This window comes from Papaver somniferum, chromosome 2, assembly GCF_003573695.1.
Source record: "Papaver somniferum cultivar HN1 chromosome 2, ASM357369v1, whole genome shotgun sequence".
In the NCBI taxonomy this organism is placed as follows: domain Eukaryota; kingdom Viridiplantae; phylum Streptophyta; class Magnoliopsida; order Ranunculales; family Papaveraceae; genus Papaver; species Papaver somniferum.
In genome coordinates, this window is record NC_039359.1 from 155,367,805 (window position 1) to 155,439,893 (window position 72,089).

At 38.8% G+C, this 72,089-nt stretch overlaps 2 protein-coding genes across 2 annotated transcripts; both read right to left on the reverse strand.

The window, feature by feature from the left end:
* Positions 1-26,989: 26,989 nt before the first annotated feature.
* Positions 26,990-28,492, reverse strand: LOC113354154 (1-aminocyclopropane-1-carboxylate synthase 7-like). The gene is made up of 3 exons (XM_026597580.1): positions 28,457-28,492; positions 28,056-28,351; positions 26,990-27,930 (listed from the first exon to the last, which is right to left on the reverse strand). The coding sequence occupies exons 1-3, from the start codon at positions 28,475-28,477 to the stop codon at positions 27,069-27,071; spliced, it is 1,179 nt and encodes a 392-aa protein (XP_026453365.1). The 5' UTR covers positions 28,478-28,492; the 3' UTR covers positions 26,990-27,068.
* Positions 28,493-30,897: 2,405 nt separating this feature from the next.
* LOC113354155 (1-aminocyclopropane-1-carboxylate synthase 7-like) lies at positions 30,898-32,317 on the reverse strand. The gene is made up of 3 exons (XM_026597581.1): positions 32,282-32,317; positions 31,894-32,189; positions 30,898-31,759 (listed from the first exon to the last, which is right to left on the reverse strand). The coding sequence occupies exons 1-3, from the start codon at positions 32,300-32,302 to the stop codon at positions 30,898-30,900; spliced, it is 1,179 nt and encodes a 392-aa protein (XP_026453366.1). The 5' UTR covers positions 32,303-32,317.
* Between the last annotated feature and the right edge of the window lie 39,772 nt (positions 32,318-72,089).

Consider the following 72,089-nt stretch of genomic DNA (forward strand, 5'->3'; position numbering starts at 1 on the left):
CCCGTTCACCGTTTCGTATTCTTTTTTGCCGACATATTTCCGTAATTTCAGTGTAACCGTTTACACATGCTGATTTTCTTTCCTTTTTACCGGCACATTCAGATCTTACCGGTCATCTTTTATTCTTATTTATTAACTGAGTTTGAGGAGAGATAATCTTCTCTTCTTTTTCCTGTGAGTTCTCTGCAAATCTTTATCTTCTTCTTCTTCTTCTTCATCTTCTTAAAATTTCTTTATCCCAATTTTTTCAAACCCTCAATTTTGATTTTACTGCTACCTTAATGGATCCTCTCTCAAGGTTTGTATACTTTATTGAAATTATTCTTGCTTAATCTTGTTTTCATTTCAAACTGAGCTCCTCTTCCTGACAACATTATTGTTTCCATTCCCATACTGGTTCTGTTGCAGCAAAAATTCTTCTTCTGGTACCACCAAAGTTACAGTCAAACATCCTAAGTATTCTACAAGTTCAAAGGATAATAAATCTCACAAGAGGAAGCCTTCGCATAACAGAGGAGTAAGAAATATTTTCTTCTTGTGTAAAACAATATTGTTGCCTATATTTCTTATCTGCGTTGTTCTTCGCAGGATTCTGAGTGTGAGATTGAGGGCGAGAAGAAGATAAAGGTTAGAAGAATTCGCAAAGCTCCTTCCGTCAAGACTGGTCTTGTCGTCCCTGAATTTGACTTTTCTGAAACTAAAACTGACATTCCTTCGCATGCCGATGCTAGTTCTCCCCTAAAATGTTTGATTGCTTCACCTCATTCTAATGTTAATGTTGACGCAACTCTTCAAGGTTTAATTGCCTCTGCTCCTTTGAATCTTCCTTCTTCTCCAAAGGAAATCTTTGCTTCCACAAATGTTACCATGATTGATCATGAGACAACATAACTCCCATTTATGCGACAGTAACCGCATCCTCAGTGGATCAGACCCTCTCTACCATTGTAAATGTTCCTTTATTTGCGAGTATCCCCTCATCTTCTGAGGATACAGTCTTTGCTGCTCCTGCGGAAAACATGACCTCTTCCATACCTGCTTCTTCCTCTTCTAAGATTACTTCTTTTGAGGCCATCCCTATTGATACTGGGTTTTAGAGGGAGTAAGCGCCGCTGCTCAAGTTTTATCTGAAATTATTACTGCCGCTCAATCGTCTATTACTGATCCTACTAAGCTTCGTATCTGCGATGCTCTGAACAAACTGTTTTGTGACACTCCACCGAATAAGACGACAAGGAATTAAATCTTCTCTCAGATTGATCCAAGTGTTCATATTTCCCTCGATTTCTTGGTAAGCACTCTTTCGCTCACAATCCTTTTATTCCTTCTTCTTTTCTTCATACCTTTTCTTACAAAAATTTTCCTTTAGGATGCTCGTCGTCGCGTGGTTCTGGCCGAAGGATTTTCTGAGTCTAGTAATACCATATTGGAATTTTCGCGTCGAATCGTTGCTCTTGAAGGAGAACTTGGTAAACTGAAGGAAGAACTCCAGAGTGTGACTGTTAAATATGAGAATCTTCGCAACAAGAATCAAACTCTCAGAGGTACTTATTTCTTTACTTATATAACTCTCTCTCCTTAGGAATACCTTATCTTTTGCATCCATGTATTTTGAATTCCTTTTTGTGTATACTAAGATCTAAACCAGAGGCGCGTTTTGGAGAGGTATGATTTTCAATTTTTCGCTGAAGATGCTCGCGCGGAAAATGAGAGCTTGCGGGACCAGATAAAACAATTAAATAACGAGCATTCATATTCACTTGATCAGATTGAAAATATAACAAGTGAGAATAACTTATTAGTTCAACAAAATGAGACATTTGGCTCCCAAGTTTCCCATCTATCTGAATTATTGTATAGTGCTGATTTAAGACATCAAACTTTGTCAGATGAGAATGAGGGTCTATCCATGGGAAAGGGATCTTTTTTAAAGAAAGAGACAATGTTTTCACGTCAGTATCTTATTCTCCAGAAAATTTTTGATAATCAAGAGGAATCTCTTCGCAAACTAAACAGTCAGTATGACGAATCATCGAAGATATTAACCGCGGTGAATGAAAAGATCATCCAAAGTAAGATAGATCTAATTGTGAAAATGAATCAGCTTAAAGAGACACATACGCAGCTAAAAGAATCTCATAATGCCCTTATGAAAGAGAAAACCTCCCTTGCTCAAGATGAAAAGAAAATTCGATCTCGTCTGAGGGGCTTAGTTGGTGATGATTTTGATAAGGCTATGGAGAATACGAAAGTTAGTAGTATTTCTTTGTCTCAATATCTTCTTTATCAGAGAGAAGGTAGTCACGCGTATCTGACTGCCTTAGCTTACTTGTCTTTTTCATTATTACGTAAATGTTAACCCTGCGAAAACTTCGCTCTAATTATAATTTTCTATTTCTCTTGCAGATTCTGAGAAATCACATCAATCCACTATTTCGCAGATGATATCTGATTTGGCCAAAGTTCGTAAAGAACGTGCGAAACTCTCAACTACACTTACACTTACATCTTCTCGAGATCGAGCAGAGAGGAGATGTTCGTATGTCCAAAGTTTCATGGAGGTTGGTATGAGAAATGCAGAGAAAGGTGTCGCTCGCGGAGCTCATATTAAGACTCAAGCTCTTGTGAATAAAATTCTCCTGGATAAATCACTTCCTTTGGTAACTGTTCCTCCTCTTGACATAAGCGATGACGAACAACTTCCTGAGCCTGATAGTGATTATGAGTATGTGAGCGATGAGGAAGGAGATCTTGAAATTCCCTTTCAAGAATGTTAGCTTGAGAAGGACAAATCTGGTGAAGACTTATCCAAAGATCCCAACAACGAAGTCAATGTTGGAGCTTCTACTGTTAACCAAGATGTGCCTTCTGATAATGTTTAGCTTTTTCCTTTTTCCTTTATTTTGATGTTTCTTGAAACATATTTCCATCCTTAACATTCGTTTCTTGACAAGGAAGATAATATAACTTTTGGTTTTAATTCCCATACTTGCCTCTTATTATATTCCTTGTAAGAAACGTGTTGATAAAATCGTGCGACTATTGCCGTACACTCTTGATATGGATGCGTAATGTGATAAGTTTTCTTCTTTAGCACTTCCGGTAAACGATGTAGTATGAGTTTTACTTCTCTTGAGGTCTTATTAAGCCTTCCTAAGTAAAGGTCTTACTTTGCCTAAAGTAGATTTCTGTTTTTGTGCGACGAGATCACAGGCTGTTTTTACACTTTTATGTAATAACCCATTGATCTCGCCTTATCATTTTTCGGCATTGTTGCCTGTGTATTTTTTATTTATCGCACAAATACGACAAGCCTTGTGTTGATGGTGGTTTTTAGCTTAAGGTTGAAATCGTAAAACCTTGCATCAGATGTGACGCCACTCTGCAAGGAAACGGTGCTGCGAGTACTAACTGATAGACACATTTTTGTGTCCAATTTGTTCTCAATACTATATATTGTTGGCACTCGATTTTGTACTAATTTTGTTATTTTATGTATTTGTAGGTATTTTTTTGGAAATAAATATTTTAAGAAAATTCGGCTCGAAAAGTTGATTTTGGCACCCGGAGGACACGTGTTATTCGGACTCCCAAGTTTGGATAAGGGGTAACCTAATTACTAAGGGGCACCCCCAGGTCACCCCCAAAGCATCTGCTATTCGCACCCCAGTCCAGGATAAGGGGCACCTTCTTCAACAATTTGAAAACTGAAAATTGGCGGGAAAATGTTCACAGTTCAGGAGAATTTTCGATCGAAGAAATGAAGTAGTGGTAGGTCGATTCAATGGCTGAATTTTGGCAGAAAGATGTGATTTAGCCTAAGGAAGATAGTTTGGGTGTCGAATTTGATCGGAATTGGCTGGAAATATCGATTTAATTCTCGAGCTCAAAACAGAGCTACACGGAGTGAACACGACCTGTACACGGTGTTGTGTGTGTTTTGGTTGTGCATGTAAGTGTTTTGGAGGAGTTGGATGACTTATGAGGCATGTATAAGGCTTACTAGAGCGTGCATGATCAAAGTTTACGTGTGAAATTCTAAATCTGGTAAGAAAATATTCAAAAATAATGTTATTCACTGCCGAGTAAAGACGAATTAGTTGGAGTTATGGCGAGGGATTTCAGCGTGTCTTTGAGTATAAATATGATCTTTGGGCCTACTAGAATGGTTGTCGAGAGTTTGGGGAGGTTTGGAGGCGAGCAGAGAGGCGCAGGAGGAGTTGCAGAGAAGTTACCTGCTGCTGCTGCTGCCATTAACACGCCTGAAGAACACGAAGAACGGACCTGCCAGAGCAGTCGTTCTTCAACAGTGACAGCGACAGCGGCTCGTGGGTCGTAGTGTGGGTCTTAAAAGCTACAACGACAGTTTATCTTTTTATCGTTCTTCCTTTTGTAACGGTGAACAGCGCCTTTGCAACAGTTATTTCTGTTGCAATTTTTCTGTTCACTTGTTTTACTCCCTTTAATCAACTTTTTGAGCTTAATACATGTATTTTGAGATTATGATTAATATGAGGAGCTAAACCCCAACACTGAGGTGATGGAGGAAGCCTTATTTCACACTTGGGTAATTATATTTAATTCTTCTCATGACTTTTGCACTAGTTTTAATTGAAATTATGATTTGAAAAAATTAGTTGTCATTTGATTTGATGCGGCATGCTTAACTTAGATGATTTGATGCCTCATGCTTAACATTTACATCTAATATTTGGAGAATTTATCTTGGCAAAAATAAGAGTCAATATATTTTATATATTTACTGAGCTATAATTGTTAAAAGAATCATTATTTGAACCTTAAGAAATGAATTCGGTGGAATCCTAAACCCCAGTACCTCTTGCACCATTGTTAATATTTTTTTTTGTATATAATTTTTATTAAATCTAAAAAAATCTGCTTTCACAAGTCTGAAAAGAACCCTATTTTATAACCACTATTACTTTAACCCCACAGAAAATATTTAATCACTAACCTCTCCACCAACACATTTATTGAGCCGCTCAATACACTTTTATCCATAACACTCTATAAATTTCGACACCTCGCCAATACGAGACTCACTGAGTACTTTCCTGTGCTATGTTCCCCAGCAGAACCCTTAATCGGTATGGCATGACGGATTTATGTTCACTCGCAGCGGAGTACCATGAACCTCCAAGTACCAAAGTTAAGGCCATTGCACGAAATGCTCAGACAAAAAGCACACTGCATTCTATAGATAAAGATTTTGTATGGCAGCATACAAAATCCATCTAATCATTGTGATAACTCGCAAAGAACTCATAAACCCAACTAATTTGCAAATTAGAGTTTCGCGCCGCGTGCAGTATACTGGACCCCGTTGGTCGAAATCATGCTTAAACAAGCTAGGAAACCGAATCCGCCACACCGCGCTAAAAGTGCGGTCGCGCCCTAGCATGCGGGCCCTCTTTCCGTCGACCAATCAGGTCGCTTCAAATCCTCCACCGCGCGTTGGAAGTATGTCCACGCCCTAGCATGCTGGCCCCACTTCAAATCAACCAATCGGGTTGCTCCAAAACTTTCCACGACCTAAAAAAGGTCGCCATACTAAGTTGGCTTCCCAAAACACGCCATCTTCCCAAAAACGCGCTAGCTTCCCAAAAATGCCAGCATGTCGCATGCGCATGCCGCACATGCCAGGCGCGCATGCCAGACGCGCTTACCAGAGGCGCATGCCAGACGCGCATGCCAGACGCGCATGCCAGACGCACTTACCAGACGCGCATGCTAGACACGCTTACCAGACGCACATGCCAGCGACGCTACCACGCCTCTGGCCACCAACGGAAGGTAACCATAATCAATGGCTACCCTTCCTCCTGAGGTGCGGATCTCAGCCGTACAAGTTCTCCACCAAGACTGTGGCAACTTCTGGCCGCAATGCCAAATTCCACGGTTTGTGTCAAACCCTAATCTGGCCACGCCAAAGGCATGCGCAAGCCATGCCAGCACCACGGCCACGCCACTGGCCTCCAAACGGAAGGTAGCCGCGATCAACGGCTATCCTTCCTCATGAGATGCAAAATCTCGGCCGTCGAAGGTCGTCACTGAACCGGAAAGCCTCTCTATCTTAACTTACCGCACAAAGCAACATTCTACACGTTTTCCAATGAAAACACCCGAGACATCAAAACATGTCACAAACTGGGGGATGCTCATCAAGGTATTGGTCTGGCGGTTTACAGCGTGTGGCGTGCAATACGCCCGTTACAAGAAAGTGTCATAAGAGTGAGGCGGTTAGTAATGGAAAGAAATAAGTGGTGAAACGCATCTTCATTATGGAAACATCAATTCCAGGCGTTACCCGTTACCACTTTTCCACCACTCAACTGCTTCCACTTCTTACGAGGCCAGTGTACGTTTTATTACGACTTGTATAAATAGGTTTCACCTATTTCCACCAAAATACAAGTTTTTGGTCAGGAGAACAATACACATCCAGAAATCACCTGGTAGCTTTCCATTCAACTCGCCAGTTCAACTTTCAAATACAAGTCGCAAAACACCCACACTTCCAGAATCAACTATTCTGGCCTCAACACTTTCTTCGCTTCCCTCCCTAAGACCAACCCTTCTCCTTCACTTTGTGACCGAAGTAAGCATGGAATGGCCATTTCTTGGTTTAGTCCAGGATTGTACAGATTGATCTCTCGAATCAAAAGTACTCCCATGCAGTACATTGTTTTGGGTTTAGATTTGTTTCTCAGCCGCACTCACAAGAAATTACCGAAATCAGGAGAAACGGTTTTCACCCACAAACATCTTGATACTCCCGTGAGTAAAAAACCTCATGATATTTGCGTCTTTCACACAATTCAGCTCCCTAACGGAGGGTGTCGTCCTTATATTCCCCTGACTATCCCTTCAAGGAAGCGTACCCCTACCGGGTTAGGGTGGGCTCCTCCCATCCGGTAATGCAACAATAAGTTGTTTTCGTGGCCTCTTATCCCTCTTCCGATATGGCTTATGGTTACAAGACCGCACCCTAAGTGGGGTTTCTTCGGACCGAGTGCATCATAGTCAAGACTTGTCAAGAGCGGCCAGGTACGCTCCAGACGCCCCAAGCACTCTTGACTCAACCGTGTACCTCGGTGCCTTGATCGAGTTTCTGCACTCCTTAGTAGAGAGCTTCTTACTTTAGTCTTTCAACTAAGGCGCTCTACTGGATGGGTTTTTGTTTCACCCCAAATCTCCATGGCTCAGGCTCCAGGGTCGGTGTAGCTTTCACCTGATCCATGCTAACTAGGTTTTCCCAATATGACGCGCGCTAGGTCTTATTATTTCCTCTTGCTGTATGCGAACTAGGGTGCACGCCACTATTTTATACCTAGCCTCCCTAATTAGAGGTTTTTACTTCTGCAGCCTTCTATTAAGGTCTTATCATTAGGTCTTATTTTTTCCTTTTTATTGGTTTATATGAGTCACACATAGAAGAAAAAATTCTTTGCTTTCATTCATAATCTTTGATAATACACCCTTGTTGAATGTTGAGAAATTCGCTTCGTCAACCGTGTTTACTCCGGTTCATTTACATGCGACTTTGTCTTTACTTATGTGGGTATCATCGCGTGACTTACGGATAATATTTCTTCAAATACAATCTGTTCCAAGGATGTTCAAGTGTACGACCTGTGCTTCTCCCTTCGGGGTCCATTAACTGATATGCTCCATTGCCAATTATTCTCTTTATCATGTATGGTACATCCCATCTTTTCTCTAACTTTCCATCTCCTCCTCACTGATAAGGCGGTATCTCTCTCAACACCAATTCCCCTGACTGAAAGTCTCTTTGTTTGACGCGCTTGTTATATTCTCGCGCTATTCTTTGATGGTAATTCTTCATATGTTGCAAAGCAATTTCTCTTCTTTCTTCTAGATCATCAAGTTTTGTTAAAATTAAGTCCGTACTTAAATTCTTTTCCCATGCTTCTTTATTAGTTGTAGGTATGATGACTTCAGTTGGAAACACCGCCTCTACTCCATATGTCAGACAAAAAGGCGACATTCCCGTATCTTCTCTTCTGGTTGTTCTGTATGCCTATACTGCATTATGTACTTGTTCGCACCATACTTTGTTATGTTCTTCCAACTTCTTTTTCAATATATCTGCAATTGGTTTGTTGGTTGCCTCAGCTTGCTCATTGCTCTGGGGATATAAAGGGGTGTACTTTCCGCTTTGTATTTTGAACGCATTCAGTAACATTTATATGTTTTCTCCTCCAAACTGTTTTCCATTATCAGAAACTAACTGCGCGGGAATTCTGAATTTACAAATAATATTCTCAAATATGAATGTAAACACATCCTTATCTCGTATATGTTGTACCGCTTTCACTTCTGCCCACTTTGTAAAGTAATCTGTTGCTACTATTAAATACCTCCTCTGCCATGTTCCTGGTATAAAGGGACTTACAATGTCTAAGCCCCATTTTCCGAATGTCCAAACACTTGTTGATGAGTTTTGCGTCGCACCTGGTGCGTGCATTTTCTTTCCGTGACGTTGACATTCTTCGCACCGCCTTGATACTTCTTTCGCATCTTCATGCATGTAGGGCCAGTAATACCCTTGTATCCTTGTTCTGTATGCTAATGATCTTCCTCCAATATGATTTCCATCATCCCCATAGTGTAACACTTTCAAAATTTCCATTCGCTCTTTTCGCGTCAAACATCTAAGAGATGGTCCAAAGAATGATCTTCGGTAGAGCACACTGTCTCTGAGTTCATAATTTGTCTCTCTACTCTTTAACTTGTGTGCCTCCAATCTATCTCTTGGGACTTCTCCTTTTTCTAAATATAAATGGAGTTGAGTTCTCCAATCTGCGTCTTTATTCGCTTGCTCTTCTTCTTTGTTGTCTATAATCATTACATATGCGTCTTCTTCTATGTTATCTTCCTTGTTGATAGAGGGAGAAAAGAGCGTCCGTATCTTTACACACCTTGTGGTTGGGTCTACCATCATAGACGGAATAAAAGCGAATGCATCTGCTAAGCGATTATCTTTCCTTGATATGTGCCTCCAATTTATTTTCGGAATATGGGAAGATAGCTCTGCGACAAGCTTCTTGTATTTCTGTAGAGATGGATAATTCGTGCTATATGTTCCTTCTATTTGACGAATTACCAATTGAGTCACTAGTTATTCGCACATTATCCAACTTCATTTCAATTTCCAACCGTAACACGTGCAACACCGCTTCGTATTCAGTTTCATTATTGGTGGACGCGAATTCCAACCTGAATGAGTAAGCCATTCTTGCTCCTGCTGGTGAGATGAAAACTATTCCGATTCCATTGCCTTCTCCATTTGACGATCCATCCACCAGTATGTCCCACCTACTGTGATCTATCAACAAGTCTTTAGGATTTCCATGTTATTCTTCTACACCCATCATTTCTTCTATACTTTCATCTTCTTCTAATGGGAAGTACAGTTCGTTACCATGAGGAGCGGTGGAAATACGTAATCAATATCTCTAATGGACTAACAAATAAAGATGTTTTTGGATTTTTGAAAGAATAAAGACAATTAAAAGAATAAACTCAAGTAACAAAACGAATCAAATGGGAGAGTTGGTAACCAGGGTTTAATGTATCCACCACTATTTCTATTCAAATACTGAAATCAAACATAATTCATGAATTATTTATTGTTCGTTCTATTGACATCACCTATTATATATATTAGAGTCGCAAATATCACTGGGACTCCCTAAGCATGACACATCAAAAGACTAAACCAAAGCATGCACCATCAAATTGCATTAGCGAGAAATTTATACGAAACTAAATACAGGTTCTCAAATAATACCTGGCTATTCTAAGCATACCCCATCAAAGGATTTAACCCAAGTTTGAAATATCAAATAAGTAGACAAATATATTTTCGATCCTAACAATTATGCACAAAGGTTATACGAAACCGGTGAGGCAACAACTCATATTATCATTAAATCAATATATAAAATCATGGAATTATTTATTCAATTCAAAATGGTCTATTGCTATATAATCCAATCAATCAAAAATGGCCTAATACCCATGTAGTTTCAACCATAAAAACCCTAGTTACAAAATAATTAGCAAGCCATCGCTTTCTCAAAAGCCATAAATAAATATATTAGATATTCACTAGCTAATCGAAATGGAATTGGAAAAACGGAAGAACGCAAACCCTTCTCCGTCTCTCCTTCACGGCTCTGTAGCCGCCTCCCTTCTATTTTTCTCCCCAAAACCGGCCTCAGAACCCCCCCTTTTTCTTCTTCACAATACAGAAAATATATACCAAATAAAGGTGTGTCGTCATTCTCTTAATTAGCCTTAGTTGAAACTTGCATGGTGGTCATCAATGTGATCTCCCCATATATATATTCTTCTTCATTTTGCTTGCATGCATATTAGGTAGACTTAAAAAGAATCCCACTGGTGGGAAAGAAAAATATTTTTAATTCATTTTTCTCCCTCCAACAAGATATTCACGTGGACCCATTTATTTGTTCCAATATTCCACTACCTAACAGGCTTTCCTTTCCAACTTCCCAAAACTATGCATATATGCAACAACACATGGCATAGTAACCCCTATAATGTTTTCTGCTTGCATGAAAATCACACGACTGTTCTTCTGAGCCCCACAAAACCATGATTCAGGGGAAAGCATGTGTACGTGCTTGACCTCCTTGTTTTCAATTAGACCGCCCCCCTTGTGTATCATCCTTTCTCTGTCTGGCTTTGGTGTCTCGAGTAACCTTGCTGGTTTTTTTTTGTGGCAAGCATTGTTTTAGCTTCACATTTATCCATTTATTCTTGGATGAATGGATTTACTTCTACTTTCTACAAAAGCATTAAAATAGTATTATTAGCAATAATATCGAGTCCTAGCTAATATAAATATGGGTACAAAATGTAGCACATATGTGCTTATCAACACCCCCACACTTATATTTTGCTAGTCCTCGAGCAAAACAAAGAATTGACCCGCTACACAGCTGGTCATATCATAAGAGAGAGTTAGACCCGCTACACAGCTGGTCATAAAATGAAATTTTAAAATACCATACACAAGACCCGCTACACAGCTGATCATAGAAAATACCCTACAAAAGACCCGCTACACAGCTGGTCATAACCCCTAAAATCATAATGATAATATATTTTTTTATTTTTTTAAGACCCGCTACACAACTGATCATTTTTTTTAGACCCGCTACACAGCTGGTCCTAATATGCAATTTTTTTTTATTTTTTTTTAAAGCCTAACGAAAATGCCACTCCCCCACACTTAACGTTACATTGTCCTCAATGTAATTGAGTCAACCAACGTAGAAATTAAGATGGGAAATTCAAGCAAACAAATAAAAGATAGAGGAAAGAACACAAATCTGATGGGTTGACTCCCATGAAGGGAAATCGTATGGGTTGACTCCCATAAAGCATAATCTTCGTATCCATGTTTGCGCACATAAAGAACCCCAAATAAGGTGAGGTTTCACCAAAGTAAGCAGCAGAGCATATATATAAAGTCTGAAAAGTTGGGGATCAGTCCAACAAATCAGGTCAGCTGCGAATATGAACCTGCAAACACTATAAACCTCCAAAAAGATATGTAAATCCATTCCCAATTGAAAACAGTCCTTGGTCGAGATAAATAAATCATTTACATGGACAGTAAACATAGAATGTATATTAGTTTATATTTGGGAAGCACACTGTAAATCGGGTTCTAAATCAGCTGAAATACATTCGGTCGACACATTATCTTCACTAGAAATCATAGGAAGCAATGTATTGACAATGTTAAAGGGAGATGAATTATCAAACTTAGCACAATAGTTTAAACCTGTATCTAATGGTTCAAGTTTATCAAAATCAGTAACTCCTAAATCTGGTTCTAAGTCCGCGGAAATAACTTCCGTTGTTGAGTTACCTTGATTAACCATTGGAGGGCACAATGCATTGAAAATGTCAATAAGCATAGGATCATCAGAATCTGCAAAGTGCTCTAAACAAACTGAGATTGGTTCAAAATTAGTAGTTACCTGACTAGTACCAATCGCCTCCACATTCACATCAGCAATCAGGAAATCACAAGATGAGTCAGCAAAGCAGGAGCTCAATGGAGCAACAATATCATGAATAATCGCCTCATCGACTAAGTGATTTATAGAAATCTCACTATTCAAATGACTAGAAGGTACCTCAGTATGAATGTCTACTGTCTCTAAGTCGTTAGACTCAACAATAGTATCTTTTGTACAAACATGTTCCTCTAAATCATCAGCTGCATATAACTCTTGGCATTCTAGAACTCTCAACCTTTGCTCCAAACTAGGCGGTGTATGTTTATAATAATTCTCATATAGTGATTCGTCACTTACCATAGGTGGGGGAAAAACTCCATACCGTTGCCTCTGCATATATTCCCCAAGCATCATATCAGAAGACGTCTCCTGAGAATGTGAACTTCTACGCATATATTCTGCAAGTGTCACCTTAGATGACATCTCGTGCAAAGGATTCATCATCCTCATAAAGGTACCTGAAACAAAATTCTAAAACACAAAAAGAGTCAAAAGGAAAAAGAAATCCTAAAACAAAATAAAAATACTGTACAAAAATAAAATAAAAACCTAACTATTTACAAAATCAAAAATACTAATTACAATGTTCCACAACCGCTCCCCGGCAGCGGCGCCAAAAATTGATAGGATCGGGAGATACCTATTTATATAAAACGCAATTGCAAGGTGTCTAACTAGTAGAACAATGGCAAGTACAGGTCGTTCCAACGAGGAGTGGTGGAAATACTAATCAATATCTCTAATGGACTAACAAATAAAGATATTTTTGGATTTTTGAAAGAATAAAGACAATGAGAAGAATAAACTCAAGTAACAAAACGAATCAAATGAGAGAGTTGGTAACCAGGATTTAATGTATCCACCACTATTTCTATTCAAATACGGAAACGAAACATAATTCATGAATTATTTATTGTTCGTTCTATTGACATCACCTATTATATATATTAGAGTCGCATCACTGGGACGCCCTAAGCATGACACATCAAAAGACTAAACCAAAGCATGCACCATCAAATTGCATTAGCGAGAAATTTATACGAAACTAAATACAGGTTCTCAAATAATACCTGGCTATTCTAAGCATACCCCATCAAAGGATTTAACCCAGGTATGAAATATCAAATAAGTAGACAAATATATTTTAGATCCTAACAATTATGCACAAAGGTTATACGAAACCGGTGAAGCAACAACTCATATTATCATTAAATCAATAAATAAAATCATGGAATTATTTATTCAATTCAAAATGGTCTATTGCTATATAATCCAATCAATCAAAAATGGCCTAATACCCATGTAGTTTCAACCATAAAAACCCTAGTTACAAAATAATTAGCAAGCCATCGCTTTCTCAAAAGCCATAAATAAATATATTAGATATTCACTAGCTAATCGAAATGGAATTGGAAAAACGGAAGAACGCAAACCCTTCTCCGTCTTTCCTTCACGGCTCTATAGCCGCCTCCCTTCTATTCGTCTCCCCAAAACCGTCCTCAGAACCCCCCATTTTTCTTCTTCACAATATAGAAAATATATACCAAATAAAGGTGTGTCGTCATTCTCTTAATTAGCCTTAATTGAAACTTGCATGGTGGTCATCAATGTGATCTCCCCATATATATATTCTTCTTCATTTTGCTTGCATGCATATTTGGTAGACTTAAAAAGAATCCCACTGGTGGGAAAGCAAAATCTTTTTAATTCATTTTTCTCCCTCCAACAAGATATTCACGTGGACCCATTTATTTGTTTCAATATTCCACTACCTAACAGGCTTTCCTTTCCAACTTCCCAAAACTATGCATATATGCAACGACACATGGCATAGTAACCCCTATAATGTTTTCTGCTTGCATGAAAATCACACGACTGTTCTTCTTAGCCCCACAAAACCATGATTCAGGGGAAAACATGTGTACTTGCTTGACATCCTTGTTTTCAATTAGACCGTACCCCTTGTGTATCATCCCTTCTTTGTCTGGCTTTGGTGTCTCGAGTAACCTTGCTGGTTTTTTTTTGTGGCAAACACTGTTTTAGCTTCACATTTCGCCATTTATTCTTGGATGATTGGATTTACTTCTACTTTATACAAAAGTATTAAAATAGTATTATTAGCAACAATATCAAGTCCTAGCTAATATAAATATGGGTACAAAATGTAGCACATGCGTGCTTATCAGTAGTATATTGGCTCTTCCACTACTTTATCCAAACGTAGAAAGAAAACACTTAACGCATGTGATGTTGACGCAAGATATATTAATAATTCTTCTCATGGTTCCACTTTTTGCAAAATAGATACATTCATCAGGTAATTCTTTATATGCTGCAGTGCTTTGTCACATTCTTCTGTCCATGCGAATTTGGTCACCTTCTTTAGGATGTTAAAAAAGTGTTTGCACTTGTCTGATGAATGCGAAATAAACCGCCCCAATGAAGCTAACAATCCATTCAATTTATGTACATCTTTCACAGTCGTGGGTAATGGCATGTCACGAACCGCTTGTACCTTTTCTGGATCGACTTCTATTCCTTCCTTAGATACAATATAACCTAAAAATTTGCCCGATGCAACACCAAAAATTCACTTTTCTGGATTTATCTTGATGTTGAATTGCTGCATCTGTTCAAAGATTTCTCTCAAGTGGTCAACACGGTCTTCAGCTTTTTTAACTTCACCAGCATATCATCTAGATATACCTCCAATGTTGTGTGTATCCATTTTGCAAATACTTTCTCTACCATTCGTTGATATGTTGCACCTGCATTTTTCAGTCCGAACGACATTTTTGTGTAACAATATAATCCTCTAGGTGTGAAAAAGGCAGTATGTTCTTGGTCTTTTTCAGCCAAAGGAATTTGATTGTAGCCTTTATATCCATCCATGAGTGAGAGTCTATCATTTACTGACGCTGCTTCAACCATTTATGGTATGTCTGGCCTTGTTTAAGTCACTGAAGTCGATGCAAATCCTTATTCCATTATTCTTCTTTGGCACCACCACCATATTTTCTATCCAATCTGCGTATTTTACTGGCCTTATTATTCCTGCCTCAAGCATCTTCTGTAGCTTTGCTTCTATTTGAGGATGGTATGTGGTTGCTATTTTTCTTATCCTTTGCTTGAATGGTTCCGCATACCTGTTGATATCCAATTTGTGGCATGCGACAAAAGGATCCATTCCTGGCATTTCATCCATACTCCATGCGAAAATGTCTTTGTATTCTCGTAAGATATTGATCGTGCGCTCTTCTTCTTCCTTCCCAATCTTTGTTCCAATTTTTAATATCTTTGGATCATCCTCTGTTCCAATATTTATATTTTTTTCGGCTCTGCTGCGGTAAAATTCGCCTTTGGTTCTCCTAGCGGTGTCGGTTCTTTTATTTTGTGTATTGGTGCACCCTCTTCTTCTGGAATTTCGCTTGGTATTCCTCTTCCTTCTTGTGCTCTTATCATGTATATTCTTAATTCTTATTCTTTCCTCATCTCCTTCGCCTTTCTCCAGCGATCTTTTCGCTTCTTTGCGCGTCCTTCATAATTCTTTACATCTATCTGACCGCAAATCTTTCCACTCTTTATATCTCTTCTAATTTCTCATATCACACTTGGTATTGGGAATCCCACACATTGATGAAGGGTTGATGCTACACCTTTTATCGCATGCACCCAAGGTCTCCCCAATAACATGTTGTATGGAGAATCGACATCTATCACGCATAATGTTACCTGCATTTCTATTTATCCCAACAATATTCGCACGGTTACTTCGCCTTTTGGTTTTGTTATCGTTTTGTTAAAACCATGAATATTGTATGTCGAACGTGTCATATCCGCGTCCTTGTATCCCATCCCCTTAAACGCATGATATAACAAAATATCTACTGAACTACCTGTGTCTACCAAAGTTCTGTCTATCGCCCACTTTTCTGATTCTTCCATTATTTCGTTTTTTGTTTGTCGTTCTGCGGTTATTCTAATCACCAAAGGATACGTTCTCCTTAAGTTTTATTCTGAGATCTCATCCGCTGCAAATGTTATCTCCTTATTTTCCCACTCCTTTAAAGGTGACATTTTATTCACCGTCATGATTTTCCTTCCTTCATAATCACGTTTATGTATTCTTCTTGTTACTCCTGCATGAAAATCTGCGTCAGAGATAATTTTTTTAGTTATTGAATTACGTTGTATACTTCTGCCTTCTCCTTTCGTTCTGACGATCCTTATTTCCTCCATAGAAAATTGTTGTTCAGTCTTTGTTTTCTTGTTAACGAATAATGAAATTGCTTTTCTGAGATTGTTATTTTTGATGAAAATTTTCATATCTGGATTTCTAAAATTCTCAAAGATTTCTAATGAAAAAGGTGATATACTATGAAGAATCAAAAACATATTTTTGCAGAAACTCACGAACAGGGTATATCATTGCGAGCTATTTCTAGCACCAAAATGTAGTTGCAGGAAATCCTACAACTACACCCTTACTAAAATCTACAAATCAATCTAAGTAAACTCCATGAAAACCACAAGAATCTTTATTAAGATCTTCAAATGGGATACAAAGTAATAAGCACAACTTAACTTGGGAAGAAAATAATCTCTCTCTCTCCTAAATATCTTGTCTACCCTCTCCAAAAAGTCTCCCTTCAAACAAGATCGCTCGGCTCTTTATATAGAGATTTACATAATGGATGATAGCTAAGAAAGACTTTATTTTCGGATTTGGTGTGCGTTATTAACGCACACTTACATTGACTCTTATCACACATACTCTATAACATCACACGGTTCTTCACACTTTAATCATGATTAAGTTGACGTCATGTGATGCATCATTTAGATAAGATGTATGCAATTGTCATCGCTTGGTCTTGATAATTATTATTTCGCATGTTTGACTGGTGTGCGGTATTTTGTATCTACAGAAAATCCATAAAATCCAAAACCTAAGTGTACCAAAGTAATCACTGTACCCTTTGAGGAGAGTGTGAAGTTTGTTTTTAATTCCTTACGGCAGAAACTTGGTCTCCAAGTGTTTAAGACTTGGCAGTAACGTATTTCTATACTTGAGACAAGACTTGTCTCGCAAGTATTGGATGTGTGTCTTTCAAGAGTGTATACTTGATATCCAAGTTTTGTCTAGTATAAATAGGGGTTAGAATCCAATAGTTTTTCATACAGTGAGAGCTTGTTTCTTTTCGTGAGGTTACAGAAAAGAGAGTGTTACTTTCTTAGGGCTGTAAACAAGGGAGAAACATGAAGGGGCTAACACCAAGGTGTTCTTGTAAGTTGTTCTTCCGAGATTTTCATATAGTGAAAGGTATCATCATCACCAGTGGACGTAGGCAATTGCTGAACCACTATAAATTCTGTGTTCTGGTTTGCTTTTGTTTTTCCTTCTTTGTCGAGTGCTTGCTTGATATTCTATCTGTGTGTTTGATTGTTTGAACTAACTAGATGATTCCGACTTAACAATTGGCATCAAAGCCAGGGTCGTCTAGTTTTGTTTACTCAAAGATCAAAATAGACGGTAGAGATGGTAGATCCAACTGGAGAAGGTCCATCTGCAGTAAAGACATCAACAACAAAGTATGCAACCATGAGGATCGATGTGGAGAAGTTTAATGGGAGCACAAATTTTGGACTTTGGCAAGTTCAAATTAAGGATGCGCTGATTCAACAGGGTTTGCATAAAGCCTTGAAGGAAAATAGGCCGACAAATATGACAAATTATGATGAATGATAAGAATATGATTTGCAGGCTTGTGATGCAATTCGTTCTTGTTTAGCCAAGGAGGTCATGTACAATGTTATGTATGAAAAGTCTGCAAAATCTTTGTGGAAAAAATTGGAGGGTTTGTACATGACAAAGTCTCTCACAAGTAGGTTGTTTCGCAAGAAACAAATGTATTGATTTCGATTCAAAGGAGGTACGTCTGTTAACGAGCATATTAATAGTTTCAATAAGTTGATGACTGAATTAACTAATGTTGGAGAAGTTGTTAAAGACGAAGATCAAGCTATGCTACTACTGTGTTATTTTCCAGATACATATGATACATTGATACAAAGTACACTAGCATCAAAGGATACTATCAAACTAGATGACGTAATTGCTGCTTTATTAAGTGATGAGTTCCGTAAGAAGGATGCAATGGAAAGTGATCAAGCTGTAGGGTTATATGTAAACAATGGGAAGAATGGACCAAAACCTGGAAAGAATAAATCCAAGTTTAATGGAAAAAACAAAGGGAAGTCTGAACGTTATTGGTGCCATGACAAAGGGCATTGGAAGAGAGATTGTCCGAAGCTCAAAGCTAAGGAGAAACGCGAGTCAAATTCACAAGCAGCAATACATGAGAAGGTTCTAAAACAGGAGAGGTGCTGACGGTTACATGTGGTGATCATCATGAAGTATGGATTTTTGATTCTGCTTGTTCTTATCATATGAGTCCAAACAAGGTCTGGTTTACCTCTTATGAATCTGTAGGAGGTGGTACTGTACTACTTGGTAATAATTATGCTTGTGGTGTAGTCGGGATTGGAACAATTAAGATCAAAAATCATGAAGGTAAAGTACACACTTTATCTGGGGTAAGGAATATTCCTGATTTGAAGAAAAATTAGATATCACTTGGTACTTTAGAGTCCAAGGGTTATCGTATTGTAATGGAAGGTGGATTTACAAAGGTTTTAAATTCAGATTCTAAAGTGGTGATTTAAGCTAAGAGAGAAAGAAATTTATATTTCTTACAAGGAGGAACTGTGGTAGGTGGAGTTTATGTTGGAGTCGAGAATAATGAAGATTCTAGTATTTCAAAACTTTGGCATATGCGGCTGGGGCATATAAGTGAGAAAGGACTAGAGATTTTGTGCAAGCAAGGTTTGCTTGACAAACTGAAGAAAGCTAAACTAGATTTCTGTGAACACTGTGTTTATGGAAAACAACATAGTGTGAATTTTGGTAAAGCAATCAATCGCACTAAGAGTATTGTGGATTACATACATACTGATGTATGGGGTCCTTCTAAGGAAGTATCCAAAGGCGGAAGGAGGTACTTTGTAACTTTTATCGACGATTTCTCAAGGAGAGTGTGGTTGTATGCCATGAAGACAAAGGATGAAGTTGTCGAATTTTTCAGATATGGAAAACTATGATAGAAACTCAGACAGGCAAGAAGGTGAATCGACTACGGTCTGATAATGGTAGGGAATACAAGAACGACCCACTAAAGGAGTATTGTCAAAGTGCAGGCATAGTTAGACATTGGACAGTGAGAAAGACACCTCAACAAAACGGGGTTGCAGAACGAATGAATCGAACCCTTATGGAGAGAGTGCGGCGCATGTTATCCAACGCTGGTTTGGGTAAAGAATTTTGGGCTGAAGCAGTAAATATGGCGTCTCATTAATAAATCACCATCATTTTCTATTGAGTTGAAGACACCTATGGAGGTATGGTCAGGTACACCTGCTAATTATGATTCCATTAGAGTTTTTGGATGCCCAGCTTACTATCATGTTAGAGATAATAAGTTAGATCCTAGAGCAAAGAAGGCCATATACATTGGAGTGGAAAATGGAGTCAAGGGTTACAAGTTGTGGTGTGAAGAAAGTCACAAGGTTGTTATTAGCAGGGATGTTAATTTGATGAAAAATCTTTGTTACACCCTATCAAAGAAACTATAACTCAGCTGGAGGTAGATACTCAGGTGGAGTTACATAATGGTGAGTCTGGGGAGGAAAAAGAAATTCCTCAAATTGATTCTACATCTCAAGAAGATGCAGTTGAGGAGGAGGTTCAAGATGAAGAATCTCAGCAACAACAAGAAGATATTTCTGTAGGAACAATAGAGAACCACGCAACAGGAAAGCATGAATGGATGATTATGTAACATTTTCTTTTATGGCTTATGGTGATGAGCCGTGTACTTTTCAAGAGCGATGAAAGATTCCAATGTTGAAAAGTTGCAAGCAGCTACGGAAGAAGAAATAAATTCTTTACATAAGAATGAAACTTGGGACTTAGTAAAGTTGCCTAAGGGTAGTAAAGTAATTGGTTGCAAGTGGGTGTTTGTGAAGAAAGAAGCAATTCCAGGTACAAATAGCATACGATATAAGGCGCGTTTGATAGCTAAATGTTATGCACAAATCGAAGGTGTTGATTACAATGAAATATACTCTCCAGTTGTAAGAAACACTTCAATCCGTACCTTGTTAGCTATAGTGGGATCCTATGACTTGGATTTGGAGCAACTTGATGTCAAAACAACGTTCTTACATGGTACATTGGAAGAAGACATTTATATGTCACAACCCGAAGGATATGTTGTTGCAGGTAAAGAAGAATATGTATGCAAATTAAAGAAATCATTGTATGGGCTCAGACAGTCGCCTAGACAATGGTATAAAAGATTTGATACATTCATGAAGGAACAAGGGTTCACATATAGTCTTTATGACAGTTGTGTGTACACAAAGAAGCTACAAGATAGTTCTTTGATTTTTCTACTCCTTTATGTGGACGATATGCTCACTGCTGCGAAGAGTATGGTGGATATTGAGAAATTAAAATCTCAATTAAGTAAGGAGTTTGAAATGAAGGATTTGGTGGCTTCTAAGAAGATACTTGGAGTGGAAACTCAAAGAGACAGGAAAAATGCCAGATTGTGTCTTACACAAAGACAATATCTAGAAAAAGTTCTAGAGAGGTTTGGAGTACAAGATTCAAAGCCTATGAGTTTTGCATTAGGTGCGCATTGTCCGTGAAGATGAAACCAAGTACTGCAGCAGATGAAGAGTACATGTTTCATGTTCCATATGCGAATGCGGTTGGCAGTTTAATGTATGTAATGGTTTGTACTCGACCAGACATTGCACGGGCAGTTGGTGTCGTTAGTAGGTTTATGGAAAATCCAGGGAAGCAACATTGGTAAGCTGTAAAGGGCGTACTAAGGTACCTAAAGCAAACAATAAATGTTGGCTTGGTTTATCAACAAGTCGCTGGTAAAGACCCTCAAGTCTGTGGATATGTAGATGCTGATTATGGAGGAGATATTGATCGTTACAGATCAACAACCGGGTATGTTTTTATTTTGGCTGACAGTCCTATAAGCTGGAGGTCTTGTTTACAATCAGTTGTATCTCAATCAACAACGGAAGCTGAATTGATAGTTATAAATGAGGCCATAAAGGAAGCAATTTGTCTTAAAGGATTGGTTAAGGATTTTGGACTTGAACAAAAATGCATAAGCTTGCATTGTGACAGTCAGAGTGCTATAGCATTGTTGAAGCATGAAGATTTTCACGGAAGGGCAAAACATATCAATATTCAGCATCATTCTGCTCGAGAAAATATAGAAGGTGGAGAATTTTCAGTACCAAAAATTCACACGGAGGACAATCCTGCAGACATGCTGACGAAGGTGGTACCACTGAGTAAGTTCAAACATTGTTTGAACTTAATCAACATTTTGCCAGTGTAAGCACCGTAAGGTGCAAGGAGGGGTGATGATGTACGAAAGTGAAGGACAATGATGACAGGTGAAGGATTATCAACAAAGGTGGAGATTTGTGAAGTTTGTTGTTAATTCTTTACGGCAGTAACTTGGTCTCCAAGTGTTTAAGACTTGGCAGTAACGTATTTCTATACTTGGGACAGGACTTGTCTCGCAAGTATTGGATGCGTGTCTTGCAAGAGTGTATACTTGACATCCAAGTTTTGTCTAGTATAAATAGGGGTTAGAATCCAATAGTTTTTCGTACAGTGAGAGCTTGTTTCTTTTCGTGAGGTTACAGAAAAGAGAGTGTTGCTTTCTTAGGGCTGTAAATAAGGGAGAAACGTGAAGGGGCTAACACCAAGGTGTTCTTGTAAGTTGTTCTTCAGAGATTTTCATATAGTGAAAGGTATCATCATCACCAGTGGACGTAGGCAATTGCTGAACCACTATAAATTATGTGTTCTGATTTGCTTTTGTTTTTCCTTCTTTGTCGAGTGCTTGCTTGATATTCTATCTATGTGTTTGATTGTTTGAACTAACTAGACGATTCCGACCTAACAGAGAGTATAAATATGCATAAAACAAGTTCGTTTGGTAGTTCCTACTGAGCTGCATCCACTAAAAAAAACTACGATTAATAGTTTTACAAGATCAGGCTTATTACCAATAAGGCATAAATCCGCATATGTGTTGATTTTGATGAATGCTTAACGTTTCCCATTTCAGTGAACCAAACAAAATTGGAAAATGATTTTCCAGTTTCCTGTCTTTGTTGCACCAATTAAACAAACAAATGACGTCATACTCCTAGCCTCCTAGGAGCACTAATCCATTCCTCGTACCGAATATACCCTTGAAAGTCATAAGTTTTTTGCCAATTTTCATCTTATGTCCAGTAAACTAGTCTCTGTCAAACCTCACTTCAAGACTAGCGAAGAGGACATTATTGCCTCTGCTAACAGAGGCTTGGTTTTAGGATGATTGCGGATTCAACTTTTTTAGAAGCCCTTGACTGGCTCTTGGCGTCCAGCTGCATACAGAGGCAGAGCTGTTGTACAAGAACGGTTTATAAATCCATGCATCCACACCGCATTTATCGGGAGCAGTTTCAAAGAAACAACCTAGTGCCTAGTGGTTACTAGTTATAGAAGTAATGACAGGAGTATTGCAACATGTAACAAAAATGAATTATAGTCACATGCATGATTATGCTAAATGTAGTTTTCTATCCTATTGTAGACTGTTTGATCAGGAAGCTTTCAGATCCAAGTATTATACTAATTTGGTATCGGTTCCCTTTTCTCCATCTTTCAAGAGAGCCAGAGATAATGGATGGGTCATGCTGAAATTTCTGAGGATAAGATAGCATAATTTTTTGGGATTAACATAAAGTATTACACCAGTAGTAGTAGATATATCAGATTAAGAAAAGACTACAATTAACTACGAATTAATACGAAATTAAAGACTGATCAGACGATGTTCTTTCCAAGAAACGTCCTCAGCCGCACTCAACATATACAAGTTGCCAATTTGGTTTTGATTAGAAAACATAGGCCACTTGATTTATTGGTTGGCGTTTTATTCATGTCAACTGTGTCTAGTGCACATATCAAATTTAGTTTATGACAGACGACTTAGTGCACCTAGTAGGAATACAAAATGTGATGATGTTGTTTCGATAAGAATGAACACAATAAAGTATGTTTCGTCTCATTATTGCCAAAGTTTTATTCTCTATAAATCCAAGAAGCTAGAGCCTAGAGACTCAACAAATACAAAGAAAACAAACTTCTATCAAAGAACAGAGCTTGTAAGCTTGTACTTAGTAGCAAATAGTATTACGTACTAAAGATGGCGAAGATTTATCATCTCCTTGCACTGATAATTTGCATGTCTCTCTGTACTGGTAAGTTAATTTCGCAAGCATACTAGGTAGTTTGTCTGGTCATTTTAGTTTGTCGTCAGATTATGTGTACTTTAAGCCAAGTTATGGTATTCCCCTAACTAAGTGTTGTATGTTTTTGCAGACATGGCATCAGCATGGTGGGCAAATATATGTACCCTTGGTGATACATATATAGAGAGGAACTACCGCGATGTTTCGGATTGTACCCTTTGCACAAATTGGTGCTCAAGTCAATGTTCGACTGCTGGAGGCTCAGTAGTCAAGAATCCGTGCGGACATGATAATACCTGATTGCTTTGTCAGTGTTGCTGCAGAAAACCACCTCCATCCTCTCCCACATCACCATCCCTTCCAGCAGATCCTTCATCTGCACCTAATTTCACCGCCCGAGCAATGGGGGATATATGCAAGGTTAAACAACCATATATACCAATTGAATATACACAAAGCTCACCTTGTGCTCTCAACCCTCAATGTGAGAACAAATGCAAGGAAAAAGGATTTGTTAGTGCAGGGTCACAGTGCATGGGAACTAGTGGAGATGGTTATGGACAAAGCTATACTTGGATGGAGCAGTGTTGTTGTGCCATCCCCCCACAAAGTTGTATCGTGGACTCCACTATATACATCACGAAAACAGCAGGATATGGTTGTAATGTCACAATATCAATGCCCGATATCTCATCGCCAACACCAGGTTGTAATGAAACGCTCATTAGAGGAAAGACAACAGGAGTATGGTCGTATACTCCTGCTACTGCTAGTACGTAATCCTTTGTTATCTGCAATATCATAGCTGGTACGTTAAACACTAAAAGATGTGTTTGTTAAATTTCTAGCATATGTATTTTCATTCCAAGAAATTGTAATCTATTTTCAGTCAACCTTAATATTTTGATCTTATCTGTTGAGTGTTAAGGAATTGCATCTAAAAATTATGGGTTTACTCAAATGGAGATCATATCTCAAATAATAGTACGTTGCTTGACACGACACTGGATTCACATTTGGAGAACACCATATATGTGACAATAAAATGTTGCTCGTCTTGACACCGGAATCACATTGGAGCAGCAAATTGCGTATACATTGTGAGAGTTACTTAAATACGTTTTAGTGATACAATTAAGAAAAAGAAAAAAAACCAAGACATCTTGATCATGTTTCGTTCCCTTCAGAAATCATATGGATTTACAAGGATCCTATCCGACTTGTGCCCGATAGAAGGGAAGCACATCCTTCTATCGTAACTAAAATTTTCATTGAGGTTCAGGTCAGAGAAAAACGAGTTTATCGTACTAGGAGTGGTTTAACTCTGAACCACCTTCACGTTTCATCTCCGTCTCAAGTCGAACCACCTTTTCTTTCTTTCTGATCGTTCAAAGAGAATAGATTAGAAAGCACACAACCGACGTGGAGGCGGATACAGCTGATAACGAAGAGCCTAAAGAAAAAGCAACAGAAAAAAGCGACAACCCAAGAAAAGAAATTTCTGAGTACACAAAGAGGATCGACAGTAGAAGACATATCTTGAGGTACCTGAAAATCAGAACACAACTTGCAAACCAAAATGAAGACCACTACCTACTAGTATCAATTAGTAGACTCATCAACATCCCTATAATTAAACCATCATGGTTTTTCACGAGATCACTAAATATTTCTTCCCGACCAATAAAGAACCGAACTCCATAGGATTATCTGCTGAGACCTTGTTAGAAACTTTAGGTTTTGGGAATTTTTTTCTTTTTAGTACTTAGACTCTTAGAGTACCATTTGGGAACGTAAGTCGGACCAACCTATGAATATCTATTATCATGGAGATGGTTTCAGATCGACTTTGATGAAATACTTTCAAAGGATGTCTTCCGCTATTGTTGTGATACCAAATCTCTTTTTTATCTATGTGTATATATCAGCTCAAAAAATTGCTGCCAGCTTTCTGAAGTTCTTTAAATATCGAGTATCATCCAACCTAATTGAGACTAAGCCGAAATTTGTAGTCATTGTTATGCATATTACTACTGTATGTGTATATGATCTGGCCGATGATTGTGAAGCGGTGCATTCATTTAAAGTTTGAGGTAAGACTTACCATAAGAGTTGTATTAGGGAAGAAAACGCTTATGGGGCCACCCGTCTACCAACCAAAAGGAGGTTTTCTATTCAGTGCCCGCACATGGGAGTTCAGCCTATCCAGATTCTGACGCTTATTTTCATGGACAAACTTGCGCAGTTTGTTTTGATGAGCTTTTGGTGGGCAGTGATGATATCATCATCGTAATCTGCGATCATGCATTTCACTCTAGATGTCTGGCATACCTTGGTTCAACAAAGCTGGTACTTCCCCAGTATCAATCCCGCCTTATTATGAAGATTTATGCAACGACAAAACTTAAATATTGTATTCCATCGGACTCAGTGCTGGGAGGCTACATGTAATGCTGATGAACTAACCTACTCCATCTTGCGCAAATAATCCAATCTAAGAACTAGAACCCACTTTCAACTTCTCAAACACTATGATCGAATATCCACTGACAAACTACGGTTAATAGATATACAAGTCTTGTAGGCTTCCAAGAGCATCACTGCCTAATATAAAGGCCAAAACAAAATCAAGTAAGCATGTCAACAATAATTGGTGCTAGTTCCGCTGGAAGTTTGAATCCTTGTTCTCATCAAAAATATCGAGGAATATGAGTCACATGACATGTTTGTTCGTCCTCTAGACGCTAGTAACCAACTTTCTTTTGACAACAGTATTAGAATATATTAAATGGTAATCATCCAAGAGCTGGCTCGTACATTTGATATTGTTGTTTCGCAATGAGTTTATCATATTGTGGTTAGGCCTGGTGGTTGTCATTCTTGAAGAAAAATGTATAGCAGTGGAGGTAAAGGTGTGCCCGATATTATTACAAGAGGCCGAGCTCTCAAATTCTCCGCAAGGAGTGTCAAATAAACATACCGCACGTAAATGTACGAGGTCTAGAGATTATGTGATCAGATCAACTCCAACATGCGTGATGATGATGACTATCCCATGATCACAGATGTTATCATTCCAGTTCTCCACTATTATGCTATCTTCGTCGACACCTGAGTCGTAAATTACACATCCTACATTGATCGTTAAGTATATCATCTCGTACTTTGCTTGAAATAATGAAACTGAGATGTCACATGAACACTCAGGAAATGATCGGATTTTAAAAGAATACTCTAAAAAAGATACTTGAACACAATTTTATAACTTACTTAATATTAATAATATCAGATTTCCATATATTTTCTAGAGCTCTTTATATAGATAACTCTAATACAACAAAATCAAAATAACCCAGTAAAACCCTAATGATGTTTTTTTTTCTATTCCAGCAAAGATAGACGAATAAATAAAACCCACAAACGACAACCTTCAACTCTCATGCAGGAGCAGCCTAAACTCTGATTATAAAAAACTTCTCGAGAACAATGATATTGAGGGGTAACAAAACAATGCTCGGATTCTACAGTACCACCCATTATTAATTGCTAGATATACTTGTATCATTCTAGTTTTCCTCTTTTCTCCATAAATGCAGAAATTCTATTGAGTGCAACATCCAATGTTTTTTCACTCATATTAGCAAAACAAACCCTAAACCAACCAAGTTCAGAACAATGACAAGAAGATCCAGGAGAAATATTAAGTTTCACTTCATGCACAAATGATTCCCATAATTCAATTTCTCCTTCTATTGTAGGATTATCCCCCAAAAATGGGCTTAAATTCATCCAAACAAATAATCCAGCATTTCCTTTCAAGCAATCTATCCCAGCTTTCTTTAACCCCTGGGTTATCATTTCATATCTCTTTCTTAATCTTTCTCTATTAGTTTGTATGTATATCTTTGTAAACTCAGTATCTAATAACATTGAAGCAAATAAGTGTTGTGTATGTGATGATATTAGACTGAAACTTGACATTCTTCGTGCAGTTGTCACGACATGATCGTTGTATGAATAAATCGTTCCAATTCTAAAACCGGGTATGCCAAGATCTTTGGATAAACTATAAACGATATGAACTCTTTCAGCATCCTTATAGTTTCGATCTTCAAGAATTTCTGAAATGCTAATGAATTCGGATGAAGAAAAAACTGTACCTGAATAGATTTCATCCACGACGAGGTGAATGTTCTTTTGTGCAGCGAAGTTGAGAATTTCTTCGAGAACGGATCGCTGCGTTGATGTGCCTAAGGGGTTTGAAGGGTTTGTCAATAGCAATCCTCTAACCTTAATGTTCATAGAATTTGCTTTGTTAAAAGCTTCTTCCAAAGCATTAGGAGTTACTTGGAAATCGTTTGAACTATCACAATGAACAGGCACAATTTCCACACCGGTTCTCCACCTTAGATCTCTATCGAATCTGCAAACAAAACACCATCCAAATATCCAGATCTTAGTTTAAATTAAACAAATGACAAATCATTCTAAATTCCATGTTGCGCGCTTTTCATTCAATAATTTATAAAGGAATATGTATATTCTTACCCTGGATAGTATGGAGTTGGAATAAGCAAAGCATCACCAGGATCAGCCAATACGAATGTGATTAATTCATTAGCTGCGGTTGCACCTGCTGTAAGAACAACCCGTTCGGGATCAAATTTCACTCTCCCTTCTCGAATGCTTTCCATGAAACTTGCCATTGCTTTTCGAAAAGTTAAAAGCCCATGGTAATCTTGAAAAAAAGCATTTTCCCTAAACTTAGAGATCCCATTTTTCGGTGCGGTAGCAGGTGATTCAGAATGTTTTTCCAAGTAATCTTCTAGTAAATCAAATGAAACCTGTTTTCCAAAATTCAAGACAAATAAATATCATGTTTTTGTGCAAAAAAAAAAAAAAAAAAAGAGGGGTTATTTTATGATAGATATCTTTGTAAAACTACTCACTTGATTTTCTGCTAAACCCATCTGTATGACACCATTAGGGTTCGTCGATTCGTCATATGGGTTCTCATCGTAAGCTTTCCAACCACCAAAGTAGCGCGAATTTTCTGCATGACTATCAGAAACTGCAACTTTTGATAAACCAACACTAGCAAATTCTTCAACTACTTGAGATAAACCTTTAGTAGACAATTCTGCAACTTCTATAGCCACCATATTGGGACAAAAAAAAAATGGAGTGAGATTGTTCTTGTTTTAAAGTAATTTGATCTTTGAGGTGTGGTGAGGATGAAAACCATGTCAAAGACCCATATATATATAAGCATATGGATGCTGTAAATCTTATCATTTTGGAATGAAAAAGTAGGTAGAAATCCAAGCATTAAAGACTGATATCATTTTGGAACAACATTAAACGTCGAAGTTAGGGTTCCGGACGAATGAGATGCGTCGGAGAAGAATGAGGAGTTCAAATGGAAAGTGGAGGGATGGAGATTCATGTGCATTGTACTAAATGGGTTTTGAGCATTTTAAGTGGCAACGGAATTATTAGAATTAAAAATGGAAAGTAATTAATTAAATGACTAAAAAGATTACGTTTTTCAAAGGGCCAATGACAAAATGGTCATACTTTTTGTAATTCGGTCACAAAATGATCATTTTTTTATAATTCATTTATAAAATGGTCTTTTTTTCCATCCGATTTAACATTTTTGAATTAAACGGTCTTAATTTTTCCGAAAATACCCTCCCTCAAATACCCTTCCTAGTTAACTAATTAGTTGAAGTGGTGGTGATGAAACGGTGATGGTGGTGGTGGAAGCTTAAGAATCCCTGCTAAACCCCGAAGGGGAAGCGGTGAACCCTTTGGATGAATGCGGTGTAACGATCCTGAATGCGGTGTAACGAACCTGAATGCGATTTTACGATCCTGAATGCGGTGTAACGATATGTAAACGGCACCAGCACCACCTACAAATAGCACCACCGTCAAAAAAATTATAATGAAAGCAAAAGTTAAAATTGTGTATGAAGGGATAAATATGAAGGACACATAAATCATTTCATTAACATATTTAACTGTGAGTCACCACTTAACTCTCTTTGTTAATAGTTTGTAACAGTATGATGCTTTTGTGAATCGGGTCCTAATACTAGGACTGTTTTGTACATTTTCTTTTTCAAATTCCTATTTTGAACTTGATAAAAGATATCCTCTCACTATTTTCCTCTTATTCTTCAGCATCTTTTTCGTCCTCTCTGTCGTCTAGCCAATTTCTTTCTTCGAAACCTTAACCTCATTTCTCATTCTTCTCCTCCTCACTCAACATCATCATTAGTAATTGAACAAAAATCCAGCACCACTGAATCCAATACTACTTCCACAACTAGTACTTCTACTGTAGAAGAAGTAGATAAACAAGAAAAAGAAGAAACAAGTTCATCTTCAAAATCTGTATCTCGTCGTCTCATTCTTCTTCGCCATGCTCAAAGTTCTTGGAAAGACCGTTCTTTACGAGGCAAGTAATTTAGATTGGATCTGAGCCCGCTTGCTGTTCATATCTATTCAAAATTTAATTAGCTTTAGACACAAAAAGTTTGAACCTCGTTCCTGACGAAGGATTAAAGAGTATGAGTCATACAACATGTTCGTTGGTCCCCTGGACACTAGTAAACAACTGCCTTTTGACAAGAATATTAGACTCTACCAAAGGGTAATCATCTGAGAGCTGGTAATTCATGTAAGATTGTTGTTGCTCGAGTTTAAGATATTTTGCTTGGGCCTGGTTATCATTCTTGAAGAAAAATATATAGCAGTGGAGGTACAAGGTGTGCCCGAGAGGCCTAGCTCTCAAATGCCACAAGGGAGTGTCAGATCAATATTAACCTTTCTCCTCAAAATAAAAGTGGCAGATCAACATATCGTGCGACCTGCATGTAAATGTACAGAGAGGTCTAGAGATTATGTGAGATCAACTCCAATGTGCGGACTCGTGTAGACTAGCCTATGTTCACAAATATTTTGGTTCCAGTTCTCCACTGTCATTCTTTTAGCTCTCGTGCTCGTGAATATTGATGCTATTTTTGTTTTCGCCTAACTAAGTAATTACACATCCTATATCGATCATAAAGATATCATCTAGTACACTCGGGAAAAGATACTTGAACAAAATTTTATAACAAAATATTAGATAAATATCATATATTCCATATATATTTTAGAGCTCCTTATATAGATAACTCTTATACAACAACATCAAAATAACCCAGTAAAACCCAAATAAAATAAAAAAAAACCACACATGACAACCTTCAACGCTCACGCAGGAGCAGCCTAAACTCTGATAATAAAAAACTTCTCAAGAACAATGATATTGAGGGGTAACACAACAATGCTCGAATTTTACAGTACCACCACTTATCAATTGCTAGATATACTTGTATCATTCTACTTTTCCTCTTTTCTCCATAAATGCATAAATTCTATCGAGTGCAATATCCAATGTTTTTTCAGTCATATTAGCAAAACAAACCCTAAACCAACCAGGTTCAGAACAGTGACAAGAAGATCCAGGAGAAATATTAAGTTTCACTTCATGCACAAATGATTCCCATAATTCAATTTCTCCTTCTATTGTAGGATTATCCCCCAAAAATGGGCTTAAATTCATCCAAACAAATAATCCAGCATTTCCTTTCAAGCAATCTATCCCAGCTTTCTTTAACCCCTGGGTTATCATTTCATGTCTCTTTCTTAATCTTTCTCTATTAGTTTGTATGTATATCTTTGTAAACTCAGTATCTAACAACATTGAAGCAAATAAGTGTTGTGTATGTGATGATATTAAACTAAAACTTGACATTCTTCGTGCAGTTGTCACGACATGATCGTTGTACGAATAAATCGTTCCAATTCTAAAACCGGGTATGCCAAGATCTTTGGATAAACTATAAACTATATGGACTCTTTCAGCATCCTTATAGTTTCGAGTTTCAAGAACTTCTGAAATGCTTATGAATTCGGATGAAGAAAAAACTGTACCTGAATAGATTTCATCCACGACGAGATGAATGTTCTTTTGTGCAGCAAAGCTGAGAATTTCTTCGAGAACAGATCGCTGCATTGATGTGCCTAATGGGTTTGAAGGGTTTGTCAATAGCAATCCTCTAACCTTAATGTTCATAGAAATTGCAGTGTTAAAAGCTTCTTCCATAGCTTTAGGAGTTACTTGGAAATCGTTTGAACTATCACAATGAACAGGCACAATTTCCACACCGGTTCTCCACCTTAGATCTCTATCGAATCTGCAAACAAAACATCATCCAAATATCCAAATATTAGTTTAAGTTGTAGAAATGACAAATCATTCTAAATTCCATGGTGCGCGCTTTTGAATCTTTTGATTCAATAATCTAAGAAGGAATATGCATATTCTTACCCTGGATAGTATGGAGTTGGAATAAGCAAAGCATCACCAGGATCAGCCAATACGAATGTGATTAATTCATTAGCTGCGGTTGCACCTGCTGTAAGAACAACCCGTTCGGGATCGAATTTCACTCTCCCTTCTCGAATGCTTTCCATGAAACTTGCCATTGCTTTTCGAAAAGTTAAAAGCCCATGGTAATCTTGAAAAAAAGCATTTTCCCTAAACTTAGAGATCCCATTTTTCGGTGCGGTAGCAGGTGATTCAGAATGTTTTTCCAAGTAATCTTCTAGTAAATCAAATGAAACCTGTTTACAAAAATTCAAGACAAATAAGTATCATGTTTTTGTGGAAAAAAAAGAGGTTATTTTATAATAGATATGTTTGTAAAACTACTCACTTGATTTTCTGCTAAACCCATCTGTATGACACCATTAGGGTTTGTCAAATCGTCATATGGGTTCTCATCGTAAGCTTTCCAACCACCAAAGTAGCGCGAATTTTCTGCATGACTATCAGAAACTGCAACTTTTGATAAACCAACACTAGCAAATTGTTCAACTACTTTAGATAAACGATTAGTAGACAATTCTGCAACTTCTATAGCCACCATATTGGGATAAAAAATATATGGAGTGAGATTGTTCTTGTTTTAAAGTAAATTGATCTTTGAGGTGTGGTGAGGAAGAAAACCATGTCAAAGACCCTATATATATGGATGCTGTAAATCTTATCATTTTGGAATGAAAAAGTAGGTAGAAATCAAAGCATTAAATACTGATATCATTTTGGAACAAGATTAAACGTCGACCACCGGAAGTTAGGGTTCCGGACGAATGAGATGCGTCGGAGAATGCAGAATTGGATACAAAGAATTAGGAGTTCAAATGGAAAGTGGAGGGAAGGAGAGTCATGTGCATTGTACTAAATGGGTGCATTTAAAGTGGCAACGGAAATATTTAAAACCGATGACAAGAGAAATAAGTTTTTGCTGTGTATATTCAGAAATCAAAAATGGAAAGTAATTAATTAAATGACTAAAAAGATTACGTTTTTCAAATTCATATTTTGAACTTGATAAAAGATTTCCTTCTATTTGAGTACTTATTGTGAGAGCACAGCACTTATGACGAAAATCTGTAATTCAATTCAAGAAAAATTGGGCAATTAATGGTGTAAATATGACAAGGAGCATGTTGTAAGCCGTCCATTTTATATGCATCTCAATAATAAAAATCTGACAGTTTTTTTTCTTCTTTTGATCGGTAAAATCTTACAGTTAAAATGGCGTGTTCATTATACATTCTTGTGCGTGATAACAGTAATCAAAAAACATATAAAGATTTGAGGGTATTTCCCGGTGAAGGTAAAATTCATTAAAAAGAAGTTTTGAGACATCACTAAAATCTATAGATACAAATCCACATAGGAAAAGCCGAAAAAGAGCGAACAAAAGTTCAAATATGGACCAAAGAAGCCAGATATTGACGGTAAACTGTCTAAAAGAAATTCGAGCACTTGCCCGTAAGTCCAATATTCAAGTACGAATGTAGCCAGATTTTGACAGTAAACTGTGGTTACTATAAACTCATGCAAATCAAGATTCTATTACCTTGCTCCATGCTTTATGTATGGTGCCTCATTTGTAGGCACATTACCTCATAATAGCTACCTAGCTAGCCTTTACCTGTATGGCTAGTTAGGTATTTTAAAGAAGACCTTCAGAAGTACTTGTATGTTCAGAAGTACTTGTATGAAACAAAATAATACTTGTCAGCAGTTGTCCACTTGTACTTAGATTGTTCCTGACAATATCCGAGCAGAAAAAAAAAAGATCAGTAGGCTTCCAAACTGTCATCCGGTGCCTTCACCTCATAAATTAGGTTACATACATAACACTTCATTAGTAGATATGCAGTACGCATATATATTACTTTTCTTTTTCTTTTTCTTTTTCTTTTTCTTTTTCAGGTGGCACATTACTTGTAAGATAGATTTGTGAGTTAATGCTATTATGCATGAAGGGATCGTTATCATCTAATCAGTCGATCTATTATTAACACTTATTAATGGAACTAGCCGAAAAACGAACAACAAAGAAACGGTTAACGGATTTCGTAAAGAATTGAAAAAATTTGTGCTTGCCTCTGATGAACTCAGGAAAAATCGAGGCGAATCAGGGTTGGCGGCGCCTCTCTTTCAGTTAGTGTTGAGATCTTAAATTTCATTTAAAACTGCTGAGTTCTCTTCAACTCTCCCCATCTTAAACTAGAGAAATGTACCCGCCAAAATGTAAATTTAAAGGACCACGCAGTCGCAGAGTTACATAGTGATTCCCGATTTGAAACCTAAAGAATATATATGATGGTACTGGGTTAATGTTTCGAATGCATGACCTTGTTAAGTGCTAACAGGGTCATGCAGGCTGGAAAGCGCGAGGTATATCCAGTAGAATATATTTTTCAGACATGACTAATCTAAGCTATTGATGACATGGGATTCTTTTTCGTATGAGTGGTTGAGATTTCTCATGCAATTTTTATCCTTTCTCTTTAGCTATGAAGCATTGCTTTAAGCTTGAACGGTCTTAGTACTAAAATAGTTCTACCCACCCTATTGTCATCGACATGTTGCTAGAGAAGCTTGTATTTACCTCGAGTTGACTGGATGGACCTTTCAACTGTAGATGATGACAATAAAAATAATGAATAAAAGTTTTTTTCTTTGGAAGAGCTCGAGATATATCTAATTAACCGATGGAAATGATGCTACAAGCCTACAAGTACCGCACCTGGAAGTACAACTCAAGATTGTCCAAGTACGATCTTCTTCTTTTTTTTGTTTTTTGACTCAAAGAAACAACTGATCACCAAGAAGGTAACAAACTGGAACCAAAAGAAATACAAACAGGTCGATTATCGCAGAGCTGCTAAAGAAGCAAACACCAAAGCAAAAACCAAAAACCAAAACAGAAGGAACCTATAATAGCCTCCCAATCATGCAAAACCGAATTCAGAGAGATACCTTCAAAAATATTTGTCCCTGTGCACATGAAAATCTTGACATTGTCTTTGATATCTTCTAGTGTCTTATACTTAACATTAAACACTCTCGATCCATACAGCCCACCATTGTCGTATAAACCCTCATATTATAGCGGCATACTGGGCATCTACAAACTTTGTTGAACCAAGGAATCAAACATCTAGAATGAAATGCATGTTTGCAGTGTAACCTGAGAATATCACTGCCCTTAATAAACTCATCCAAACATATTGTGCAAGTTTGCCCGCGACAATCTAAATGATCGTATTTATTTGTAAATACCGTACTCCCATGAACGGCACTGAATAAAAGAAACTCCTATTGGAAGAAGGGTGGCCGGCCACATAAGGGTTTTCTTCCCTTAAAACACAACTCTTACCACAAACTTTTAATGAATGCTCCGCTTCACAATCATCGTGCAGATCAAACACAGATCCATCGTGCAGATCAAACACGGATACAGTAGTAATACATGAAAGAACGACTCCAATTTCCGTCTTAGTCTCAGTAAGGTTTGCTGCAATATTTTGCAATACAATGATACTCACGTTTGAAGAAATCCACAAACCTGGCAGCAGAGTGGTTGTTTTTGCTGATGTTCATAGATAAAAGAGAGTTGACATCACAATGGTGGAAGACATCCTTGGCAAGTAGATCGTCAAAGTCGATCTGAAACAGTGTCCAATTCTCCATGATGATAGAAATTTGTTAAGCGGTTCGGCGGCTTGGGACAGAGATGAAACGTGAAGGTGGTTCAGAAGAGAAAAACTAAACAGAATACAAAAAAAAAAACAAAAAAGTAACTACAAAGAAACTTGTGACTGACATAGTTTGTCATGACACATATAATTCTGGAATGGTTTTCTCTATATTCAAAATTGTATCAAACCAAGAGATTATAACAGACTCTTATACAAAATTACAACATAATAAAAGGAAATAGAATAATCGAAAATATAAACTAATGAATACACAAAATATATGAGAATAATATCCAAGATACCAAAGATACGGTGTATATTTCAACACCTCCCCGCAACCTCAAGATGGTGCTGAACACATCTTGAGGTTGTTAACCAAAAAACGAAGTCTGGGTGTGGGTAATGACTTCGTAAAGAGATCAGCAAGCTGAAATTCAGAAGAAACATAAGGGAGCTTAATTGTCTGTTGCTTGAAGTGATGGCGTATGAAATGGCAGTCGATTTCAATGTGTTTTGTACGCTCATGAAACACATCATTATGTGCAATATGAATGGCTGCTTTATTGTCACAGTAAAGTGGAGCAGAGCCTGTCATATGAATTCCCATATCACTAAGGAGCCATCTTAACCAAACTATTTCTGAAGTGGTGTGAGCCATTGCCCGATATTCAGCCTCAGCACTAGAACGAGAGACAACTGATTGTTTCTTGCTTCTCCAAGAAATAAGAGAGTTTCCTAAGAACAAGCAGTAACCTGTTGTTGACCGTCTGTCAGTGATATTCCCAGCCAAGGCTGAGTCAGTATAAGCACGGAGATAAAGGTCTGATGTGGAGGAAAATTTCAATCCTTGATACAGTGTTCCCTTCACATATCGTAGAATACGAAGAACTGCAGCAAAATGAGAGGCACGAGGAGCAGCCATGAAATGACTAACGACATGAACAGTGTAACTGATATCTGGCCTGGTGATAGTCAAATAGTTGAGACTTCCCACAAGTTGACGGTACAAAGTTGGATTGGGAAAATCTTTGCCATCTGTAGGACTGAACTTGACATTCATCTCTAGAGGAGTATCAACTATCTTACTGTCAGTTAGCCCGTCAGGAGAAATAATGTCTGAAGCATATTTGACTTGAGAAATGAAGTACCCAGCTGGAGATTTATCAACTTCAATACCAAGGAAATATCTTAATGGACCGAGATCTTTCATCTCGAAACATGAACTCAAGTAAGATTTCAAGGCAGTGATACCATCTGTGTCATCACCTGTAATTACCATATCATCGACATATATGAGTAGAAGAACCATACCCTTGTCTGAGGACTTGGTGAATAGTGCTGAATCATATGGACTTTGAGTGTAACCATGTCTAATAACAGCAGTAGAGAATTTTTCAAACCAAGCACGTGGTGCTTGTTTGAGCCCGTATAATGCTTTGCGTAACCTGCAAACTTGATTTGGCAGATGAGCAAGTCCTGGAGGTGGTCGCATATAAACTTCTTCTTGAAGTTCTCCATAGATAAATGCATTCTTAACGTCCATCTGGTGAAGGTTACAGTTACTAGCTGAAGCAACAGATATTAGAGCACGAACAGTAGTCATACGAGCAACTGGGGCAAAGGTTTCTTCGTAATCAATTCCATATTCCTGGGTGAAACCTTGAGCAACAAAACGAGACTTACATCGATCTAGTGTACCATATGACTTGGTTTTCACCTTGAAAACCCATTTTCTCCCTACTACAGGCTTTCCTGGAGGTAAATCGACCATATCCCATGTACCAGCATTTTTGTGTGCAGTCAATTCATCTACCATAGAATATTTACATTCTGGAATTGATGTTGATTCCCTGTAGTTCTTTGGTTCATAAACAGAAAGAATAATTGTTGATGAACAATGATAGTCAGACAACTTAGCTGGTGGCCGTCGATTACGAGGAGGCAATTGCTCTACTTCATTCACAGGATCCCTATTCAAAGTTGCATTGTCAGGATATGCCATATTGATCAGAGATAACATATTTAGTACTTGGAGTGGTTTGATAAATGGATTCAGGAATAACTGAGTTCGGAACTGAGATAGAGGAATCTGATGGTGAGGAAACTAGATAGGGAGAAGCTGAATCATCAAAAGGATCTATATAAGTGAAAGTTTCGAAGGAAGATGACTTACTATTAGGAAGTGACCAAAATGGTATTTTTTCCCAAAACGTAACATGACGAGAAACTCTTAACTTACGACTCTCAAGGTCATAACACCGGTAACCCTTTTGCTCAATTTCATATCCTAAAAACACACACATTGTATTCTTTTTGCTAAGCTTACTGCGTTCTCGATCTGTGAGAAGAACAAAACAGGTGGAACCAAAGACACGTAACTCAGAGTAATTTGGTTTCTTCTTGAATAAACGCTCATATGGAGATATTCCTCCTATAACAACAGTTGAAACTCGATTGATTGTGTATACTGCATTGAGGACAGACTCTTCCCAAAAGTTGGAGGGAACAGAAGAGGATAAAAGTTGGGTTCTAGCAGATCCTACAATGTGTCGATGTTTTCGTTCAGCAATACCATTTTGCTCAGGGGTTTCAGTACAAGATAGATGAAGAAGAGTACCTTGAGATTTGAGAAAATCTTTGAAGGGGTTGGATATGTATTCACCTCCTTGATCTGCACGAAAGACTTTGATGGTTTTTGCAAACTGAGTTTTAATCATTTGAGAGAATTCAATATATATTCTTAAGAAGTCTGATCTTGAGCTAAACAAATATACCCAAGTATAGCTAGTAAAGTCATCAATGAATATGACATAATAAAGAGCTCCTCCCTTAGTAGCAATGGGATCCTTCCCCAAAAAATCAGAGTGAACAAGATCAAAAGGTGCATGAGAAACAAAATTACTTTTATTAAATGGAAGGGCAGATTGTTTACCAAGTTTACAAGCAATGGAATATGGGTCTCCGTCTATAGGAACACTGCCTAATAATCCTTTATTGATCATATATGTGAGACGGGAAAAAGAGACATGGCCTAACTTAGTGTGCCAAGAAATAAAAGGAGAGGACTCTGAAGTGGAAGGAGTGGATGCAACAACTGCAACAATAAAGTTCTTAGATTGTCTAGGAATAGCAAGAGATTCTAGCAGGTACAAGCGACCAACTCTACGGCCTATCCCAACTGCCTCTTTGTCTTGGAATCCTGTATAACACATCCAGATGAAAAGAAGAAGATGTTAAACCCTTGATTACATAGCTGGCCAATGGAAATAAGGTCCATCTTGATTTGAGGAACAAATATAACATTTGGTATTTGTATCTTATTTGTAACCTTAACATGCCCAATATGGCTGGCAGTTATTTTTGATCCATCTGTTGTGTGAATTTTCGGTGTTATAATAGGATGCATGCTCTCAAAAAATGTAGAATTGAATGTTATATGATTTGAGGCACCGGAATCTAGAAACCAATCAGTTGTAAATATACCTGAGGGAGCCGAGAGAGCAGCAACTGCTGTAGAATTGTTACCAATTGAGAGTGCTTGTTTAAGCATCTCCTGAATCTTAGCAAGTTTGTTGTTTGATTCATGCGATTGCTCCAATACTGGTGCATCAGTGATAGGACCAGCAAATTATGAAGGAGCAACATTTGTTCTTCTCTTTTCTCTCATATTTCTAGACGATGGAGACGTACAATTATGCACAGTATGTCCAAAAGCCTTGCAATAATTACATTGAGGTGTGCCTGCTGGTATGCTTTACTGACTTGTTAGACTCTGAGCAAGGTTTTGTGCTGGTACACTTGGTTGCAGTGTGCAGTTCTTTGCGAAATGTCTAAAATTCTTACAGTTGTGACACTACACTTGAGACAAGTCACGATAGGATGAAGAATTTCTCTGAAAATTAAAACTTGGAGGAACATCAAGCACGGTTGCAACATCTGGTTTGATTCTTTTACGAGTTTCTTCAGCAATAAGTTCATAGAGTGCAACTTATACTGTTGGAAGAGGAGATCGATGGAGAATTGATGCTCTGGCTGATTCAAATTCTTCTCTTAACTCCATCAACAATTGAACAAGCTGAGACTCTTCTCTATATTTCTGCCATAACTCTATGTCAGCTGTCCATTTTGGTTCCATGAGAGTCAGTTGGTTCCAAATGAGTGACATCTCTGAGTGAAAGTCAGTCATAGTCTGATCATGTTATTGTTTCAACAAACGAATGTCTTGTTCGAGCTTATACCTTTGAGCAAAATTGATTTGGGTATACCTCTTCTCGAGAAAATCGCACGCTTCTTTTACTACGTCAAAGCTGGTTAACTGCATACTAATAGAAGTGATCACTGTGTTGCCGATCCAAGTGAAGATCCTATGATTGTTGATTTCCCATTCTTCCATAGGATCTTTTGATGGTGGGTCTTTTGATTGTGCCTCCTTACTCTGAGTGCTGCTGCTTGGTTTAGGACACTTCTCTTTTCCATCAATATACTTCCACATACTCTTGCCTTTGAGAAAACTTCTCATCAAAAAGGACCAATGATTATAGTTGGTACCATCTAGCTTGACGGTAACGGGTTGGATATCTTCACGAGACATGATAGAAAACGATTTCTGAACTAGGATACGTAAATAAAAAACAGGATCAATATGAAAAAGGATACCTCACAACTCTGGTTTTGATTTGCAGCGGAAATGGATTTCAGATCGATATTGGCTCTGATGCCATGACACAGATGATTCTGGAATGGTTTTCTCTATATTCAAAATTGTATCAAACCAAGAGATTACTACATACTCTTATACAAGATTGCAACATAATAAAAGGAAACAGAATAACCCAAAATATAAACTAATGAATACAAAAAATATATGAAAATAATATCTAAGATACCAAAGATACGGTGTATATTTCAACAGTCACCACCACAGATTCAATTTCTTAAGACAAACTAAAAAAAAAAAAACTTCACAAACAGTAAGAAGGAAAAGAGAACAAAACTAATATAGCTAAGCTAGGTGACGAATCCAGAGAAATAGAATGTGACAAACTTTATATTATATTAAGGGAGAGGATCCCTTGACTTCAATTTTTGACTTAATTTTCCACTTAAGTTTTTGTCCATAGATTAATCCATCTCCAACCGTTCAAATTATAAGACCTAAAATGGTTAAAATTATGTTTTAACTCGGCTTAAGTCAAGCCGAGGAATCCTTTTTACCATAAATATCTAGGAGAATATATCGAGGAAATTTTCATGGCTATCACGTAATATACTTGGTTTATTATTCTTATCGAGCTTGTTATGAAACACCAAAAATAGATTTATCAAAACGATTTCATGACTAGCGCATACAACGATGGGAAAAAAGGAAGATGATCATGTTGTTAGGACAAATATGGATGTTAATCAATCCCCAGATGCAAGAGAAGTTTTGGACGAAATATCCACTCCAAAGGAAGTGAAGTTGATTAGATTGTCGTCGCCTTCCTTATATAGTCTCACAAAGCTGCCGCTAGATGACTCATAGATGAGCCATGCCGCCATGAGTAGACAGAAACGTCTTGCTTCTTAAACAACTAAATTTATTGTCTTCATATTTGTGCTTTCAATGTGGGAAGTATTCAACTCGATGGGATTTCATATTTGATAGAAAGATATGTAAAGAGTCCATTTCAGTCTGTTTCCTCTTGAAGGATGAAGACATATTAGCAATAGCAAAAGAACAGTAATTGTGCAACAAAGCCTCGCAATATAAACTAAAAACCCATTATCTGGATTATGAACTACGAAAACTCAGCACAAAGGAACGACAACAATTAGAGATGATCATCTTGATCCACAACTGTTGCTCTTCTATGTTTTGTGAGTCCGAGGATAAATCATTTCACGCGTATGGATTCAAATTTTTATACCAGTGAACTGTACGTCACTGACAAATTTTGGGTGATGGATTTACTACTCACAGTGAAACCATAATGTGTATAGGAATCAAAGAAGTTCCCTAAAACTTTAGCTAAACTAATAGCTAAAGAAAGAATTAGTTCACAATATCAACGAAATAGTGTTATCGAGTAATTAATTGTGCTTACAAGATCAAAAATGAATTATCTAACCAGTGAATCACTAAGAATGGGGGAAAGTGATGATTCAAAATATGGAGGATCATCTGATGCCGAAGTACTGAAAGAGGAAGATGATATTCCTTGATTTACGTAATAAAATATATGTTCCAAGATATTTATGGTAAAGAGGCATGTATCGGCTGGGCTTAAGCCGAGCAAAACATAATTTTAATGGGAAAATTAGGCACATGCCCAAAAAAAATAATATTCTCGCTGTCAGACCCACAATTAATTTTAGATACCGTGACACCCATAATTATATGAAATTATTAAAAATGTATGCATGACGGATTATGCATCCGCATGACATGTTATGCATCAGGGGTATAATTGGCAACGCAACTTGGATATAACATATCTAAAAATCCATGTCTTGGAATTTCACAAATTTTATATCGTTGGAAATCTTTTTAAGAGAGCTACGCAACGAGTACAAACAAGAATATCAAATTTTTGTTTTTCACGAAAAAATCGGAGGTGATCATCATTTTAGGCAAATTTTTCGAAAACTTCATACATAACCATTATGCAGCCACCAAAAAATATGCATAACACATTCTGCAGACGCATAACGAATTATGCAACCATTTTCTCCACTGCATAACAAATTATGCATTTGGATAACAAAGTTTTGCATCTATAACACATTATGTAACCATTGTTTTGGTTGATTTTAGTGCGTACATAAAAAAATTTGATGCATAATGCGATATGCATCCATATTTACGGGTACATATCAGGTTATGCATCTTTTTCTCGATGCATAAATGATTATGCAACAATTTTCTCAATGCATAACGCATTATGCAGTCATATTTTCGGATGCATAACAGGTTATGCATCCATTTTCTCGATTGCATAACATGTTATGCAGATATTATGGTAGATGCATAACGTGTTATGCAGCCTTTCTTTTTTGTTGGTTTCAATACTAACAAAAAGTAGCTGCATAACGTGTTATGCAACTATTCTTTGTACTGCATAACAAGTTATGCAAAAAAAAGAAAACGTTACATAACGTGTTAGAAGGATAACACCTGCAGAACAACTTTTTGTCGATCTCCAACCACTGTTAACAGCATCTAGTAAAAGAGCTTAATTTTTCAATATAAATAACGTTACAAGCAGCATACATAAACACTTCGATCAAGCAGGACAAATTGTGGTCAAGAAATAAAGTCATGGCTGCTAAGATTAGCAGCATCAAAACCACACCGTCATTTTTCCTTGTTCTGTGTTTAACTGTGATCCTATTTTTCACTTTGTCATGCTTTTCCGATCCGGGCGAGTTACAAATAAGGTTTGAATGCCTGTTCCTTCGGTTGAAATGGCATCACATCCCATCCATCGAAGAGATATTTCAGTTCAATTGCATGTATCTTTTAAATTAGGAATTACAAACAAAAACATGCTCAACGTCCAAACCCTAATTTACACCACAAAAGAAATAAACCCTGAATATACCCGTGTTGCGAAAGTCTACTCCACAAACTTCGCCAAATTTGCTTGGGCGAACTGTCGGCAGCATCCATCGTTTTTTGTTTGGGCAATAGCTTATACAACAGTGATCCAAGAAAAATTTAGCTCAATCAAAGATTGATCCATATATGATCAAACATTGCTCAACTTTTAAGGTAGTGAAAAACCATAAATTGGAAAGAAAAAAAGACAGAGAGAAGGGGTCATAAATATCGTTAAAGATTGAGCTAATCAATCTTTGAAATAACTCTTGTGGTTACTAATACACTGGTCTGGTAGTTTATTTTGAGATGTTGAACCATGAACTTGCTGGAATACGACTGCACAAGAACAAAACTGACAGATAATGTGAGATCAAATAGGAGCCTTGAGATGTTCTAGTTCGATAAGGCAACCACGATAGGGGGTCAGTTTCCTCAAACCACGGATTGGATCCTGTAGTTGGTCCTAAAATTTGAGCATCATGTACGACTCCTCACAAATGTATGCATGTATTTAGTATATATAAGCATACTGGAGAACAGTATATGGCTAGGAAGCATTTTCATCCTCTGCTCTAACAGCATCAGCAGGAGCATTTTCAGACCTTACAGCTGGTTTTTGTGGAGGCCCTGCTCTGTTCATGCCTCGTGAAAGCCACCGGATTATTGGTGTTAGTGCTCCAGTCTGATATCTGCGGGTCCATCAAGAATTAGATCACTTAATTTAATTCAATATATGAAAAGCAAGGTATAGAAATGATATGCTTGCAAGTATCTATGATAATGCATTCAAGGATATTAAGATACGAGTTGTTCAACGGAGAAAGAACAGCTCTAATCCCCTAAACACCAACTCAGATGAATTGAAGAGATAGAGAAGATGAGTCGAGTTTTCAAAAGACATGTATACCCACACGTGGATTCCTGACTCCGTGCCAATACCCGATTTCTTCTTCAAATGCTTCAAACCCATCTGCTCAAAACCATCAGTATCCCTCTTAATCTCTTCATTCATCAATTCAAATGAACCATTACAAAAACTCTAACTTATTGAAATCTCTGTCACAACTAATTCCACCATCTACAAATGTTGCCTTCAACTGAGAAAAACCCATTCACATCTCCTTTATCCACAACAAAACTCCATCTGAATCGTCACCAGAAGCAACAAATTAATCTTCCCTTCCTTCTTCTCAGATCTCGAATCAATATTCTGTTCAGAGTAACAGTAGCAATCTTCTTCTAAACGACTGAAAGTTGATCTAATAAACACCTTATTCCTTTATTAAAAACAGAGAAGATGAAGGAAGAAAGAAATCACAAAAAAAATAAAAGACAGAACGAAGAGAAGCGAGAGGAGAAAACTAATTTTAAAAAATCTGGGTGTCCGAGAAATTTTCTTATAGAAAATGGGTGTCCGAGTGAAATTTTTTTCCCGTGGATTTCATAGTGGAGAAATCTGACAAAATGGGTCTCACAATAGTTTTCACAATTTTAATCACATTAAATCTTATACATTGAACGGTTAGATATGTATTAATCTACGCCTACAAACTTAAGTGAAAAAGTAAGTCAAATAATTAAGTTAAGGGATCGGCTCCCTTATATTAATACCCTTACATATAAGGATTCTTTTTTCCTTTTCTTTTTTTAACTAAAAAAATTGCCAATCACCAAGTGGTCTGGTGGTTGGCATGCTCCCTTCTACTGTGGAGGTAGGGGTTCGAATCCTGTAATTGCTAAACTCCACTCAAATTCAAGAAGTTTGGATGTAGTCTAGGGACCACTAGTTATGGGTACAAAAAAAAAAAAAATGGCTAAAATTATATTGATAAAAAAGGAAAAAAGAAGCGCAGGATACCTGGCAATAGATAAGCCCAAGCTAACAATTAACATACGTTGAGCCTGGACCTGTAGTTCCATACCTAGCAACCTTCCGATATGGCCTCTTTCCCAGTTTCCTTGTTTTCCATGTTGTTCTTCCCGTTTCTCCCCACCAGTCATGCATGACAATGCAACAATCAGTTCTCGAGGAAATTATCGACTTCCCAACACAGAAAAACATACAACTTGTCGTGGTGAAATCTATTTAGTTTCTGTTAATTCTTCATCCGGAAAAAAAAAACGTGCATAAGCATTTTGGAAATTCACAAAATTCCGAAAGAGTTCACATTGTTTAATTTATAGTATATCGAAAGATCTTGGCATACCCAGTTTTAGAGTCTGAACAATTTATTCTTCGTACAACACAATGTTACGACAACTGCAAGTTTTAGTTTAATACCATCAAACTCAACGAAATCTTTGAATGCTAAACTCCCATAAACAGGACTGAACAGAAAAACTGTTTTGGGGAGACTGGTGGCCGAATAAAGGTTTTTTTTCCTTGTAATACAACTCTCACCACAAACTTTTAATGAATGCTCCGTTTCAGAATCATCGTCCAGATCAAATACACGCACAGTAGTAATACGTGTAACAATAGTCACTGATTTCGGCTTATTCTCCGCAAGTTTTTCTGCAAACAAGAAGATAAGGTTCCAGCGGCCTTCAGAGATGGGTCCCACACACTAACCCTATAAATACCCCCTCTCCACCAAGAGGAAGGGGGATCGGAAAAATCAGGAAGAGAAGGAGAGAGAATAATTTTGAGCGTAAGTTAGTCCTTTACAATAGAAAGACATGTAAAATCAAAAGTCATTCGACTACTCCTGTAACCGTCAAGTATATAGTGAAACGACAAACCCCGTGGACGTAGGCCTTAGTGCTGAACCACGTAAACCTCGGTCTTGTTTATATTTCAGCACTTTACGTTTGCCTAAAACCCCATGAATCTTTACTTCTATGTTTTGTTTTCTTTGTTTTTACTTATATCCCGTGCGCAAACGCCTTGCACGGAGTTAGATGAGGCTGTGATAAACCTGATGGTTTTGCGCCAAGGAATCAACACTATGATATCATCATTACAAATCATTCTAAATTACGATGTTTGGTTGTGAGCATTCAGATGCCTTCGTGATTTGTGTGTTCACAATTTGGCGCTAGAAACAGGGACTTCGTCCCGGTAAAAGATTTATCTTATCCTGTGATTTCATAATTAAATTAACGTAAGATTGCTCTGCTTCATTATCTTTAACAGTATTTATCTTTTATTAACTTTACCATGTTCAAAAACGCACCCGTTGTCTTCGGTACTACCGACAGTATCGTCATTTACTGGTTAAAAGATTTATTACTTAGATCCACGGATCTACATTTTTCTAGATCTCGTACGGACCTATCTTTCCGTTGGGTTTTCGTAAGTTTTCAAAGGATTTACGTACAGTTTTAAAATGGGTTTTCTCGCGTTTCCTCACACTTTAATGAATCCGCACTTTTAATAAGAATTTAATCCATATACTTTAACTCATGTTTTAATCAAATGAGCTTCCCTAAGAGTTCTCTGTGGACCTCGGGCAGTTTCTCCCTGTCGTGGAATTAGGAATTTTCGCAAACTAACCCGATCCGCACGGACATTTCTGTTTCTCGCTGTTTGAAATTCCCTTGTGCAGAAAGATGCAAGAAGTAGGAAAATCCAGAGCCACGTCGAAGGAAGCACCGAGGACAACCCCGGTCATCACCCGGAGCAAGCAGAAAGGAGACAAAGCCAAAATGACCAGTCAGAGACAGGACACTGCGGAAATCACTTGGCCTATGAATGCTAATTCCGTTGCAGCCGCGGCCCTCAGATCAGCGGCAACAAAATAAAATACGGCAGCGGAAGTCCCGAAGACTACGGAAGCCGTGAAAACTCTTGCTACGAATCAATTTCACCAACCAAAAGAAAGGGTGGATGAATCCAGAACGTACCAACCCGCGCATCCGCCAACCTTCGGAATGCCATCAACCAATGAGCTGAATCAAACTGTGCAGGTGGCTCTAACACCGCAGATGGGCACTCCGCCCGATCTGGGAATGCCAACAATCGAAGCTGAACCTCCCCCGCCTTTAGTACAAACCATAGAAGAAGGAGGTACGATGGCCGTAATAGCACGAGCTGGGACTCCCAATCAAGGGTCGAACCAATCAGACCGATTGATGGCCGAACTTGAAGAATTGAAGAAAAGCCAAAAGGTTTACGCGGATGCTGTGGCTTTGTTGGCCAGAGAAAACCAGGATTTAAAATACCGGATTGCCTTAAGCACAAATACGAGCCAACAACTCGATGGAGCAAATTCAAAGGCACCCGAACCAAACCGAGACCGAAGAGTCATCGTAGCAGCCAATGGAAACGCGGCCAGAGGAAGTAGCGCATCCGACCCAGATTATAATGATGGAGAGTCAAGCTATCACGAGCAGAGGAACATAGGGCACCACCGCGCGATGGAAGAGCTACGTGATGAAATGATGGCAGAGATCAGGCAATTAAAAAGTAGACAAGGCGGAGGAAGGTTAGAAGAAGTCATGAGAGAGGCTAACTCCACACCCTTAACTCATCGCCTGGCCAACACCCCTATTCCACTCAAATGCCCTGTCCCGACATTCGAATGCTATGACGGATCCAGCGATCCCGCTGCACACATTCGGTATTATAACCGTGTACTGGCTAGATGGAGCCAGAACGACGCAGTACTCTGTAGATACTTCCCATCGAGTCTGAAGGGATCGGCATTGTCTTGGTTTGATAATCTGCCGCCAAACTCCATCCACTCCTACGACCAACTCGCAGAAAAGTTCTTAAGAACTTACATGTACAACAAGGCTGTTAATACTGGAATGGATAAGCTCTTCTCACTGGCAATCGGCTATAAGGAAACCACGAGGGAATACACCAACAGATGGCACAAAGTCTGCCAAGCCATAGGAAGTGTGGACCCGGTGGTAAGTATCAACTGCTACAAGTGGGGATTAGACCGAATGAGTCCACTCTTTGTTGAGATTCATGGAAGCGTGCCTAAGACAGAAGGGGATCTTCGAATAATTATTGAAAAACACGCTCGTCTTGAAGAAATCCAGCGTGAAAACCCGAGGGCGTACCCACAGAGAACTCACCGTACAAATTCCGCAGAACAAACCACTGGAACCAAAAGGAATTGCTCGGTGGAACGACCTCACGAAGATAGGACAGAACGAAGGTACGAAAGGCGAAAAGACGATCGGAAGTTCGAAGATCAAGTTTACACAAATCTCAATGATAGCTATGCTCGGATCCTGCGAGAGGTCAAAGGAAGGGAAAATCTGGAATGGCCATGGTCTAAGGGAAAACAACCCCCAAGAACCGATAAATCCAAAGATTACTGTGAATACCACTGTTTCAACGGGCACCAGACCGAAAAATGTAAAAACCTCAAAATAATGATCCAGAAATTGATTGATGTGGGCGAGCTCAAACATTACATACGAAAGGATGTCGCAGAGGATAGATCTAAACGAACCAAGCTAGTCCAACTTCCAGAAGGGAACCGCACAATCAACACCATCTCGTGTTCTGAAACCGCAGGGCCCTCACTTACAGCACAGATAGGAAAGAGGTTACGGAAGCAGTTCGAGGACCGATGCGAATTGTATAAGATCGATGGGATAGAGGTGGACGAACATGAAGAGTGGATGGACTCACCTATTATCTTCGATGCTGAAGATATCGACGAAGATATGGAAGACCATAACGACCCCTTGGTCCTCACACTACCCGTGGCTGGATGTAACCTTAAAAAGATCCTCATAGATGGGGGAAGCTCAGTGAACGTTCTATTCTACGATGCATTCAAACGAATGAAGCTCCATGAAGAACAGCTAATGACCTCTTATTACACCATCTACGGATTTAATGGAGCACCCACGAAGCCATTGGGAGACATCGTGTTGCAGGTTGACGCCGGACCCATGAAAGTAGAAACACGGTTCAGCGTAGTGGACGCCCCGTCCCCCTACAATGCCATCATTGGACGAAAATGGTTACATAAACTCAAGGGAGTGGCGGCAACGTACTACCAATATCTCAGATTCCCTACACCTGAGGGAGTAATGGAAATCAAGGGAGATTGGGTCTATGCAAGAGAGTGCCAAGCCACTCAGGATCGCATCAACAACGAACAAGAAAAGCAACACAAAACCCGAAGACTTAAAAATAAAGAAGCTGCGAAAGAGAAGGCCATAGACTAGTTCCTCAAGGAAACTACAGGAAGGGATTTGACCAAAGATAATAATGTACGGAACACAGAGACAAGTACTTCAGCAGCCGACGCGGGACAGAAACATACCAAGTAGCAATTAAAGAACGCCCCAGTCCTCGGGGATCCGAAGCCGGTCTTCACGCCAGTAGAGCCCGTAAAAGAAATCAACATAGGAACGGAGGAAAACCCGAAGATGATCAAAGTAGGGACCATAATGGACGAAAAGAGAGAAGATTCCCTGATCAAGTTACTTAAAGAATACGCAGATGTATTCGCCTGGAAATTAGGAGATATGCCTGGGATTGACCCAAAAATAATCCAACATGAGCTGCGCATCAAACCAGGCACGCCACCTTTCAGACAGAAAATAAGAAAAGTCGCGCCGGAATATCATAAGGCAGTGGAAAAAGAACTTCGAAAACTACTAGACGCAGGTTTCATCAAGGAGGTCAAGTACCCTACGTGGATCTCCAATATGGTCGTCGTTCCTAAGAAAAATGGGGGGGTTAGGATATGCATCGATTTCACTAACCTCAACAAAGCATGTCCAAAGAATAGCTATCTGTTGCCAAGCATAGACCAGCTGGTAGAAGCAATAGAAGGATACGAAGAACTGTCATTCATGGATGGACATTCTGGCTACAACCAAGTGGCCCTGGCAGAAGAGGATCATCCACACACAGCGTTCTACACACCACATGGTCTTTATTGCTACACTAGAATGCCTTTCGGACTTCGAAACGCAGGGGAAACATACCAAAGAATGGTCGATGCTATTTTCAGGCCATGGATCGGAAGCACCTTAGAAGTCTACGTTGACGATATGCTCGTCAAAAGCAAGCTGCGCAAAGATCACCACAAGGATCTGAGAGACATCTTCGAAGCAATGAGGAAACACCGCATGAAAGTAAATCCAGAGAAATGTACTTTCGGTGTCACCTCAAGGAAATTCCTCGGGTATTTGGTAACAAAAAGGGGCATCGACGTAGACCCAGTGAAGATTCAGGACATAGTAGAAATGCCATCCCCAAAGAATTTAAAAGAAGTTCAGAAGCTCAATGGGTCCATAGCAGCCTTGGGCAGATTTATTGCCCGATCTTCGGACAAATGCAGACATTTCTTCAATATTCTCAAAAAAGGGAGCAAGTTTGAATGGACCGCAGAATGCGAAGAAGCCTTCCAAAAAATCAAAGAACACCTAGCTCCGATTCCGATCCTGCAGAAGACGGATCCTGATGAGGTTTTGGCATTATACATAGCAGCAACCGAAGTCGCAGTCAGCGCGGTGTTGGTCAAAACCAATACGAAGATAGAACAACCTATCTATTACGTCAGTAAGACCCTCAATTCTTCGGAAAGGAACTACACAAAGATCGAACAGCTTATCCTAGCATTGGTATGGGCTACTCAAAAGCTGAGAACCTACTTCCTAACTCACTTCGTCCGGGTCCCATGCAAAGCACCACTGGAAGCAGTCCTCAAAAGCGCGGGAAAAGTGGGCAGAATAGCCAAGTGGAACACCCACCTGGACCAATTCAACATCATTCATGAAATTCAACATTCTCGAAAATCCCAAGTTTTGGCGGATTTCTTAGCAGACCTTCCCCTGGACAACGACGATGAGATTAAGGGAATACCAGAAGCCGAGGAAGAAAGCAAAGATCCAATGGATATCCTCGAACCCTCGAGTCAAAGACAATAGGAAGTCTTCGTCGATGGTTCCAAAAATAAGGAAGGAGCAGGAATAGGCATTGTCATCACCACCTCAACCGGAGAAAGGATTGTACAGGCACTCAGGTTAGAATTCAAAGAGCATACCAACAACATCGTCGAATACGAGGCAGTCGTACATGCCCTCCGAATAATAATAGAGATGGGAGTAGCCGACGTAAGACTAACAAGTGATTCACAGCTTGTCATACGGCAAATAGGGCTCGAGTACAACGTGTACGATGACACCCTCTCAGCTTACATGGCCTTGGTCCAAACATTGGCATCACAAATTCCGAACATCAAGTTCCGGTACTTATGCAGAAGGGATCTCAGGCACGCAGATGCCCTGGCATATATATCATCCATGCTGAAGGACGAAAGCATCGAAGCTATTAAAATAACAAGGGTATACGAGCCTTCGATTACACCTCAATTCTCCTTCGCTACCAATCAAGATACAGAGGAAGAAAATACCGAAGACCAGGTAGGAGAGGACATCCATAACGATTTTTACGAAGAAGATATCCTGTCAAGAGCAACTCAAGACGAAGACTTCAGCAACGAAGATGATTGGAGAACAGTGATCCATGCGTTTCTCGAAAAGGGAAGCTTACCCGCGGATCATAAACAAGCTAGGAAAATACTCTCCAAAGTAGGAAGATATGATCTCCGGGATGGGGTCCTGTACAAGAAATCCTTCCTCGGACCATTACTACGTTGCTTATCTCGAAAAGAGGGGCACCGAATTCTAAATGACATCCATTATGGGGACGCAGGGAATCATAGCGGTATGAGATCACTAGCCGACAAAGCCAAAACGCAAGGATATTACTGGCCCACGATGATACAGGATGTCGCAAGAATGTCCCGACGATGCGAAGAATTTCAGCGTTTCGCCAAAAAGATACACGCGCCAGCAACAATGTTGAATTCTGTAGATATCCCGTGGCCATTCGCAAAATGGGGCATAAATATCGTCGGGCCTTTCATCGAAGGATCAGGGAAAAGGCGATTTTTGATAGTAGCCACGGACTACTTCAGTAAATGGGTGGAAGCTAAAGCCTTAGCCAGGATCAGAGACGTGGATGTGTTTACTTTCACATTCCAGAACATCATCTGCAGGTTCGGCATACCAGCAGAAATCGTATCCGATAATGGTAAGCAATTACAAGGGAAAAACATAGACATGCTCTTCGATGCTTTCAAAATAAGAAAGAACAAATCCACCCCTATATACCCTCAAAGCAACGGACAAGCGGAAGCCACCAACAAGACCCTCGCCCTTATCCTCAAAAAACAATTAGACGAATATAAGGGGCGGTGGTGTGAACAGTTGCATAATATGTTATGGGCATACAGAACAACAAGAAGATCTGCCACCTGGGAATCCCCGTTTCTCCTCACTTATGGAGCTGAAGCCGTCATCCCTACAGAGATACTCATGCCAACCACAAAGACCGAAGCGTGGGAGAAAAATCTCATAACAGACATGATGTTAGAGACATTGGACGACCTAGAAGAAAGAATAGAAGCGGCATTGCAGAAGATGGAAAATTACCAACGAAGACTTGCAAGGGAGTACAACAAAAAGGTAAAGCTTCGGAATTTTGTAGAGGGACAGTATGTGTTGAGAACAATCCCACAGTATCAACGACAGAAGAGATGGGGAAAGTTAGCTGATGAGTGCTAAAAAGTGCATATTTCTATATCTTTTTCTTGGCAATTAACTCATCTTTTGTTCTCTAATTCTCCATTTTATCCCATATTCTGTATTTTCATTGTTTTCAAGAATAAATACTTTTCTTAATTAATTTTGTATTTTTAGGTTCTAAATAAAGTTTGGATGGAATTACGGAGCGAAAAGAGCAGAAAAGTGGTGGAAGCCGAGAGGAATTACGCAAGGAAGCCGCGAGGAATGTTGTGCACAAGACCAAAAGGCTAGAAATGGGCTTAACAAGGAAGAATTGTTCTTAAAGAAGATATGGTCCTGGCATACCCAAGGTCCAAAACCCTTACCCAAACCCATTTCCTATATCCATACCTGTTTCCCTTTCTAGCCGTCAGATTGGACCATCTCAGCATCCTACGGTCGCAGCATTGTCAGTACATCAAAGTCTGAAGCTCCTGTCTAACACTACAGCACCTAACCCCATCTTGAGACGTCAGTTTTGTTGTATCAGGCATCCGACGGTCGATACCAGCCTATTCACTTGTAGCCGTTAGATCTATATATCATTTCCGCATCCCACGGCTCAGCTTCGCTGGAATCTAATTGGCTACACCCTCTTCACACTGTAACAACCTACACCTATACCCATCGCCAAACACTCCCCTCCTTCTTTCCATCGAACCCATCTTCTTCCTCCCACTCCCTCTGCAACTACTCCACTGCCACCACCAACTCCGTCTGCACCTTCCATACCGCCACCACCTTCATCATATCACTCTAACAACCAACACCCATCACTCTATCTACCTATTACATCAACCTCTAGATCTTTTTCTCTCTGAAACCCTAGTTTTAGGGGTTGATGAAATAGGTTAGGTTAAAGATGAAATTGGAAGCAACAGGAGATGTAGGAGACGCACAAGAGGGATGGGTCGAAATCAAAATCAAATTTCAGAGAGTTGGTATGATTTAATTTCGATTTAGGTGAAACCCTAATTTTTGGGGATTTTGATATTTTTATGTTGCAACTATAAATAGGGATGTGTGGGTGTTGTAGAAGGTATGCCTGGATTAGCCAAAGCATCAATAGGAATAGTTTAGGTTTTACTTTGTAATTTACATTTCCATGAACTGTTAGTTTTAGGGTTTGTCAATCTTTCAGTTCCACAATTTTCAATTCAAATGCACTGTTAAATATTTGTTGTTCAGAACTCCAACATGTTTTGAATGTGATTGTGTGATTGTTACAATTTTCATTAAGCTCATGTTCATGTTATGTTCTTATGTTAGCATCAGTAGGATAGTTTTATACATTGTTGTCTGACAAACAACATGTTTAAGAACTTCATCATGTTTTAATTCTACTACTAAGGCAAAGATGAAACTCTAGATAAATATAACCCTATTGTATGAGAACTTCTTCTCCATGACAGTTTGATGACAAGCATGTTTTAATTTCCGAAAAGGCTATATGAACTGAATGTAGTATAATCTTAGATTGCTTGTACCTTAGAAAGACAAGTAATGCTAGGGGATTGACATATGATAGCTGAGATTAATGCATCGTTGTGATAGGAGAAGACTAGTATATCATCTTAGAGAATTATATGCAGCTAGGGGTGGAATTGAAGCCTTAGTTCTCACCTTATCCCTTAGATTCCATCACTGCCCTTGGCTCACAGCCTTGGTTTGTTTGTCTTTGTTTCACTGTTTCTTTGTTCTCTGTCACTGTTACCTCATTGCTTTACTTACTTCCTTGTTAATTTAGATAACTAGCTTAAAAACTTCAACTATACACCCTAGTCCCTGTGGAAATGACCCGTTCTTGCACAAGCTACAATCGACACCGTGCACTTGCGGTTAACAAGTAGGCTTCCTCTTGATCTTATTTTCTGTCCCCTTTCAAAGCCTACCATGTTTTTTGCGCCGCTGCCGGGGACTGGTGCTGTGTAGTTGAAAAGAAAAAAAAAATAGTGTACCTGTCTTAGTGTAACTTAGCCTGTTGTAGCTGTAACTTAGTGTTTTGCTGTTGTAACTTAGTATAACTATATTAGTGTAATAGTTTTAGTATAACTTAGCTATATTAGTATAACTGCATCTGTAACTTAGTGTAGCTCTTAGTGTAACTTAGCTTTAGCTGTAACTGTAGTTCTGCATCTCCTGCATCATTTAGCATATGCATCATTTAGCATCTGCATCTTAGCTGTAAGCATTGCATCCATTGCATCCATATCTGCATACCTGCATCATCTCTAGTTTGCATATTGTCATCATAACTTGCATCTGTCACTTGCATATCATTGCATGCCTGCATCTTCTCCATATCTGCATCTTGCATTTGCATCTGTGTTTGCATCCTTGCTCTTCAGCTTTGCTCATTTCCTGTAGCTTTGCCATGCCCTGTAAGCATGATGCTCTGCAGCCTTGCTTCATCTGCAGCATTGCCCTGTGGCCTAGCACCTATAGCATTGCCTTGTCTGAAACTTGCTGCCTGAGCATACTTATTATTTTCTTGTTGTGCTGCTTGCCTATTTTCCTCATTTCTTCTTGGCCTCACCCATTTGATTCAAAGAGACTGATCTTCTCTTTTGAGCCAACAGGTGCTGCTACAGCCAGCCTCTGGCGCTGCTGCTGTTTTCTGTGTTGCTGCTGCTGCTGTCTTGCTGCCTCCTACTGCTGTTGATTCTTCTTCTTGTTGTTGTTGCTGATGAGCCTCTGGTGCTCTTGCTGAAGTTGTTGTTGCTGTGAACCAAGCCCAACTGGGCTGTGCAACTAAAATAGAACAGCTGGGTTGTGCTACAAGAGTAAGCCTGAACTGTGGGTTTGACCCAAACAAAAGTTGACAACCATTTTCAAACCCAGTTGCACTTCTTTTTGGGCTGTGTAAATTCTAAAAGTGATTATGGGCTTGTGAATTGGACTGTGGACTTAGTTACATTTTGGGCCTCAAACTGAAATTTGTTTAAACTGTGGGCTCCAACCATTCTTGGGCTTAGACTCAACTGAACTTTAAACCCCTACATTGTGAGCTTAGACCCAGACCAAAAATTTGAAAAACGTTTTAAAGTTTTAAAACCCAGCTGTGCCTCGCATTCCAGTTAACTGCTAGCCCAAAAACCCAACTGTTTCTGAACTCTGGGCTTGTTTCTGAACTGTGGGCCTGAACCAAACTTCGAGTGGGCCAAACTTTCAAAATTCCAAAAAACCAACGGTGAGATTTACTCACCAATAGTGGGCCTAAGAATCAAAGTTTTTTAAAACAAATTTGGGCTCCAAAAACAACCCATCTGGGCTTCAGACCAAGCTTTGCCCCAAACGGTTGGGCTCTTTTATTCAAAACCTTTTGCTGGGCTCAATTCAAACTGATTCGTTGGACTTGACTTCACACTCAGCTAGGCTTCATTTTGCACAGCAGTTGTGGGCTGTTTTCAAATTTCTAGTGGGCTGTGCATTCTTCCACCAATGTGGGCTTGCTCCCGATTTTAAAACCAAATTTTTCTTTTCAAAACCCATTAAAAACCAAATGATTCCCTAAAAACCAAAAATTTTCTTTTTCCCATCAAAATCAAATGTCTCCCGACAAAACCAAATTTTTTCCAAAAAGTCCAATCCCATTAAAAACCAAATTTTCTTGTATAGAATATAGTAGATAGTTTCTTAGTTAAATCTTTTGTACATATTTTGCTAATCCAATGTGACTCTTAACTGAAATATGTTGGATTTTTGCCTTGAATAACGGAGTTCTAATTTTGCTTTCGCCGTCAAATCGGGTATTCTGTTTCCTTTATCTCTACTCAGCATAATCCTCTTCATATGTTATAATTCTTTTCATATTTTGGAACATTGAGGACAATGTTTAGTTTAGGTTTGGGGGTATGGTATAGATACCACGATCACATGCTATAATTGAAAACTGAACTCTTTCTTTTTGTTAAAAAAAAAATGAAAAAAATGAAAAAATCAAAATAAAAAATTGAAAAATTGAAAAAAAAAAACATAAAAATGGAGCTCATTTACCTTGAAATGTTGACTCTTGTGCATGTATGTAAACATAAGGATTCTTAGTCTAGATATTTAGGCACCCCTGATTCTAGCACAATTCACATAGTGATAAGAAACTTGCACGTGCACGATCTACCAATACATGTATAGCCTCATCCTTGAGGTGTTCTATCGGAAGTCACGATTTCCAATCGCTTTAGAATACTGAACGAAACTTGACTAGCTTTTTCTTTGGTTGGTTGGGATAGAAGGTGGAGGTTACGTTAAGAAAAACAACCATCGAATTTAACTGGGTGCATCAAAAAGGGCTACCTCTTGCTAAGAGTCATGTAATTTTTTGTTTCCTTTTGTATATGTATCAAAAGTGTTACCATGTTGTAAAAAAAAAAAAATTAATATCAGAAAAAAAATTCAAAAAAAAATAAAGTATTTATCAATTCCATCCTCTCTTGTTCCAAAAATAAAAGAGAGTAGTCAATGTAAATAAGAGTCATGTAAAGAGTCATCTTTTGTGTTTTTGTGTTATAAGCAAGGAAGGGTGTACGCCACTGATGTACAACGCGAGAAATTGTGAAATACCTCCAACTCATTCACAATTCTCGTAAAGTCCGGACAGCTAGCTAGATTTCGACCTCGGTTCTTAGCCTGAGAAACTATCTCTTGGTGATTAGTAGTCATAACATCCGATCTTTCGTTACACATGTGTAGATACACTTTACACTCTTATCACATTTCTTTATTTGTTATCAGTGCTAGGATTGTGCCTTTGATAGCTAGATTGACATCTCCTTTTTGCTGTGAGCTTCTACTGTCTTGCACATGTCACATTTCATGGAATCTGAGCTTATATTTTGTCCTAGAACTTTTTAGGTACGTTCTAAGCAAACCTTCACGAGACTTCACTCGTCCAGTAGGGACACTTAGTGGTTTAAAAGGCTTAGTGCATACGCTAAATGCATTCGAGAGACCAGCGACAGTGGTATAGGTAGGATTTCCTTAGTTTTGTTTTACTTGAGGACAAGTAAAATTCAGGTTTGGGGGTATTTGATGAGTGCTAAAAAGTGCATATTTCTATATCTTTTTCTTGGCAATTAACTCATCTTTTGTGCTCTAATTCTCCATTTTATCCCATATTCTGTATTTTCATTTTTTTCAAGAATAAATACTTTTCTTAATTAATTTTGTATTTTTAGGTTCTAAATAAAGTTTGGATGGAATTACGGAGCGAAAAGAGCAGAAAAGTGGTGGAAGCCGAGAGGAATTACGCAAGGAAGCCGCGAGGAATGTTGTGCACAAGACCAAAAGGCTAGAAATGGGCTTAACAAGGAAGAATTGTTCTTAAAGAAGATATGGGCTTGGCATACCCGAGGTCCCAAACCCTTACCCAAACCCATTTCCTATATCCATACCCGTTTACCTTTCTAGCCGTCAGATTGGATCATCTCAGCATCCTACGGTCGCAGCATTGTCAGTACATCAAAGTCTGAAGCTCCTGTCTAACACTACAGCACCTAACCCCATCTTGAGCCGTCAGTTTCGTTGAATCAGGCATCCGACGGTCGATACCAGCCTATTCACTTGTAGCCGTTAGATCTATCTATCATTTCCACATCCCACGGCTCAGCTTCGCTGGACATCGAATTGGATACACCCGCTTCACACTGTAACAACCTACACTTATACCCATCGCCAAACACTCCCCTCCTTCTTTCCATCGAACCCATCTTCTTCCTCCCACTCCCTCTGCAACTACTCCACTGCCACCACCAACTCCGTCTGCACCTTCCATACCGCCACCACCTTCATCATATCACTCTAACAACCAACACCCATCACTCTATCTACCTATTACATCAACCTCTCGATCTTTTTCTCTCTGAAACCCTAGTTTTAGGGGTTGATGAAATAGGTTAGGTTAAAGATGAAATTGGAAGCAACAGGAGATGTAGGAGACGCACAAGAGGGATGGGTCGAAATCAAAATCAAATTTCAGAGAGTTGGTATGATTTAATTTCGATTTAGGTGAAACCCTAATTTTTGGGGATTTTGATATTTTTATGTTGCAACTATAAATAGGGATGTGTGGGTGTTGTAGAAGGTATGCCTGGATTAGCCAGAGCATCAATAGGAATAGTTTAGGTTTTATTTTGTAATTTACATTTCCATGAACTGTTAGTTTTAGGGTTTGTCAATCTTTCAGTTCCACAATTTTCAATTCAAATGCACTGTTAAATATTTGTTGTTCAGAACTCCAACATGTTTTGAATGTGATTGTGTGATTGTTACAATTTTCATTAAGCTCATGTTCATGTTATGTTCTTATGTTAGCATAAGTAGGATAGTTTTATACATTGTTGTCTGACAAACAACATGTTTAAGAACTTCATCATGTTTTAATTCTACTACTAAGGCAGAGATGAAACTCTAGATAAATATAACCCTATTGTATGAGCACTTCTTCTCCATGACAGTTTGATGACAAGCATGTTTTAATTTCCGAAAAGGCTATATGAACTGAATGTAGTATAATCTTAGATTGCTTGTACCTTAGAAAGACAAGTAATGCTAGGGGATTGACATATGATAGCTGAAATTAAGGCATCGCTGTGATAGGAGAAGACTAGTATATCATCTTAGAGAATTATATGCAGCTAGGGGTGGAATTGAATCCTTAGTTCTCACCTTATCCCTTAGCTTCCATCACTGCCCTTGGCTCACATCCTTGGTTTGTTTGTCTTTGTTTCACTGTTTCTTTGTTCTCTGTCACTGTTACCTCATTGCTTTACTTACTGCCTTGTTAATTTAGATAACTAGCTTAAAAACTTCAACTATACACCCTAGTCCCTGTGGAAATGACTCGTTCTTGCACAAGCTACAATCGACATCGTGCACTTGCGGTTAACAAGTAGGCTTCCTCTTGCTCTTATTTTATGTCCCCTTTCAAAGCCTACCATTAGCACCTACGTGGGGAGGACCTTTTATAATACACGACATTGTGGGAAGCGGTTCCTACTACCTTCGTAATCTGAAAGGCGAAGTCCTCCGACATCCTTGGAATGCTAAGTGGCTCAAACCATACTTCCCATAGGGGAAATGCAGCCTTGCAACTGCGTGAAGGGTACCAGAAGAAGAAGGGAGCGTGACCGCTCTACATGTTTCTATCTCTGGACGAGGAATTGCAGGCCTCAACCTATCAATCAAACAAGCTTTCTATATATCAAGTAACTAAACCTATCGACAATATTGGGGAAAGTAGTTAATCTACAATCTCTCAGGGCTCCCCCGTCAGTGTCCATAAGTGTAAGACCGGGGGGAAGGCACCCAGCAGAAAGAGATACCCAACCAATCTTAAGGCAACGGGTCGACGGAATGGGTGTATGTAAATTTTTTAACCCCATATCCTAGAACGTTGCCTCGTCCCCCACCGTCTGGGAATCCTCTGGCCAAGGGTTCGCCAGCGGGGTGACAGGTCTCAAGCCGATCACGAAGGTACCTCCCTTCGGGATTGCACCCAAACACTTAAAATCCTCTTTTATTTTTAGAGTCTTTCATCACAATGCTTAAAATAAAAACAAACCAACATTGCAGGTATATCAAGAAAAGGATCCATTTCATAAAGGATGATTACAAAAAGTGGAAGGACAATTCAAGGAAGAATACACATCAAAAAATATTCCTTTTACATGATACTAGCAAAAAGTATTCATTTTACATGATTACAAAAAGTGGAAGGATAATGATGCCGCGGTCTCTACAAAATGCTGCGGTCTCTACCTAGATGATGTCGCCCCATCAGCAGGATTGTTCCTAAGACTTGAAGGGACGCTCCCACCAGATGAGGGTCCCGAGGATACAGGCAAGGTAGCAGGAACTGGACGACGCGGATAGTTCTTCACAAGACCATGCTCGTTCTTTAGGCCAAGTTCTATCTTCTCTAGCATCTTGTTCGTCTCCTCAGCCAATTGACACCGAGCCTTGTGCTTAATAACTATCGTCCGCTGTTGGGCTTGGGATAACAATGAAGATAGACGATTCACTTCTTTAGAAGCAGCATCAACGGCCTCCTCGCGGGTTGCCGCTAAACTCTTGAAATGATTGGTCTGTTCTTCCTGCTGCGCTAAGGAAGATTGAGCCTTTTCAAGTTTTTCATTTGTACCGCGAAGTTGTCCCTCGAGCTCTGAAAAAGACAACACCAGGGAGTTAGCACAGAAAAGACACAATCACACTCGATGGAATAGGGTTATACCTTCGACATAAGCCGAAGCTTCTTCATACTCATTAACAACCGCATCTCGCGCTTCATCAAGATGGTCATACTCCGCGGATAATTTCTTATAATCTAGTTGAAGGTTGGTGAGAGTAAATTGACTGGCATATAATTCTACCTGCTTCATCGAATCCATGTGACGAAGGTGGTCGACTTCTTTGTTTATCTCTGATACCCCCTTGCTCAATCTGTACATACACACTTCAAGATTTCTCTCAGACTCAGCCTGACGAGCTACTTCAGCGCGGGACGCGGCAAGGGCCTTTCTTAGAGCACCGGCTTCGGCACGGGAATTGTCCCTTTTTCTGGCAAGACACAGCACGCTATACTTAATTCCTGGAAAAGGGAGGGATCGAGCCTTTTATAATTCATCTTCCAGAAGTTGTATCCTAGACTCCAACAAGGAAGTACGCTCACGGGATTCCCGCAGATTCTCACGTGTCCACAACAGTGTACCGTTGAATAAAGCACGGTCATGGTTATACAGATTCTGCATATCAACTATCTGAACATGCCTTGCGCGTCATACCTCAGCCCGAGCGTCCCACTTTTTGGCTTCGCTTTTAATTTTCTCAACAAGCTCTTTGATACGAGATTTCTGTCGTGCCCTTTCATTGCGGAGCCATATCAGCTCGGGTATGCCACCCACTGAAGATAGGGTGGGGATACTCAGACAGAACACCCTAAGTAATGAAGTAATTATGACACATTGCGAGGGAAAAAGAGGAAAAAGAGCCAAACCTGTGAAAGCTGAAACTTGGCCGCGAGTTTGCTCTAACTTGGCGCGAACGACTGCAAGCTCTGAACGAAGACCAGCCTCCGCTTCACCTAGATTTTCTTTCTCTTTGAGGCTTTTCTTCAGCTCTTTAATTTCCACCTCAGCCGCAAATAATTCTTTTTCTCTGTGACGAAGCTTAGCCTCGAGCTTCAGAGATTTCGCTTTGAAGAACTGATACAACACGTGGTTACAATGCTCACTCCTCATCATCTACACATCAAGACGACAAACATTATTTTACCGAAGAATTCGATCGTCACGAAGAAATATGTACGAAAATTTACCTCCAAGACACGCTGCTGAGGAAAGCCATATTGATACCCGTCGGCTATGGCCATCATATCCGCAACGAAAGAAGGAGGCTCCGACACAAGGGTAGCTTCGGGAACACTCAAATTTCTTCCCCAGGCCTCAGATACCCGCGCCTTGGAAGACACTTCCATCATACGACGGGTATACGCATCAGAATCCTTTTCACCAGTAACAACCGGGGCGGGATGAGGGACAAATAGCAGATCCTTTTTCTTGATCCAATCCATTATGGCGTCCTCACCCTCAGATGTCGGCGAATGAGGAAGATCCGCGGCAGGAGAATCAATCACCGACTTCCCCTTTTCTGATACGACCCCTTCAGCACAAATGTCGGCACCAACATGCGCACCATGATCCTCCGCGCCACCATCCGGAACAGCAGCGTCTTCGTTATCAGCACCCTCGAGCACATCCCAATCATCATTGGGGGAAAGTAGAGAGAAGTCCTCAGGAAAATCGAGGGAGTCGTCGAAGAACTCCCCTGTGGAATACATCCGGTCAAAAGAAAACTCTTGAGAAAGGGTGGGGAGAGTATCCGCGGCATCACCAGCAGGGGAAGAAATATCACCAATAACACCGCCATCAGCTACCACGGCGTTATTTCTCCCTTCATCACCATCATGACCCGCACAGACCTCTTCTTCGACATTGAGAGAGGAAGTATCAGTACGTTCCTCCCCATCTGTAATCTCCTCATCCTCAGCAAACTCTTCGTTCACCGGACTGGCAACTTCTTCATGAGCCTCAGCCTCACCCATCACAATGGTAGAAGACTGCTTCGGCTTAATCTTTTTCTTCTTCGACACCTGAAAACCAACACACCACAAAAAGAATTATTTCTCCCCGAACAGTTGAATTTCTAAAGAAGGAGAAGCGCAGCTAGAATCCGCATACCTGGGCAGTCGAGGCACTCCTCGATGGAAGTATAGCACTAGAACCTTCCTCCTCGTCTCCCTCAACGACGTCAAGGGCATAAGGAAAATTCATACCTGCGAAGTTTAAACGCCAGGGACAGAAATCTCCATAACGAGCAGGAGGAGATTCACGTGGCCTGCTACTCTCAGTAGGATGCCAACCGCGTGGACCGGGAATCCAACCGTACGCCCAAGGACCAACAACTTCGATAACGGTAGCGTGCCACTCGTAGTCATGGTCGCGCTTGATCCTCTCGCGTGCCGGAAAAAGTTTCCGCTGACTAGACCCCTCCGTGCCGGGAACATACTTCAGCTTGGCATCGCTGACCTCATTTAACAGACGAATTTTGCCCCGAGGAGCAGCGAGATTCCGAAGGCTAACACTCCACGGCTTACGGTTCCTACTATTGACGTAATCACCGAAGGAGTTATTAAAATTCTCAGGAGTATACCATTCCTTCTCCGCGGGATTGGGAACGTAACAAGTCATTGTCGTATCCCCCTTACTCCGCAGATAGCACTCCCTCAGTGCACGAAGATAATTCCCCGATAGTTGCGATACAGAACGGCTGTGAGTATTGGTGGAAGAGCCTTCACGACTAGCAAGCACATCATAGTAGAAGGAATCACCTGACTTGTACAACGGAAGCATAAGACCAGCTTCGAACGCTCCAACCGTAGTCAACAAATGAAATTCATCGAACTCATACTTTGAGATAAGCTCATAAGTAATATCATCCTCAGGGGCATAGAAACGAACCTCGAAGGCTTGAAGCTCATGCTTTTCCTTAAATATTTCGAGATCAATATGCTTGAACGTTACTTTTTTCCTGCTGACCGAAACGCTGCGTATCAATGGGGCAGCCTCATCCTCCTCGGCGGGACCGGATGAACCAATGAAAGCCTCGGAAGCCTTTCTCTTCAAAGAAGGATTTTTTGAAGATTCATCCCTCGGAACACCACCTTTGGTATTCTTCCCTTTAAAAGAAGTTATAGGAGGGGGCGGCAGATGATGCTCGGGCACTACAGAACGTAGAGGAGGAACATCAAAAGCGACAACACGAGTCGGTGCCTGCGTACTCCTAACATCATCACGAGGACGAGACACCGCGCGATCGACAACTTTTCGAGACCCAGAAGGATTTGTCGAAGGAACCTCTTCCCTAGAAGATGAGGCCTTCGCCCCAGAAGAAACTCGATTTCTACGAACATCATCTTGAGACTCACTACGCGGAGGAGATCTAGATAGACCAGATACAGGAGTCTGATAAGGAAACCGCGGACGGTCAGACATGGTTGCGAAAAGAATAATCATAAACAAGTCAAAAACAAACACAAGGACATCACAAGATCAAAAAAACCACATAAATAGCAATCCACACACGATAACGCAGAAACCCTAAAATTAGCATACATGCTCGAAACTCCCTAAATCCCTACCCTGAAAAGCTCAAGCAAAACAATGGCCTCCCTGATTTAAGACGAAGAACAGGGGCAAACTAGCATGCAAGCATTAAAAGAAGTTCTTCATCACAAACAAGGGACAACAGTAGCAGAAAATTTACAAATCAACATAGCGTGAAACAGTAAAAACAAAGAAAAACTTACCAGCAAAAACAGCAGCAGAAAGAACAAATCAGAAATAAAGAGGATGCAAGTGTGATTAATGCTAAGGCGGAGAGAATTTAAGGACTGAAGAATGAAAACTGACATAGAATTTAAATGAAGACTGACATAGAATTTAAGGGCTGAAGAACAAGGAATGAAGAGCAAGGAATGAAGACGGAGAGAATGAAATTAATTTTTCTCTCTTCCTTAATATACTCGAAAGAAAGAGGAGGAAGTTAAGAGAGGAATGGGAAACGTGCCCATTAAATGAGCAGTTAATGCACGAATAAAGGAACATGCCCAAGTATCTAGGAGAAGTTATTAGGAGAGAGGAAGAATATGTAACGACTATTTTCTTCGATGCTCCCGCTAAACACTCAAGCCCGAAGAAAAGAGGCAAATTGTGTGCACATATTTCATCATCAAACACGTGTACATAGGAAGATACATGGAGGGCATGCGGACAAGGTCATCAAATTATGATGACACACGCTCATAACCAAGAATTCCATCCCGTCAACAAGGGATCTTTGCCCGAACAATCCAAGGATAGAAGTTAAAGGATGTTCCGGTAACACGCTGTACTGCGGAGCACCAAGTAACTCCCCAAAGAGTTACTTTATCTCATCCCCAAAAGGAGCCAAGATCAACGATGGAGAGAAGATGTACTGACATGGACGCGACAGAGGCAGAAAACACTTGCCTGACACGAGCAGACGCCTCAACTACCCGCATTAAACACCCTGAGTAGCATACGTGTCGATCAACCCGTGGAACGAACGAGGATAACTCTGCGTGATGAAGTTACGAACGAAGACCCCTGCGTGATGGACACAAAACACAAGAACATAACGTTCCAACGGCCTTCAGAGATGGGTCCCACACACTAACCCTATAAATACCCCATCTCCACCAAGAGGAAGGGGGATCGGAAAAATCAGGAAGAGAAGGAGAGAGAAGAATTTTGAGCGTAAGTTAGTCCTTTACAATAGAAAGACATGTAAACTCAAAAGTCATTCGACTACTCCTGTAACCGTCAAGTATATAGTGAAACGACAAACTCCGTGGACGCAGGCCTTAGTGCTGAACCACGTAAACCTCGGTCTTGTTTATATTTAAGCACTTTACGTTTGCCTAAAACCCCATGAATCTTTACTTCTATGTTTTGTTTTCTTTGTTTTTACTTATATCCCGTGCGCAAACGCCTTGCACGGAGTTAGATGAGGCTGTGATAAACCCGAGGGTTTTGAGCCAAGGAATCAACACTATGATATCATCATTACAAATCATTCTAAATTACGATGTTTGGTTGTGAGCATTCAGATGCCTTCGTGATTTGTGTGTTCACAATATTTGTGAGGTGGTCTGGCTTCAAGCGGGGATGACACGTGAAGGTGGTTCAGAAGTATACCACTCCTGGTGCGATAAACCTGCTTTTCTCGAACTTGGACCTCAATGAAGACTTTAGTCATGGTAGATGGATCTGCTACCCTTCTATCGCGCACAAGGCGGGTTGGAATCTTTTTATGCATACAAGGATAGAGTCCAGAGAATGGCATCTTAATTAGAAGTAAGATTAACAACTGTCAGTAGTTTTTATAAGCGTTAAACTTGTGGTTCCGAGTTTGAAACTCGTTAGCACCACCAAATTTTCTACGAAGCAAGATAAGCTTATATAAACTAGACAAAAAGTAGGAAAAAGAAGAGGGGACAAAGCAAGAACAAAAACTAACTAGCGAGATGATGAATCTAGAATGAAGAGAAAAGGAATGTGACCAACTTACTTATATATATTATTGCTCAAACAGGAAAGCAAAGGAAACTCTAGATTTGTTATGCCGATTCCAGAATTTCTTATTAGTCAAAGACATGGAACTAATTCCTAAAGTGAGATTTTTTCTAAAGTTAGGTACTGTTAGAGATTTGGTTATAAATCGCGGAATCTCCTTACATAGTACTAGGACCTTTTAAGGTAAATCTCCGTACCAAAGGTGGTTAAGAAGGAAACAGTACATCAACGTAATTTTGATCTCGAGTGGGACTTAGGCCCTACGTATACATCCGGCCACTTGCAAATTTTAATGGCAGGTGTTAAGTCTTAAGTTTATTGTTGGGCTGTAATTATTGGGTTAAGATATTCCTTTAAGTACCATTTTCAAATAAAATTTCTATTTGACCGATTAAAAAGAAAAGAAAAGAAAAAGTCTTAAGTTTATTGTATAGAGAAATGAATTTCTTAGTCATCCATCTTATGCTTATTTATGACTTCCTGTTATTTTATTTGGGATGAGTATGGGTATTTGTATTGTTGAATTTAAGTAAACGAAAACAGATGCAGTAGAGACAATATCCAAGCCTCGTGCGTTTATCAATAGTAACATGGCATTGACTTTGCACTTCACATGTTACACGAAGGAATCTCAGTTTCGATAGCCCATTTAATTCAATTTTTAGTGTATATGAAAATTAATTAAGAATTTAGGTTAATACTAGATTTTGTGTCCGTGCGACGCACAGGACGGACCCGAAAACCATCCACCATCGTTTTTTTCTTTTAACCATATTTTTTGTTTGGTGTGATGCAGCTTCGCCTCGCCACATCGTGCATTTTTGATTTGGTGTGGCTCGACTTCGCCTCGCCCCGTCGCTTAGGATTTTTAATTTTGTGTGGCTCAACTTCGCATCATCCCGTCGCTTAGGATTTTTTATTCGTTTTTGTGCGGCTTCGTTGCGCCTTGTCCCGATGCATTTCTGAGTTGGTGTGCATTTTTGAGTTGGCGTGGCTCGGTTCCGCCTCGCCCCGTCGTTTAGGATTTTTTATTTGATTTGACTTGGCTTCGCGTAGCCCAATCTCGATACATTTTTAATTTGGTGTCACCCGCTTCTCCTTGCCTATCTTATTATTAAACCATATTTTTCTTTTAACAATGATAGGATTGCAGTCCCATTGAAACCAAATAGGGAGGAAAAACTATAAAGCGCGGGGGAACAATAACTAGTTTGCTTGCTAACATTGGCGTGACAAACGGACCCTAAGTGACCAAACAACGCTACATTTTGTTTGCGTGACAAACGGACCCCAAGTGACCCGTGCTTGTACCTTTTCTCTGGTGAATTTATAATAATAATTATATTGTCTGGGGGCGGAAATCATAGGAACTAGTTCAACCTCTAGGTAATCATTATGAATTCTTGATTTTATTAACAAAAGATTAGGAATGTTTACAAAATAGATGGAAATCTTACGACAACTCTTCTTGAAACCTAAACTCACTTTCTCTCTTTGTATCTCTCTTACAAGACTTGTCCTAGAATCCTCTTCCAAGAAACAATGACTCTCTCTTTTATATAGGATTTTACATAGTGGATGACAGCTAAGAATCCCTTTATTTTCGGAATCACTATGCGACATATTCGCTCATATACAATCACTCATCTTCGCATAACTTACTTCTTCGCATAATTTTTCACACTTTACCCGTGATTTTGCTGACATCATCTGGTGTGTCATCTCAATTTGTTATGTGCGATGCTCCTCGTGTATGTTGTATTCTTCACTTCGCGTAGTTATTAACGTGTGCGATATTTAACTCCTACATCTATTTCTTCTTAAGCAATTTGGCTGCTTATTTCATTTTATTTGTCAGTATTGTGGAATATGGGTTTATCAGCAGAACATTCAGCTTTGAATCTTTACTGTTGTGATGATGATGGAGATTTAGTGATTTCCGATTGTAATTAAACATGGATATATGATATGATGTTAGTCTACCATTACATTCCAGTGAGAACACTTCCATTGATTGGTTAATTTATTAATATATAATATCTATTAATTATTAGATTATTGATTAATGTAGAATTTAGAAGAATTTAATGAACAAAAACCTTTAAAATCCCGTTAATGGTATTTTGGTGAGAAATTGGATCAATCAAATAGTCACAGATTCGTTAAAGATAGTCAAATAACCAACCAATGGAAGTGATCTCACTGAAATCTAATGGTAGAATAACATTTGATATCCATGTATCATTATCTGAAATCGTTAAATCTCCAACATCTTCACAGAAGTAAAGATATATTCAAAGCTGAATATTCTGGTGATTAACACTTATTCAACAAAACAGACAAATAAAATGAAATAAGCAGCAAAGGAGACATTATTGCGTGGGCCTTCTTAAAGAAACTCTCTACCATTTTGACCCTTCTGGGTGAAGGGTTTGCACAGACAACAATTAGAAATTCGTAGTACTAGTGTCTTGCCCGTGCATTGCACGGGATCAAGTTCATCAGACATTTGATGTTTCACTCGTTACAGTTGAGATGCAACAAATGAAGTCTCCTCCCTACTTAGTAATGTTTTAAGTTTTAACTATTTTCTGCCGGAAGATATTGAGAGGGTAAGTTTTCTATGATTTATGTGTATTAATATGGACGATGTATCCATATTTGAAATTTTCGATGGATTTATGTCAGACTTCTCAGAGAAAAAGACACGCGTACCACCCAAAGGCATTTGATTTATCCAATTATTTTTTCTCAAGATCGTCTAAGGCCATGACAGTCATGAATGATATGAAATCGATGCTTCTATATCTCAGCTTCTAATTTGTAAGGACCTCCTTTTTCTAGTATTATGAATTGTTTTAATATAATGATCTTGTTAAGCACCCCTTTTCCCCAGTAGTATGGCCTGTATCATTCACAACTTATGCAACTATCTTGATAGTGTCCGCAATATAGCAATATTATGAACGTAATAAATTTAAATTTTGCAGTACGTGAGACAAAAGGAAAAGGGACATATTGTAAATTTACAACCAATTGGTTCGAATATATATATATATATATATATATATATATAAACTTAGCACAACACCCAGAGATCAAACCGAATTACACAATATGAAAGAAAAAAAAAATCATTTTTATAACTCAATAGAAGATATGTCACAAATAATTAATCTCATTTTATTACATTCCTTTCAGTCAACAAAACATAAGATTAAAAAAGAATTAGAAGGGTTTGTCCAGTAAAATTAAGAAGAGCACATCCTTACCCTGTTTCAGCTTGATCAAGGCTTCTTTTGAGTTGAGTTTAGTAATATTTGGCATGTGATTAGCAACCGATCCGATTTCTCTAATGTAATGGAAAGGAAAAAAAAAATTCCCAGGTTAAAACGATGTATCCATATACCATATTTAAAATATATATAAAACCTTACTATTCTAAGTGTCTCATATGCTCAAGTTAAAACATCAGTTCATAAAGCCTTACCATTATATAAAACCTCACCATTCTAAGCAATATTATAAGTGTCTAATATATATAAAACCTTACCATTCAATTGAATAATTTGTTAGTTCACATAAAACCCTAAATTTGTTTTCGAAAATTATATGGAGTAGAAGTAATTGCAGAACACACTCTAGAAGGTTCTAAATTAGTTAAGATTTGAGGACAATTAATTACCTTTTTAATGTGTCCTCCATTACTTGATCAACACATTATTGGAAGTTCTCCAAAGTACCTAAGAAAATGAACTCAGAAATTTAACCATTTACTAATATTAGAATGAATCAGCGACTACCAACTGTAAATAGTATTCATAGGAAAACAAAAATAATTATCCATAAAAATTTAATAATTGACCTCAGAGAAGGCAACTCTCCAATACTTGGGACTCCTACATCTCGAAACCACTCCAATACATTGGTTTTCCAGCATTTCGAAACAATCTAATTAATTGCATGAGCATCAAAAAAGTTTGAGTGCAGCAATGTATAGGAGGAAGAAATATATCCTAAATTGAGCGAGTGATAAATAAAGCATGAGCATGAAGTTTGTTTAATTTTGAGATTTAGGAAATGATACTCAATTCAACCTGAAATGTTATCATTTTTGTCACCCGTTAAAGAGAGCATGTCAATAATTTAGATGGTTCCAACTCTCCATTTTTTTTTTTGAGAATTGATAGACGCATTTATGTGTCTAATATAGCCCAATTGTATATATTGTTAGTACCCATTTTTGTACTTATTATGGTATTTTATTTATTTGTAGGTGTTTTTGGAAAAATAAGATTTTGCGGCGAAAGTGACTGAAAATGTGGCATTTGGACCTCTGTAAACAATGAACCGGAAGTACCCCGAAAGTATGTCGGAAGCGCCCTAGAAATGCACCGGAAACGCCCCAAAAATGTGCTTGAGGAACCCAGAAAAATTACTATTTCCACCCCAATTGCTATTCGCACCCCAGCTCTGGTTAAGGGGAACCCTTCTTCTCAAATTCAAAAATAAATTTTGGCAGGAAATTTTCTTTATACACTGGTAGATTTTCCAATCGATTTTTGAAGGTGTTATAAGGAGATTAAATCGCTGAAACTTAATGGGTATATGTGATATGGATATAAGAAGATATTGTGGTGGTTGGGATCGATCAAACTTGGCCAGATAATCGATTCTCGATTAAAGCAGGAAAGAAGAGATATCGGTTAAACTTGGAAAGAAAATTACGTAAAGATGCTGCATGGGTTGTGGAAGTTAAGTGCAGATATTCTCCTAGGTTGCATATCAATAGATTGTGGAAATTATCAAGACAATTAACGCATGCAGAGAAAGAAAATAAGAAATTATTCCCAAGAATAATTTTCCTTTACTGTGAAGATTTTGAGGAATTAATGGCGAGATTTGATGCGCCTGGAATGTATAAATAGGAGATAAATGAGTCCTAGAAGGGTTGTCGAGAGTTTGGGGTCGAGAGGAGAGCTCAGGAGGCGTGAATCAAGAGTTTTCAGAACTCTGTTGCTGCTGCTCCTGCTGCTCGTGAAGAACAGGGAAACGGCGACGGTTTATTCATCCGTCGTAACAGTTTCTTCAACTGGTTGTAACAGTTTCTTCAACTGGATTGCAACTTTTATCTTCATTGTAACAGTTTCTTCATCCTCGTTTGCAACTTTTATCTTCAGATTTGTAACGAATATCTTCAGCATAAAAGTTGAGACTTGAAACAGTCGGTCTGTAACGCATATGCGCTGTTGCAGATTTCCTGTTTCATTGTTTTCTCTTCTTGTAAATACCAATTGAGCTTAATAAAATATTTTGAGAGGTATTTCACCATGATGAGCTAAACTCAACATTGGGACAACGGAGGAGGCGATTTTCGTCAATCTGGTAAATTTAATTTATTCTTTTTATGACTTTTGCATTGATTTAAAATTGAAAATTGATTTTGATTAATTAGTTATCATTTTATTTGATGCAGCATGCTTGCTTAAATGTTTGATGTCCCATGCTTACGATTTATAACTAATATTCTGAGAATCTATATTGGAAAAATAAGAGTCCGTACATTTTATGTTTTGAGCGATAATTGTTAAGGATAAATAAAATGTACCATATGCATGAGAATTGGCCAAGTCCTTAGTCCCAGTAACTCTCTACCACTTTGTCAATATTTGTATATAT

What these genes read in the sequence shown, in the direction of transcription:
- LOC113354154 (XM_026597580.1), bottom strand. Translation starts at nt 28,477, where the DNA reads ATGGGTTTAGCAGAAAATCAA. An exon ending in TGGGTTTAGCAGAAAATCAA is followed by an intron (nt 28,352 to 28,456) that starts GTGAGTAGTTTT and finishes TTTGGAAAACAG; the next exon opens with GTTTCATTTGATTTACTAGA. An exon ending in CCAACTCCATACTATCCAGG is followed by an intron (nt 27,931 to 28,055) that starts GTAAGAATATAC and finishes TTTTGTTTGCAG; the next exon opens with ATTCGATAGAGATCTAAGGT.
- LOC113354155 (XM_026597581.1), bottom strand. Translation starts at nt 32,302, where the DNA reads ATGGGTTTAGCAGAAAATCAA. An exon ending in TGGGTTTAGCAGAAAATCAA is followed by an intron (nt 32,190 to 32,281) that starts GTGAGTAGTTTT and finishes TTTTGTAAACAG; the next exon opens with GTTTCATTTGATTTACTAGA. An exon ending in CCAACTCCATACTATCCAGG is followed by an intron (nt 31,760 to 31,893) that starts GTAAGAATATGC and finishes TTTTGTTTGCAG; the next exon opens with ATTCGATAGAGATCTAAGGT.